Source organism: Varanus komodoensis, unplaced genomic scaffold, assembly GCF_004798865.1.
Source record: "Varanus komodoensis strain SLA01 unplaced genomic scaffold, ASM479886v1 scaffold39, whole genome shotgun sequence".
NCBI lineage: Eukaryota > Metazoa > Chordata > Lepidosauria > Squamata > Varanidae > Varanus > Varanus komodoensis.
In genome coordinates this window covers 6,064,051-6,124,998 of record NW_025335922.1, presented here as the reverse complement: position 1 = coordinate 6,124,998, position 60,948 = coordinate 6,064,051, and the positions used below count along the sequence as shown (strand labels likewise).

The 60,948-nt window shown below is 40.6% G+C and overlaps 2 protein-coding genes across 3 annotated transcripts in view; one reads left to right on the top strand and one right to left on the bottom strand.

Moving 5' to 3' along the window:
• Window positions 1-321: 321 nt before the first annotated feature.
• On the bottom strand, window positions 322-42,772 carry NT5DC3 (5'-nucleotidase domain containing 3). Of its 2 annotated transcripts, XM_044441164.1 has the most exons (15): window positions 42,480-42,772; window positions 28,923-29,107; window positions 25,178-25,252; window positions 22,001-22,056; window positions 20,814-20,904; window positions 18,139-18,276; window positions 17,052-17,112; window positions 15,290-15,392; window positions 15,062-15,163; window positions 13,045-13,126; window positions 11,518-11,604; window positions 8,750-8,890; window positions 7,913-7,977; window positions 5,512-5,726; window positions 322-1,856 (listed from the first exon to the last, which is right to left on the bottom strand). In XM_044441164.1, the coding sequence occupies exons 1-15, from the start codon at window positions 42,724-42,726 to the stop codon at window positions 1,822-1,824; spliced, it is 1,683 nt and encodes a 560-aa protein (XP_044297099.1). In that variant the 5' UTR covers window positions 42,727-42,772; the 3' UTR covers window positions 322-1,821. The 2 variants fall into 2 exon arrangements, with proteins under 2 accessions (XP_044297099.1, XP_044297098.1); XM_044441163.1 differs by lacking the exon at window positions 322-1,856 and having other exon boundaries at window positions 3,256-5,726.
• A 13,071-nt stretch (window positions 42,773-55,843) lies between these two features.
• The window catches only part of HSP90B1 (heat shock protein 90 beta family member 1), a 12,832-nt gene continuing 7,727 nt past the window's right edge, over window positions 55,844-60,948 (top strand). Inside the window, exons 1-5 of the mRNA XM_044441175.1 lie at window positions 55,844-56,064; window positions 57,346-57,445; window positions 59,209-59,350; window positions 59,435-59,551; window positions 59,862-60,193. Coding sequence (XP_044297110.1) covers window positions 56,016-56,064; window positions 57,346-57,445; window positions 59,209-59,350; window positions 59,435-59,551; window positions 59,862-60,193 — 740 coding nt within the window. The 5' untranslated portion in view covers window positions 55,844-56,015. The remainder of the gene's footprint in view (window positions 56,065-57,345; window positions 57,446-59,208; window positions 59,351-59,434; window positions 59,552-59,861; window positions 60,194-60,948) is intronic.

Genomic DNA, 60,948 nt, shown 5'->3' with positions numbered 1-60,948 from the left:
CTAAATGTTTTTGAAGTGGAGGAGAGCACAGAGTAAACCCACACATCTGTGCTCAGTTGCCTGTCCGTAACTTTTCAAGTTTGGAAGTTTATAGGAAGCCACATAGGATAACACCTTAAATCTAACTCCCCCCACAAAGAAACTACCATCAATATTTTGCATTGCCATTCTTCTCACATCTGAGCTTCATCGCAAATTTTCCTGAAAGGAGTTCTTACACAGAGGGCACCAATACCGTATGTTCCCCATTGTTTCCCTACCAATACACTTCTCTTACCACCCAAGATTTTTCAGACAGAACTTCCATGCTAATCAACAATGTTAATGAATGTGCCAAGATATTTATTGGTAGGTAAGTTAACAATAAAAAGGTCTTCTTTTCAGATACAAAAACAGTTTGCTTGATAAAAAGCTCCACCTGAAGTATCAGATTCTGTTTATCTGGGTCTCCAGTTAAGAAGTGAACCATTTGCCTGATGTTTGCTGTTCAGAAAAGTATACTGACAGAAGTCCACATGGCACAACATCAAAGATGTTACAGGTGTTACATTTCAAGACTTTGCTTACATTTATATATATTGCAGCAGTAACAAATATAATGTAATAGTCTTAAAGTTTTCTTAAACATTCATATGCAACTGCTTGTGCAAAAGTGTTCCCCAACCACTTTTCATGCAAAACATTTCGCAGTAAAGTATGCAGAAACTGGGTATCAGCAATCAGCACCAGACAATGTACTTTACGTAAAGAAATCAAGTTTTTATGCAGCAATAGAATTGCCTTTCTACAAAGCAGTTCTCAAAACTGCTGCATTGAGCAGAAAGATACCACAGTTAACTAGATTCACAACACTGGATAGTAAACACTATTCAAGGGTTCTGGTAAATTCTTGCTATTTTCTATTCTGCATTTTCAGAATATTTAATTTCTTGAAAAGACACAGGTTCTAAAATGGCTATGGGGAGTGCTAGATGCACTTCAAGTAATATCACCCCCCACCTTTATTACTTGTAAGTCCTGTTCTCTGGATTTTCAATTATGAGCATTTTCTTTTTGTTTGATTTAAAAAGGCAACAAAACAGAAATTTTGACAAAACTTGGCCAATGATGGTGTTTAATTCTCTCTAGCAAAGAGCATTAAAATACTCAGTGGAAGTCATGCATAGCATGTCAAATCTAATATGCATAGGCATATAAGACTTAGCCCCCCAGCAACACTGAAATACAAGCTGAAGCCCCAGAGCATACAAGATGATCATTAGACAATACGGCCAGCACTTCCGAGAATTCAGAAGAAGGGTTGAGTCAAATGTGGGAATTATGACATGAAAAGGGGAATCCCTTTGGTGGGCTGCTATGAAAAGGTCACAAAAAATTCCACCAAAAGACTGGCTAAGTTTGCCTATATAACTAATATAAGAAGCATTGTCCTCACACTTCATTTGCCATTTTTGATACCAATAAAAGGTTTGTTCCCCTTGTTACTTAGCATTGCAAAATCCCTAATGGCAGGGATCATTTAGGGTTATAAAGGGGCAGAGGGAAAGTAGCAGGATGGTGGGAGAAGACATGCTGACAGGATTACGATTTCTATGGGTTTAAGCCTCTGAAATCACACCCTTCCAAAAAAAAAATTAGCAGGAAAAAATTCATCTCAGCCCTACTTCGAAGTCTGTTTAAAGAACTGCAAAGCTGGGAAATGGGAAGTCATGCGAACAATTTGTTCTTAATAATTATGCCACACACAATTAAAAAATAAACACATCAGTGCAATTTCAGACTCACATATCAAGAATGCTTCCAAATCTGTAACACATCCGATTACCTGACCACCATTTGGGGGACCAAATTATTTCCTAAAAATAGAATGAGAATAATGCTTGCTATATTTTGAATAACTTCAGCAAACCTTGTACAGGAGAATTTGAGAAATTCTTTTATGGAATGTTGCATTCCTAGTTTCCCATGGTCCTTTAGTTTCAACATCTTAAAAATTCTAACACGTTAATTTTAAATTTATAAGTGCAGAATGCCAGTTCCCTTCTTAGAGGGAACTAGCATTCTAAATTACAACGTTAGGATTTGTATTGTTCCTTCATTATAATATGCACAAGTCGTTATACCACTCAGATTGGCTTACTAAACTTCTTAGTTCAATTTTTAAAGTTAACTGATAATGGATGAAGAAGGGTTATTAATTGGAAACGCTAACTACCAAGCAACTCTTCCATAGAAACCGCAATTGAAAATAACAGTAGCAACAAAACAAAACAAAAAACCAACAACAACCACACGCAAATGTGGCACTGAATGAATTTTACCCAGAATTACACAAATGCTTTGCATTGAATATATTTAAAAATGTAACCCTCTCATACATCTAAGTGCTGTTTGGACACACAGTGGTGATTCATAGGTTAATTAATTAACCTACAAATTGCAGGTACAAGTGCCTTCTTATTTCCAGTTACAATCCACAAATGACACACTTAAGAGTTGTTATTGTGATGTCCAAATCCAGGAAGCTGGGGGTTGTTCATAGGTAAAGCAACCCCAAACTAAGCTAAAAAAAAGCACTGTGCTGCACACTCTGTGAGTTAATTAACCTACAAATTGCTGCCACAAACGCCACACTTAAATCCAAACAGGGCCATACAATGACTTTGATCAATGTTGTTCTTATAAGGCAGTCTCTCCCAACACTTCTAGATATTTTGGGCATCAACTACAATCATCCCCAGCCAGCATGCCAAGCGTAAGGAAAGCTGGTAACTACAGACCAAAACATCTGGAGGGCACCATGTTGCAGAAGGCTCTTTTAAGGGGCTCAAGACAAATTCATGGAAGATAAGGCCATCAGGGGCTACCATGATGGCTATTTGCTGCCTCCAGCTTCAGAAACAGTATGTCTCTATATTATGCTAGGGAGCATAGCTGCAACAACACTCTTTGCACTGGCATGTAGTCTGCCATTAGAGAAACTACTGTGTTTCCCCGAAAATAAGACCGGGTCCTGTATTAATTTTTGCTCCAAAAGATGCACTAGGGCTTATTTTCAGGTGATGTCTTATTTTTTTCCATGTGCAACAATCTACATTTATTCATGTAAGTCAATCTACATTTATTCAAATACAGTTGTGCAACCTTCTTCTGAAACATCATCATAACTCTAAACCCCGAATTGTGTTGCAATGGACGTATTAAATGCATCCATCTGGCTGATGATCTTAACTGGGGCTTATTTTGGGGGTAGGGCTTATAATACGAGCATCCTGAAAAATCATGCTAGGTTTTCTGGTTAGGTCTTATTTCTGGGGAAACAGGGTAATACAAGCCATCTCAATGCAATGTTCACAAGGTATCAGGTTGTTACAGCAACAGAAGTATGGCAGAAAGGGAAGCTGCAGATAATGGTATACAAATTTCAGTGGGTCATTAAAAGAGTCTTGAGAAAAGATTATACAGAATCCTGCAGAAAATAAAAGGCTTTGCCTGGACTTCAAATTACTTCATTCATATAACAGATCTAGATTGGAAATGGAATAGAACAGGCCTTCTGTTCGCAGAGGGGCATCTTGGATCAAAGTCACCGCTGTACAGATGTTTCATGTTAAGCATACACGCAGTGTGGAATTTTTCATATGTGAAAGACTTAATAAAAGCTCCCTTCTACACCCAGACCAAATATTAAGGTAATTTATAGCCTGTGAAGAAGGGGCAGGAATGCAGTACCTGGAAGGGGAACTCAATATCTTCATATTGCATATAACAAGTTAATATAACGGGCACCATCAAGGAAAAAAGTTAGTGCCTATATCCCAAACAACCTTTTCTGGTAATCAGCTCCACTGAATACAATGGGACTTATTTCAGAATAAAAGGAATGAACTATGTCACATTTAACTGTACACATTAGAAGAGCACAGACTACGTGAGGAACAGGGAAGATCAGCAATGGGAGGGGGTTATAACCAGGTGTGGCAACTTGGAGAAAAACTAAATGCTTCCTTAAATTTGAGTTTCTTATTTCTCCCTTCCTGCTAAGTATACACTATGAAGGCACATTTAAAAATTTGCACTGCAATCCCATACATATCTGATCAGAAGTAAGTCCTAATACATTCAATGGGGCTAGTTCCCAAGTAAGCAGGTACAGAGTGTAAACTGAGTATTAAACACCTAAAATATCTGTAATTCCACAGCAATGATTCCATAGTGCATTACAACTCCTGACTTACAATTATGTTATACTAGTACAGTGCCCAGCACTGTTAATGCTGCCTTGAAAATCCATATGTACTACTAGTCCTTAACTAGACACAGACATATTACTTCTGTTTCTGTGTAATTTTCTATATAATGGGATGGATTAATCCCATTCATCTGGGTTGCCAGAAGCAGACTTCCCCACCTCCTCCGCATTGCACCCCCTCCATGCCCCTAAAAATTCTAAAGAGGAGACAATTCCTGGATCCAACCCATTATTTGCTAGCCTGAATAATGTATACTTTCTTTCTGTATAGCATCATACCAAATTCTTTTTTGGCAACTGGCAAGCCATTATTATATTCATGTACACCCGAGTATGGCAGATTGTAACTCACTTTGCGGCACTGTTTATACCTGCAATTGCTGTTTAAATACAAACTAAAACATGGCTGTTACTTCACATATGTACAAAACACTCTGCCAAGTAATACACCTTAACCCCAATCTAGCTTGTGTTCGATTAGTTGCATAGCAACTAGTGGTTCCAGATGGACAAGTATATCCCATCTACATCAAATACATGCAACTAAAACCAGAGCCACCCTTTCTGGTGTGCATCTTCATACAGGCCTTCCCTGCCATTTGGGAAAAATACATTCAAGAGTCTTGGAGTAAATAAAATTTGGTGCTGATGAGTATTCCATATCAGTACACTTTCTTCTCAGATCTGCTTCCTCACCTGAAAGGAAGGTTGCGGGGGGGGGGGGGGAGTGGAAACAAGGACAAATGTTTCCCCGCATGCTTTGAAAAGCTCTTGGAAGTTTTACATGTTCTCCCATATCTAGCAGAGATCTAGTTACACATTGTGCTAAATGAATCAGGATTTAAAATCTCGGTCAATACTTTCCTATTAGAGGACACAAGAGAAATATAAGCAACATGGCTGGAGATTTTTAAAGTTCTGATTTGTGTCCAAACCATCTTCCCTTCCAGCAAAATATTCAGCTGGCAGGAGAGATTTGTTTCCTCTCAGTGCAATCATTAATCTCATCAGTTCTCACTTGAAGCAAAGAGAGACCAGCTAGATGAACCTATTTGCTCTACAGCCACTTACAATAAGCATTGTTACAGCTATTACTGAAGAGATGCGTGCTTATAAAGATACGGTCATGTTACAGTAAATAGAGTTTACTGAACCAAGGGCAGGGGATAGTAGGCTTGACTTATAAAAAGCAGTGTGAGGGAAGAAGACAACTTATTTGATCTGAATCATCTCCTGCAGAAATGGTATTCTGAATGTACCAGTGCACAGCTGGTCTGACCACGTTGGGAGTTCATGCTGCAAAGGAGTCCTCCTCGGATAAAATGTGTAGTCATGGCCATAGTTCAACAGACAACTCAACGATGCCATGTATATATCTGCGAAGCGAGACAAGCGCCTTAAGAAATAAGTTGGGTTCTGGTCTGTCCTGAATAAGCTTCCAAACTGAGAGTTGAAGAAATTTCTGGTCATTTCTCTGGGGTAGAAAAAAGGTATTATTAGAACTTCAGCCTACTAAGCACTTTACAAGGCTCATTTACCTTTTATCAATTCAGAAGGGATCCTGTTTTAGTTTATTTAAAATAGATTCATGATACAACAAAAAGGACTCTAGTTATTGTCAAGAGAAGGAATGGCAGCCCCAGGAAGGGAAAAAGAATCAGGCTCTTGGTCTGTTTCAGTTTCATCTCACGTCATATGACCATATACAATGAGAAATTATTTGGATATGCAGCAAGCACAGCATGAACCAGAGCTGAACTATATCCAGTGCTCAATCACTTACGTTTTGACAAGGATAGCATTTGGTTTGTGTCAGGTTCAGAGGTTGCAAAACAAAGCAGAAAACCCATGGGAGGAAGCCATATTAACTATTTCACTCTTGAAATTTTCCCTCCATATGTTAAAAGCCTCTCCATCACCAGGGAAATCACTTTTCTTCAAGCAGCACCCAGGGATTTATTTGTAAAAGAAAATAAGAATCAGGGACAAACTACAGAAGACTGTGTGTTCCTCTAGGGCCCAAATGATATACAACAGAGATGGAAAAGCATGATCCAAATCTGAACTCCATCAATCATAGCAATATCTTCAACATACCCTCCAGTGCACAGGGAATATCTGACTAATATTAATATGCTTGTTTCTTGCCTTCCTTATTCCTAATTTCATCTCTGACAGGATCAGTCAAAGAAAAGGTTTCAAGTAGTGCCATTTTAAGTACTGCTAAGACTTCTTTAAAAGTTCAAAGGTTTTAACAATGAAAATAATTATAGAACACCAATCTGTTTAAAAATTGTGACATTCCAAGAAGATGACGAATCCCTTAAGCCAGGGGCTGTCAACCTTTTTGGATCCATAGGCACATTTGAGAATCTGAGAAACTGCTGTGAGCACAATAACATGCCTAAATAATGGATTGTCACTGTGATGTTTACCTGTCACATTTATGGATCTTAGTCAGAAAAAGTTTCTGTTTCATGTGCACTGGATAGCATAATTTCTCTTTACTAAGGACGAATTGTATAGCACTGACTAATTGTTGACAATGCAATACAACTAATGCTTCTTTAAATCATAAGTTTTGGCAATGTCCAGTAGTTGCTTCTTTTTTGGGAAGAGGTTATTACACAGGCAAATTATGTCTTGGAGCAGCTTTTAATATTCACTGCTCTCCATGCTCTTTTAATTATTTCCTGTTTCATGGAATTTAGCAAACAGTTAATATAAACATATTCTCTGCAGCCTTTCAACAGTTAATAGACTGATTTATGCTGGAAAGATAAATACTTACCTCCTATAGTGCAATGGATTGGGGACTTAATAGCACTTTCAATTTCTTAACAAGTGAAATACAGATACCACATTCAAATAGATGCTTATTTGGCAGATGGTCCTCTCTTTTAAGTGACTAGAAAGATATGTGCTTTTCATACGAATTCATGTAAAAATATCAAAATAATGGAGGGGGGAATCCGAGTGTGCTATATTGGTTGCCTCCATTTAGATTATGGCTTTGTTTGGTTCTGCTTTTACTAGTAGTGGTTGGTTAGTTTCTAGAAGGAAAAGTTAAAGGGAAGCATAGAGAAGAGACTGACAAAACAAAGCAAAAATGGTCCAGAAAGCTGGGCAGAATCACAGCCTTACACCAATGTCTGCAAGAAATGCAACATGCACCAAATTCTTTTCCCCCAGGATTTGTTTTGATTAACCTAGTAACCTTACACTTAAAGGGAGCCTATGCCCTTTTTTGGTATTTTCTAAGAATACAGAAGAACATGATGCTGTTTCATCACACCTGAACAAAGGAGTGAGAAAAGACACCGGGGAAGCCTCTTTGAGCAGGGTTGCAAGGCCAAAAGCAAACTTCAGGTGAAGGAGATGGGCAAGCAAGCAGGACCATATTTTTAATTCAACCAACAACTAAAATAATTATTGTTCATTATGAATCCCACCCTTTCAGCTCATAAGCTGATAAAAATAGAGTTCTGAATTAAGCAAAACAACAAAAGGCAATCATAGGCTATTAGAAAAATAATATAATAGTCTGTTATCTATTGTTATTTACTAGAAATACCGGGGGAAATCTATCTGTCATACTTCTAAATCCTGAAATTACAGCCCAATTTCATCTAAATCCCAAAATGACAGCCCAATATTTACCTCATTTCCTTTCTTTCCTTTTTCCACTCATGTAAAATCAGCTGTGAATCAGGATCCCTGTGAATCTGAAAGGATAGCAATGAAGATGTGTAACTTTGCAAGTTCTTAATAGAGACTGTTAAAAGGAAAAGCACATGAAAAACATGTGAATATGGCCCAATTTACATGATTACCATAGCTTGAACAAGCTATGGGGCCTTCTTTAAGCCACAGCGTATGATGGGTGTCATTTGCCTAATGAGCTGCCAAAAACAGCCCACGGGTTGCTTGAGGGTTCTTGCCCCTTTTTCTTGCCCAGCTTCAGATGACTTGTCAAACATGACAAGCTGTGCCCAGGCAGGAAATTAGGCAATGGTGAGCCAGTACCTGCCACGGCTTGTTCTAAGCTTTAGCAGCCATGCAAACCAAGTCACTGTCTACATTCATTATTTGTGCACCATAAGGACTGTAACAGATGGAGAAATGTGGTATGAACAGTATATTGAGAGGTTGTTTTTACTTAACTGCACAGGAGAGATTAAGTATGAAGGAACTTTGTTTAAAGTTATTCCTCTTAATACCATCATTATAATTTCATAGGTCAATTTCAATTGCCCTATTAGTGGTATACTCGCTGCAAGAATGAATGAAAAGGTCCATGTGGCTGAAGGAGGTAAGTGGCCAGAGAAAGAATCAGGACTGAATCTAATTTCTATTAAAAATGTAATTTTGGGCATCAGCTTTGGCTTCTATTCTGCCTGTTTTAAGAATTACATTTGCAACACCAGCAATCGAAGCTCTGGAGGAATTTAGTGGGCAGAAGAAGGGGGAGAGATTTAAAAGATGCAAAGAACAAACCTGCATGTGTTCCAGTAATCCAGTGAGGGTTTGCAGCCAGGTCATGGTCTGAATATACTGTTCTGTGTTCATGATCTTAATCTCTGTTCGTAGCTCTGGAATAATAGCACCTGTTCTCCAGCCATGCTTTAAGGTCAAGTCCTATTTTTTTTTTTTAACAAGGATTGAAAAATACAAAAGTGCTAGCATTAAGGCAATTCAAACTATACTTTCTCTCCTTTCACCTTAAAGACCATTTGCAAGGTAGTCATACATAAGCAGCTATTAAAGTTAAGTGGCTCAGCAATGCCGTCATGCAAAATTAAAAAAAACAAGATAAAAAATGCAATTCTAAAGCCAAGCGATCAGACCCAACAGCCATGAGATAAGCACAATGTAGCTAATGAGTAAGCATGTTTTGTGTCAGAAGAAAACAGAAATAATCAACAAGGAAAAAGACTGTTGCACTTGAGATGGTAAAATATTAACAGGACCTACACTGAATTGCTTAATCAGGCCTTCAAGGTTTTTTTCTTCCCTTCTTCTATGTTGTAACAAGGAGTTTGAAGCCAAGGACTGAATGTAATCTTATGCACATTTACCTGTGAGTAAACCTCACTAAGTAAACATGCAGCAGAATGTGCTGTAAAGTTCAGCAACTTTAATGAGGCACTAGCAGATTATAAAACTCATCAGAATTCTATTAAGCTTCACCACAGAATTCAACATTATATTCTTTTTTATTATCTTAGACTGCATCCAGAGGAACCATAGCTCCTAGTGCTGTTCCCCAAATCTTGGGGTAAGTGCTAGCAGAAATGTCCAGAAATGCTACACTAGGTAGATTAGAAAGGTGGTTCTTGCATTTTGTCTTGCAAGCAGACAGAAATATTAGGAAGTTCCTCCACTCCGATTCATATCTCCAGTGCAAAGTGCAAAATGCTCCACCCATGAGTAGCACATGTCCTGCCAACCTGGGAAGGACTTTGGTGCATCCATACCCATACAAATTAAATCCATTTTCATATTGCAGAATTGCAGCCAATGTAGAGATTTCTGCTGAAGCAAGTCGGGGCTTATGGAGTTAGTGAGTTGTAGAGAGTATCCAAGTGAACATATGTTACAAGTATTAACTTTTCTGAACAAGGTTTTCTGAGCAAGGTTTATTCATTACCCAATTATTTCCCCGCCCTCTCTGAGGTGCCACAAAGGCTCTTTTACAGTCACTATGTGGTGGGTGTGAAAACTATATTGCTTTATAAATTAATTTTCTTTTATATGCAAATGCAAAACAATCTCCAGTAGCAACAAAAAATAGGGCAACCTGTGATATCCTATCACTCTGACTTATACTAATTCTTCCAGCTCTCTTTCTGTATGCACTACACTCTGGATAAGACCTGATTCAGTGTCTTTACTGTACATGAAAAAGGTGACTTTAATCATTAAATAAAGTGGAGAGCTTGCTATGCAATCCATTATTAATATCTGTGTATTTGCATCCACTTTAGAAGGAAATAATCAGGATTGGGATGGCCCACTAGTCTTCAATTTGATGTAAGAGATTTCTCCATAAGCAGTTTAGTCCACACTAAAAATATAACTTGGTGAAGCAAAGTGACCTACACTGTAGGGACCAGAGATTTATTTCACAATTTCCACCAGTCGCTGGGCACACTCCTTGATAGTTGCAGGGGCAGGAAGAAAAAATTCTTTATGCAGTCTGTTGCTTCTCAGCAGTAGAGACCATTTTTGGCAGCCTCCATGAATGCAGAGGTGGAGGTGGACCATTAAAGTTACATTTAAAGATTACGTTAAAATTAGTCATCATAAAGCATCTCATTTAAACCCATTGTCAGTACAAGTCACAGCACAAGTCTTTACACCAGAACTGCGCCTCCACCTGTGTGTCAATATTTATGTTGTACAAGGGCTTCACCACCAAGCTACTCTTCCATATATCAGCCTTCCCTAATATGGAGCCCTCCGCATGCACTGTACTAGAATTTCCAGAATTCATGCCTCAAGGATGCTGAATGCTGTAGTCCAACACATCTGAAGGGCACCACTTTGGAAAAGGTTGATTGAAGACTTGCTGCAGCACTTGCTGTCAACATCCCTGAATCTTAAACTAACTGCTACAGAACGAACTGAATGCATAAATATTAACTGATGATGATTTTCTTGCCTGTACATTATTTCCTCCTCAGCTTTATTATCTAGCTGCACTGAGGTAATCTTTTACCCAGCTTACACACACGGGCATGAAAACACATTGTCCTGCCAGCATTTAAGTGTCACAGAATTGACACAATTGAGGAAGAATGCATACGTAACATATCCCAAAGATAGTCTAGCTGGAAAGAAAAGAGTTTACAACTGAATTATACCACACGACAAAGGATATTTGAATTACTAATGGGGACTACTATTTTCCATTTAAGCCTTTATAAAAGTAGGCAGTAAGTGTCATCTGAACTACAATTATTCCTATTTTAGGACACCCACATTTAACCTTTTATACAAACCAGAGACTAATGTGCCCTGTGACCTTGCTTCTTAACAAGTACTAAACTCAAATCTACATGGCAGATGGAATAAGAGGCTTACATTTATCTGAAAAGAAAAGTAATCCCATCAGTAATTTTCCCACTTTTTATGGCAGAAACATGGCAATTTTCTCCATTTTTATAAATCTCATGGCTTTACAAAACTAATTCCATAATATATAATCCATTCCTGTAGACATTGCCAACTTTGATGAAACAAGCAGAGAACAAGCTACTTACTGCTAGATCACTGTAAATATGATCACCAAAATACAAGACTTTGGAACCCCTCCAGCCAGTCAGTTTCAAAAACTCATACAAGTTACCCTACAAAACAAAGGGGTGGGGAGAAGGTTAACATTGCGAGACATATACAACATTTTGGTAACTGGGGAAGATTAAAGCTTTGCTTTTTGCACAATGAGCACGTTACATTTTTCTTACTCATATACAGAGGCCGTTAGAGTGCAATCCAATGCCCTCTGCTGCAGATGCCTCTGAACTCAGATACTTACTGCAAATAATGCGCAGAGCAGAGCAGAGGAGCAGCAATTTCCACTGTTCTGGCACCTTGCATGACACATCTAAGCTGGAAAGACCAGTGCAGTGAGGCAGCTACGGCTAATCCTATGGCGCTGTAGGCATTGCCAGGAGGCCACTGGATTGCACCCTTAGCCTCACATTCTCTCTCCCTAACAGGACACAGTTATTTCTTTGGATCACACGCATTTTCCAGCAAGCTTCTCTGATTCTACAATTATTGTCTTTCAAGCAACAACCATCCTACCAGGATTCAAGATAGAAGAAAGGAAGCTGCTTCATACTAAGTCAGGCTAATGACACAGGCTCTCCACTGATTGCAGCTTTCCCAGTCCAACTGGGAGGTGCAGGGATTGAATCAGGGATGTTTTCTATGTGAAGTGTGTGGCTCTACCTCTCAACCTCCTCCAGAATTTTCTGGGGTGTCTCTTGTTTATTCTCATTATGAGAAGGAAATACTCCCCAGAGAAGACAACCATGCTAGAGAAAGTTGGAGGCTAAAGAAGTACAGGAAGACCAAATATGAGATGAATCAACTCCATAAGGGAAGCCAAGAGCTGAGTCAGGTTGTCAAGGACAGGCCTTTTGGGAGGGCTTTTAGTCATAGGATCACTGAAAGTTGGAGACAACATGACAGCACATAACAGCAACAAACAGATCCTTCCATATTTTAAAAGGAGGAGGATTGGAGTTCTTAAGACACAGGGGTGTCCATCTAATCCAAGAACAGGTAGTGGCACAATCCTATGCTAGTTTACACAGAAAAAAGTCGTGTTGGCTGGGGCACATTGGGAGTTGTCAGACCTTTTCTCCCTGACCAAACCTGCATCGGGTTACACCCTAAGGGAATCTAATTTTACAGACAGGAAATTAGGGCAATGTTTTACCAAAAGTCACCAACAGTCTTTACGGCTGAGGAGATCAGAACCTAAATATGCCAGGTATAGATAATAAACACTAGCCCTGCTGTACTACACTCATCTTTAAATTGCACTTTTTTCAAGAAAATAAACATCTGTCCTACCAGCACAATTGTCTTACCTGCACTTTTTGTTCCAATATGCAGTAACAAAAGAAAGTCATATAAAATACATATACAATCATTAACTCACATAGATTTGAATGCTGGTATGTATTACTTTACTATTATCATTAGTTGTCTTGAAAGTCTTATTTGTGGCAGAAAGATGGGATATGAATTATAAATATTTTAAGAAATAAAAATACCTGCTTGTAGATCTGGCCTTTCTGCAGCTCATGAATTTTGTCCCAAAGTAAAACCCCTCTTTCATTCACTTTGCGAAAAGGTCTAAAAAAGGAAAAAGCAGAGCGAAGATCAATCACTCAAAAGCACCAATGCCACCACCAAGAGAAAACAGGTGCCATCGTAATATTTTATTCGGTGGGAATGGAACACTTGTGCAGAGATGCCCACAAAGAACTCTGGAAAAACTACAGGTCTACATAAGCTGAAAGGTTCAGCTTTGGAAGAGTGGATTAAGCATGAGAATTAAGCACAGAAAAACATGCAGCCCAGATAATTTGTTAAAAATCTGACTACACATAATCTTGAATCTATAAATCCTACATGAGTACAAAAGTTCACATATGGATCATTTTGCAGCATCCCTTCCAGGTTTACCATGTCATCATTTCTGAGCAATGGGTGCAATTATGCCTCAGCTCACACGTCTTTAAGCTACATTGGTTGGCAGTTGTAGACTAATACAAACAATAATTCAGACACTATCAGCTTTATTACCTAACCTTGAAGAAAAATTCTTAAGCTTTTCATACATTGACTGCCCTTTCCTTTCCCCGTGTCTTCTGCATTAGCACCTGGTCTATTGTAAAGGTACATTTTAATTCCTACCCATCATTGGAATGACAACTGAAACTGAATTGGGGAGGGAATGGAAAGAGGGGCGCAGAAATGAAGATCGGAATGAAAGTGCTATGGCTAAGAGAATGGGAATGGTTCAAACTTATATCTGCAGCACACCATTTCTTGTCTTCATAAAAACAGTGATAAAAACAATAAAAATTGAGAAACAGTGGAAAAGATTACAATAGAAAAATGAATGGGTTGTTTCCCCTTTAAAATGTATTTCTTTCCCAATCCCAGTATCTTTTTTACTCAAATTTGTTTATTCTTTAAATAAATGCCTCAAATGAGAAGAGTTAAAGATCTTATTTTTATTTATAAAATAAATTCAGATATTAGGAGACAAAAGTATCCGGAGGAGGGCCTTCTCTGTGGTGGCGCCCCATCTATGGAATGCACTCCCCAGACAGGTCTGCCTGGCACCGTCATTATATGTTTTTTGGCACCAGGTTAAGACCTTTTTGTTCAATCAATATTTTAATATGTTTTAATATTGAATTGTATTATTGTATTTTTATTAATTGCAGCCAGAGTGGGTCGTCAATTTATTTATGCTGTTAGCCGTCCAGAGATGTTAGTAATTGGTCGGCATACAAATTTTATTTATTTAATTTATTTATAAAAATATGCTACCTCCTTTTCTCTTGCAAGGAACCCACAACAGCTTACATGATCCTCCTCCTCTGAACATTATCCTCACAACAACTTTGTGACATAGGCCAGGCTGAGAGTCAGCGACTGGCCCGAAGTCACCCAGTGAGCTTCATGGCCAAAGTGGGGGAGAGGGGGACTAGAACCTGGATCTTACAAGTCCCAGTCCAACACTCTCACATCTACACCACACTGGCTCTATTTTTTATTTCTGTTTTTTCCACACTAGCTCTTTTAAAGTTTAGGAAGGCTATTTTTCAAAGATGCTTCTTTCTTTTTCCATACCTTTGCCTAGTCTTGTCTCTAGACTACCACGCTGGGGGTAGGTAGCAACACGGAGCTGGAGCAGCAGTCAAGACAGACTCTACACCATAACCACATCCACAGGCTCCAAGTACTCCTGATGAGATGTTCTACCTGCCCATTGTCTGAGCAGCTTAGAATCTCTATGCAGCAGCTGGCTACCCCTACCACCCAGTGTATGGATAGAGAGCCAATGTAGCATTAGTGATCCAACTGTTGGACTGGGACTCAGGAATCCCAGGTTTTAGTCTCCACTCAGCCATCAAGCTCACTGAGTAACTTTGGGCCAGTTACTGACTCTCAACCTAACCTACTTCACAGGGTTATTGTGAAAGTAAAATGGAGAAGTCGTCGTCTATGGGACATCAACACTGTAATAATAATCCTTTAGGAAAAGATACTCACCTTCGTTTATCATTGAAGAAGTTTGGCTTGTCAGCCTGGACAATGACAACATCAAAGAGATCCCTCCAGTCTTTCCCAACAATAAACTTCATACCTCTATCCCTGCAAAAATCAGATCAACTTTTAATAGCACAAACTGAACCAGCAGTTATTATTTTCCTTTTTAAAACTGCCCCTGTGGCACTAACAGAGAAGGGAGGGTTTGTATGTACCAAGCAAGCCACCTACACAAAGCTGCTGGGACTGTTCGTAATGAGGAACATCTTCTTGCCCTGATTCGCCAGCTTTGCAAGCACAGCACGCGTCTGTTCAGCATAGCAAATATATTTCTCTAAAAATGGGAGGGAGGGAAGGAAAGAAAGAGAACAAGTTACAACCAGTGTTGATTGGAGGAATGAATGCTGCAAGGGATTTGACATCCCAGTCCAGAATGCTTCCTACAACTTGCGAATTTCCTTTTTGGAACAGTTATTGCTGTGATTACTGTGAGTCCCTGATAGTTATAAATGAGTGTATATTTCTTCCATTTATTGCCAGCCCTTAAATCTGTGCCTATTTCTCGGTCATCACAAAATGCACTTTTCTAAAACCAGCAGGGAATGCAGTAACTGCTCCAAAAAGCAGACTATGAAAAGAGTGGGGAGTTAATCTGTCCCTTGTTCATTTTCTAGAGTTGTTGAAGACTTTGTTGTAAAGGTGGAAGACAATGGGAACTATTAATTCAACACTCAAAATCCAGAAAATTACATTGCTAAAGCACTGCCTTTTGCCACTTTTTCACCCTTTATTTTTCAATTGCTAGCTAGGCAACTGACAGATGACAACTACATGCAGATTAGCCTACACGCAGTCACAATTTGTCAATCTGTTACCTACTCCACTTTCCTTTGACTGCTGAAGCTTACACAGTCATTGAAAAGACAAGACAAGACATATCAAATGGCTGTTAAGCATGCAGTTGTATACCTGTGAAAGACTGATTTTAAAAGTTTATGTGAACACAATTGCACATTTTTGTGGGGGAAAGGAGGACAACACCAGCTCCATTTTTGAAGTTCCCCAAAAAAAACTCAGCAGCACAAAAATATGGGTTAGTGATCAGAGCACAGAGCGGGAGACAAGACAGGTTCTATCCTGAAGGACTCTGGAATAACAGCCAGAAAACTTTGAGGGAGAACAAACCTCAGTGAGCCTGACTGTTGGATGCACCATGGGTTGTTCTTTGAACAATCCACATCACAAAGCTTATTTATTGGGTAGTTTAATTGGCCATGGCAAACCTGCCCACTGTGGATTTATGTAAATATTTCCAAGAGGAGTCCAATTCATGTTTACACTTCAAGTGGTATTATAGTCAAAGTGCTGTGCAAACTTATCAAAGCAAGTTACTGAGGATTCAACAGAATCTTTCTCTGGCCCGGACTGTAAAAGACCACAAACAACTTGGAAGAACTTTGCTGGACGGCACTGAGGACCCATTGCTGGTGGAAAATAACTGCCTCTCTGCCACCCCCACTTCCATGGAACTGGACCAATAATGGGCTCTAACCTGTGTTCAGTCCAATTCAGCATGAGCTTTTCTCCACCTGTGCTCTAGCCATCTACCCTCTTGCTTCACTGACCACAGCTCTGGTGTATCCCAAGGAGCTGGCTGGGCTCTACACAGGAAAAGGGTACTTGGGTACAATTGCGTCAACTGCCCAGGCCATCTCTACCTTCCACAGAGAGACCTGAGCTTCAACAGGAGCACCAGCTACATCAGCCAGAAACTCCCCTGGAAATCATCTGGATCCATTAGACTCAGGGGGAAGACCATTCTTATAGGTGACCAACCTTGCAAGAGCCTAAACCACAGTAGGAAGTGATCTGACCATGACAAGGAGGTTAATGTTAGTCCCCCCCCCCAGTAGTCCCCTCAGCAAAAACTAACAATCATAAAACATTAAAAATGGAAGATGAGTTCTCTTCTTAAAACTTCAGCGATGCTTACCAATATCTGCTTCAATTGCTCGATACATTATTCCTTTGGTGTGGACATCTCTGATCGAGTCCTGTAAGGGGTATTACTATAAGGTTACACTGACATTTTTCTCCATGTTGAAATTCATTTCAATGAAAATTACATATGAGCAAGAAGAGTAACTTCTACCTCCCTCATATGCCATGAATTCTTTAAGTATTTTGGCATGTTGCTGCCTCGGGTAGATGGCAAAAAGTGCTACAATACAAAGTACTAGAAATGGAAACTGCTAAACACTGGGGGGAAAGGCAGCCATAAAAAGAGGGAACCAAAAAAAAAAATCCACCTAACAGCTTCCTCAAATAGAAAAAAAATATGCATTTTTCTGTGGGACTTGTATATCAGAATAAAAAGAAAGATTCCACATGCTTTGCTTCCAATGGAAAATACATCTACACTTGGAACAAGACCCTGGATGAAAGCAGAAACCTCTATGCCACAAAACAAATTTGTTCAAGCATCCACTTGCCAAAAAAAAAAAAAAAGTAAGTTTCATGTCAACAACTGGAGAGGTGTTGTTTAATAGTGCTGACAAGCCTGGCTCCAAGGCCATTAGCTGGGTTTGCATCCCAAATCATGTTTAATTGTGTGCTAAGATGAGCCAAATCCTGCACCACGAGTACTGCAGTATATAATATGTAAAATAAGAGCATATACACTTGCTTTCTTTAAATAATTCCACTTCAGCAAGTCACGGAGAGCAATCAAGGCACTAAGCAGGTACTAGAAACCTCACCCGGATCACCAGCAATCCCACTTACCACCTCCCTCTGGATTCTAAGGTTTTAACTACACATCCACATACTCTGGAATTCTTATTCTGTTCTTACAGCTGTAACAGCTAGAAACTTGGCTTGCCAAGAAGTGCGTTTTAGCAATAATGTACTATTTTGCCTCTTAATCCAAACAAAGGGGAAAACCATTCTATATCTGTTTCCAAGGCCATCATATTTTAGCACAGTGTTGTGTTACCATCTTCGTATTTTCTTTCAAAACTGTAAGGATAAAGCAGTTAACAGCATGTTGGAATATACATCTGGAAAGGAGAGCCCAATACCTTCACATCTTTGTAGAGATGAACTGGCTCATAGTCTATGTTGTTTTTCAAGAAATACTCATTTACACAAGATAAGAGTGTCATCTCAGGCAAGGAGAAGATATCCATGAACTGCTTCATGGTGTTGCCTTGTGAACTCTGCAAACAAGCACATATGACTCAAACATGTGCCATCAGAAAAGTTTTGTAAAGCTTTACTTTTTATACTGGCATTAAACAGACAGGTAGCAGAATGGGAATATAAAAGAACAAATTTTATTTGAGGTGAGTCAACTCAGATTTAATCAGACTGGAGGACCAAAAGACAGGGTGTTCCATGCTCTCAAAGGATATACATGAGCTCTTTATTTGCTGGCTTTCAATCCTTTTTTGTTTTGTTCTGCTTTTAGTTAAAGATACTAGGATGGGTTTTTAATAGATTGCAATGTTGATACTTCTGTTTCAAGTAGCAGGCACGGGAATCTCTGTCCCCCGAGACATTTTCAGACTGCAGCTCCCATTAAGCACCAGCTAGCACAGCCAATAGTAAGGGATGCAAGGTGTTAGAACTCCAACAACATTTTAAGGACCAGAGATTCCCTGCCCTTGTTTAAGCGGATAGCCTAGAGGAAGTTTTAGATTGGTGTTTTCGAGCATAATCCTACTGCAATCCCAGCAAGTCCCCAAATTTGGAGAATTGCAGACATTGTATGCAGAGTGGGAAGAACAATGAGTGTAATCCTGCCTCACATTTTTGGATGACTGGCTTTTTTGCCTGCCTAGCTGGAACACTTCAGGAAGGAAGGAGGGAAGGAAGGAGGGAGGGAGGGAGACTGGAGAGACTTCAGGATAAGTTGTGTCCTGGCCTCTCTTCTCCCAGCCACCCAAAACACCTCCCTCTCCTCTTCCCTAAGGTCATTGGTCCTGTCCTCAGCAGCCAGCAGGATACATTCCACACCAGTTGTAAGCAGTGGTGGCTTGGAGCTCTGATTCCTAATTTCAAGATCAGATTGCTGTCTACAACCTTGGATCTGGGACCCAAAATATCCTATGCCCCCCACAACACCATCTAGGAGCTACAGGATGGCTCCCCTAATTTCATAATCTTAAATGAGTTGCTTTGTAATTTACTTTATGTTTTCATCTTGAATGTGTATCTCAGAACAGCTTTTTGGCCTGAAATATGGCATTGAAATATTGGTAATAAGCAATTAAAATCAATTATTAGAGAATTACTTTATAATATGCAAAGACCATACATTCATGCTAAAGAAACAGTGAACTATTCAATAACTTATCTTTTCACAAGTTTATTCCTTTTCCCTAAACAATGTCACCTTAATGACGACACACTTAAACAGTTACAATCAATGGTCCTTTTTAATGTAGAAAACGCACATTGGCCAGGTTCAGACAATCAGTGGGATAAAATGCCATGGTGGCTTCTTTCCCCTATTCCTGTGTGTGCCAGGCATGCAGCATATGGCTTCCCATGTCATCCAAACCAAGCAGGGCGCATGAAGGGAGGTGGCTTCAAAAACCCTACAAGGGGTGATTTTGCCACCACTGCCATGTACATCACTAGGTTCAGACAACATGGGAAGTCATGCATTGTACGGGTAATTAGGCAAACTGGCCAGCACAATGGGGAAAAGAAGTCACTGGTCCTTCGAACCCAGCCACTAATTGTTCAGTGGTTGGCATTAAGAAACAAGCAGACAAAAAGAACATAAGTATGTGGAGCCTAAGTAATCATAAGAATGAAAGTTCAGTGCAAAAAAGTTATTTTGGATGTTCAGAAACACATGGCCACTCAAAATATGCATTTCTATGATTTTTAGTTTTCTCATTAACTTGGCTTATCTGCCAGTGTATTTACATTCTAGAGACACAGTGAAAAAATCCGGAGGGGGGAAAAAAAACCGTGTAGACCACGGGTTGCCTAGCCCTGGTCTCCTAAATGATAGGCAATAAACACACACATTCGTTCATTCATTCATAACAAATATTTAATCAGTCAACCACTTACCAATCAAACACATAGCCCATTTCAATTACTGGTTGTTATCGCAAATCTGTGGCACTTCATTTAGGGCACAATCCTATGCAATAGTTAGACTTGTCTCAACTTGCACAGGATTGCACCTTTAATTTTCTATTCCTCCATTTTCCATTGATATTCATTTGTACAACTAATTTGCTGAAGTAAGTAGTGGTTCGCATGTCTGTACACCATATTTAGAAAGTAGCAAATATTATGAATAGGACATTTAATGATAAACAAACCTTATTACCTTTCTTTCTGAGCCAATAGTCTTTCAAAAGACTGTTGATGTACTCTAACAATTTCTACCATAGAAACCAGCCAATAAGCAGCAGCAGCCTCAGAGTGGAGCACCAAAAAGAGGCAGCCATCTTGTTACTGAATTTTGTCCATAAATCTTCATTTCTCCATTGATTGACTGAACTATTCATGAGCCCTCAGACAATCTGCTCATATAAAAGAGCTACCAAGAGAACTGATTAGTCCAATGTTAGTCTAACTTAAGTCCCATTCATTACAATAGATTTACTCTAAGTGAGACTACCATGTTCAGAGTAGCTATGTCACTACAGAGCGAAAAAAAGAACCACACACATAAATCCAATCCTGTTGTCATGTATGAATTTTAGTTCGAACAGATCTATAATCTTACCTTTCCATAGAAATCACTCATTTGTTCCAAGGGGACATGAGACCCATCGTACATGGCAATGACTTCATCATCCGGAACGACACTCAGTCCTCTGGCAACAGCAAGAGTAGCATCAGTGCCAAAGCCAGACATTTTTCATATATCAATATGGAGAGTCTACATATGAAACCCCTGGATCCTCTAGTTTTAAATAAACAACAGACTCTAATCTCAAAAGTATAAGATTGCACTTATTCTTATTTAGTAAAGTGATGTATCCACAGAATAGATAGAATTTTACAAACTAAGAGATGAAAGGGCCAGCAGCTTTTTGTCTTTGGTAAAAATGATGGAAGGCAATTCATCTGAAGTTTTATTTTTCTTGATATATGTAATTAAAGACCTTAAGACTGCAGTGATTTCAACAGAGTAGAAAGTTACCAACATGGCTAGTGGAACTAACTTAGTATTCAGCACTATATTTAATCAGTCACAGATGTGAGGAGGCCTCTTAAAATGACAAGTACCACATTGAAATCAATTTAAAAGTTACTGCTTGTGTAGCTTCTTAAGATCAGTTGCCAACACTGAAGTATTTTTAGCAGTACAATTTAGCAGCTGAAGCAAGAACATTTGTCAGTGCCATGTGGCCAGCCAATTCTCCTCTGGCCACACAAGCTAAAGAACAGATTTAGCTGGTCCAAACAATAAAAGTGCTATTTTTTCCACTTGGGCATCTGTTCCAGCAGAGAACTATACCAGATAATAAGTTATTAATGAAAGAGGGTTAATAAGCACAAGCTTCATGCACCTCCACACAGCTGCTTTGTTCCGCTCTTTCTGCTGGCCCGCTTTTAAACCACAATTTAAAGTCTGCTTCCAATTTTTGCTTGTTTGGAAGCCATTAACCATAGCATCCTGATTGGATGCAGCAGGAAGCTATGGTTTATTGCAACATCCTGGTTTGTTTGCTTGCTCACATACAGGGAGGAGCAAAGTGGAAACAAGGGAATGCACACAGGTGCACAAACCATATGCATATCTTAGCTCCTTAAGTTAGGATTTGATCATCTTAACCCAGCAAGAGGCTCATTCCTTTGTATTACATTGCTAGAAGCATGGATTCTGAATGTCCAAAGCACATACCTCTCATTGAAAACAAAAACATAACTCAATCATTCAGTGCAATCTAAGCAAGTTAGACTTACCTGTACACTGTTCCTAACTGAATATAATGGAAAGCATCTATCTTCATCAATAATGCCTTCAAAGCAAAAACGAAAACAATCAGGAGAAACTTGGTAAAGTACACAAAACACTTTTGATGAATTTCAAGCAACTATTTTGTCCATTACTACTACACAATCTAGAGTTACTCCACTGAATTAGTATCTCTGGCTTTTAAACAAAAGATTTTAAACAAAAGCTTTATTAGAAGAGCAACTTAACATCATCTCTCTACCAGAAGGTTCTTTTTGGATAGATCAAATAGAAACTTTGCCTTTCTGCTCATGCACCTTTCACAAGAGGCCCACCAAATTCCTACTCCAGTCCCCCACAGCCCGTCCAATCCCTTTCTGAAGAAACTGCAAGCAGGGACAAGTATGTGAGAAAACCTTATGGCAAGAGCAGAACTCCACCTGCACTTCTCTGGAGCCAACCCTTTATTTTTCTCTATCGAAGCTGGAGATATAAATAAGAATCTCAGTATATGCAGCCTTATAGTCAGAAAAGCTGTATAGTAAAGCTGTGTATTACTATTTTCAAAAATATGAGAATGCTATTTCAATTGATTCCAGGAAACATTTTTTTAAAAATAGCAAGTTGGTACCACCACTTCCAGATTAAGAATTGCACTACTGATAATCATGGAATTCTTTCCAATTACTGTCATGTTTTTCATTAGCCCTAAGTTGCTTCTTTATCCATTTTGCAATGGGAAACACTGGTTTGACCACAATCATTCAGTGAAGTAATGTCTGATAAAATATTTGCCTCCAACCCTCTTTCTGCTGAAGGACCAAGAACAGTCAACAGGCTGTATTACTGGATTATAGAGTTACTACCCAGCTTGAAGGGGTAGGATATGACACAGAGGGAGCATCTCAAGATCCCTCTCTCAGACATACAGTGGTACCTTGGCTCACAAACGCCTTGGTTCACAACCAAATTGGGTCATGAACAAAAATTTCATGAAAATTTTGACTTGGGTCACGAACTCCGCATTGGGTGGCAACCAAGATCACAGCCATCTCCCCACCCCCAAGTAGGGAGATGGCCACGATCGCAGTTGCGTTCATGCAGGGGAGACACAGAGGAGTTGACGACAGAAGAACTTGCTGAACTCCAGAGTGAGCAGCAGAAGGTACTTGCTGAGGAGGATTCCACTGAGGAAGAGGAAGACAGGGAGGAGGTTAGCAGTGATGTGATACAATCTGTTATGAAAAAATGGAAAGAGTGCCAGGATTTCTTTGAAAAGCACCACCCCAACATAACTGTAACAAACAGAGTGTTGTATCTGATGAATGATAACGCGTTTTCTCATTTCTGGAGGGTTATGCAGCACAGGAAAAAACAAGTGACTACAGATTTTTCACCAGAATTGACCCTGCAGCTAAGAGACAAAGGAGAGAGGAAACCCCTGAAGGAGATCTCCCCAATGGGGGAGGGGGACTCTCCCTCAAAACAATTACCCCCCCCACCTAGGTTAGTGTTCTCCACTGTACCGTACAGTACTTTGTTACTTTGTTGTTCTTTGTCACTTGGTTTCAAATTTTTCTGATTAAAAAAATAGTTACAGAACAGATTAACCTTATTTACATTGAACCTTATGGAGAAATTTGACTTGGCTCGCAAACAAAAATTGGCTCACAACCACATTCGGAGGGGCCAGAACGGATTAACTTTATTTACATTGAATCTTACAGGGAAATTTGACTAGGGTCACAACCAATTTGGATCACAACCAGAGTCGTGGAACTGATTAAGTTCATGAGCCAAGGTACCACTGTACTCTCCTATAAGCAATGAATGAATGTTTGAACCAACAGGAATGGAGTCTAATTAGGAAAGCTATCTGGGGTCACACTGGAAAGTTTAACAAAAATGGCAAACTACATAAAACATACAGTCACATTTGGAATACTAAGCAAAATTCTGAGCACCCGATCTGAGGTGCAGAACAGGGCATTCAAGGTATATTACAAGGTCGAAGCATCTTTCCTATGAGCAATGGCTGTTTCGTTTAGAGCAAACAAAGCAACTTGCAGCTTTGCAGGTATTTTGGCCTACAACTCCCATCAGCCTTAGCCAGCACTAAGGTTGGATGATGTAAGTTGCAGACCAAAGCATCCGGAGGGCAATAAGTTGCCCATCCCTGATTTAGAGCAGAGATTGTTATGGACAGAGTGACAATAATGAAATCTTATAAAATTAGGCACAATGTGAAAAAAAAAGAAATTAACTGAGTGCAAATTTGAGACATACAAAAGAAGGACAGTGGGGGAAGCTAAAATCTAGGCCTTTAAAAAGCAAGGTTTCTTCATCTAGGCTGTTGTTGGTGTCTCTAACAGCTCTGGCTGCTAGAAACAGACACAAGAGGCACAATGTGTGAAAAGTTGTTCAAAAGTCAACAGTAACTGATTCTGAAATTCTGGGTTACAGCAGGTCTCAGAGGAGACCTTGATGTGAAAATGGCTTCCACAACAACCACATGCTAGTCCTTTTAGGGTGGGGTTCTTTATCTGGGCTACTGCTACTACTGTTGCATCTTTCAGTACTGTGAATTATCCTAGAATAGTTTTCCAACAGCTTGCAAATTCAAAAGCAATTTGTTAAGAAAATATGTGCCTGGTGTTCACAATTTACATATTAAGTTACATGCAACGAGGAAACAAATCATAGCTGGTAAACAATTGGAGGAAAATGACAAGATCAGCAGAGTAACATGATTTATCAGTCACTGTGGCAGAATCAAAGCCACCTAATTGGTGGCCATCACCATGTTTCATGGCAGAGAATTTAAAATGTACTAATTTTAGCTAATCTTGATTGCCGAAGGAGTTTTTCCCAGAAATCTGCCTTAGCCAAGAGAGTCAGACACAGCGTAGCAGCTGGAATATCTGTATAAGCCTTTGTTTCCACACACAGTACTTTGTTATATCTCAAATATATTGTAAGCCACCTTGAGATCTTTGGTTAGTAAGCAAGTATAAGAGCTCCAAATAAATAATAAATGTTCTGTTCAAAATTAAACAACAAAACAACAAGTTATCTTGCAGTTATTTTAAGTTGCTTACAAAGAACAGCAGCTCTGATCAAGCATTAGGGGAGGCTGATAATCCATTATACTCAACAATGTTCAAAATGAAATCATTAAGACCTACCCGATGCACATCATAATGAAGGCCTCTTATAGCAAAATTTGGATCATAGTCATACTTCTGGATTTCTGCAGGATACTGGCAGGACAAAAAAATAAGATGCCTCAATATACTACTCAAGTCACACAAAATGTATCTCAAGTATTTTCTTGTCCAAATAAAAAGTCCAGCTATTCCCTCTAACAGATGTTGAATGTTCATTATGGTCCAATGAAGTACGGAAATTCTTTTTCCATGCATTGAGGCATTTTTGTAAAAGTTAGCAAAAGCTTATGGCAGCACTCATATCTAGCTAAGGGTCCATGCGACATACTCAAATGAAACTGGACATTCCAAGAATGGCAACAAACAAAAACCTCACTTGTGTACTATTTCATCTGAAAAGGCACAACATAATCTCCAGACATATTACTGTGGTAGTCCCAAAGGAGATACAATAAATTCTCCACAATATTTTCTTCTAGTGGCACACTGGAAGTGCTTTCACACACACAGTGTACCATCCAGAATTTAGGATCTTTGTGAACATTTCATTACACAACAGATCAGCCTTGGTTACCCAGGGGATTGGAAGGATTAAACCATGGTTACTTTTTTGTAATTCTGGTCTGTGCCCCAAGTGTAGGTCAAAGAAAAACCGCATGTTCAAAATATAGGATGCAGAAATAGAACTAGTATTCTTCCACTGCTGCACTAAATATTAGCACCAATATTTTGTACAACAGGCTCAATTATGTGTAAAGATCTATTTTCCTATTTATGACTGTGGAGATATTTATTTACTACTGTGTGAGTATTTATAGACACACATATATAGCCACTGACCTTTGAACAGACATGCAACACTGGAATACACAACACTGGGAACTCAATTCAGATAGCAAAAAGGAATATTCCATATGAAGCAGCAAAGAAGGGGTTAATACCTGAATTTCTGCCAGTGCCATAAGGACATTTTGGTTCAGAGAGCATTCTTGTCAGCAAATATTCCTCCAAATACATATCTGCTCTTATTAAGTAAGACCCTTTTTCCCCTAGTGCCAAGTAGTTAAATTTTGTACTTCACTGTTAACTGGGAGTTTGGCTCCCTCTGCTTACTGCTAGACAAGAAGTACAATGGGTATAAATCATTTTTATGGATTTTAGAGGTCTACTGGATTTCTGTAACGTGCTCTACGTGGGGCTGCCCTTGAAGACAGTCCGGATACTTCAGATGGTGCAAAATAGAGCAGCCAGGTTGCTGATGAGAACTGGGCATTATTCTCATATAACCCCAGTCCTCTACCAGCTTCACTGGCTTCCCATTGAAGTCTGGGCTCAATTCAAGGTGTTGGTAATTACTTATAAAGTCCTTAACGGCTTGGGACCCGGGTACTTGAAGGAACGCCTGCGGCCATATTTGCCCTCCCGCCCCTTGAGATTGGCAGCAGGGGCTCTCCCCCGGGAGCCTTCCGTAAGAGATATCAGGAAGCAAAGTACCCGGAGGAGGGCCTTCTCTGTGGTGGCGCCCCATCTGTGGAATGCACTCTCCAGAGAGGTCTGCCTGGTGCCGTCGTTATTTGTTTTTCAGCGCCAGGCCAAGACCTTTTTATTCAAACAGTGTTTTAATAATCTTTAATATTTATAGTTTTAATTATGCAGCCAGTGTGTTTCCAAGTTTTAATTGTAATTGTAATTCTATTTGTTTTATTTATTTGTGTTGTCAGCCGTCCCAAGGCTGCGTAGCAATGGGGACGGCATATAAAAACTTTAAAGAAATAAATAAATAAACAGTTAAGAGCTTTTCTTTAGGAATAATTCAGTTTCTAAAAAATTCTGAATTGAATGCAACCATACTAAAGTATGCATCATTTCGTAAGCTGAAGGCTGGCTTCTGCTTTTATCTTCTGCAGCCCTTTATTTCAATCAGAAGGATAACAAGTTGGGATATTCAATAATACTGTAGGACTGGAAAAATTGTATAATAAATTACCAAGACGGCTTTCACCTATGGAAGCTTTTGTGTATCCAAATGTATTGAATTTTGAAGGGATCAAAAGATATGATGATATTTTGGATAAGGACGGAGGCCTGAAACTAGATCAAGAAATACAAGAACAGGGACTCAATATCTCTTGGTGGTATAAGGTGCAGATGCAATCAAGATATGCTGAAGATTGTAAAATATGGGGGTTTTATAAAGACCTAACAGCCTTTGATCAAGTGATGCTAAAAACAGATGAGAAAATGATTAAAAGAATTTATGAGTTCTTACTTGACAGGAAAATGGAAAGGGAACAGGTTAAGGAAACTATGATAACATGGGCACAAAATTTTGGATATAATGTTGAATTAGAAAAGTGGCAAAAGTTATGGGAGAGAAATATTAAGGTAACTTTAGCAACTTCGTATAAAGAAAATTTATATAAAATGTTTTATAGATGGTATTCGTCGCCAAGTCGATTGGCTAAGATGTTTCCAAATATGTCAAACGGATGTTGGAAATGTAAACATGATGTGGATACTTTTTACCATATGTGGTGGACCTGTGAATATGTGAAAAAATATTGGATTAAAATACATAAATGGCTTGAGGAAATGCTACAAAAACCCTTAGCTTTTAAACCTGAAATTTTCTTATTAGGCATTATACTGGAAAATATTAGCAAACAAGACATGTATTTGATGCTACATTTAATCACAGCGGTGAGGATTGTGCTTGCTCAATACTGGAAGAGTGAGGAAATACCCACTGAGCAACTGATTTTAAAAAAGATTCTGGACTGTGCAGAAATGGACAGATTGACTCTATTACTGAAGGAGAAAGAAGATACTGACTTCTATCAAACTTGGGACATATATGTTTCATCTCAAGCAGAAACACAATATTGTCTTGTAGTTACTAATTTTTGCTTGTAGAAAGTTCTGGACACTGTCAGCCCAGTGCAATATATGTTTACTCAGAAGCAAATCCCACTTGATTTTAAGGGACTCATGTTCAAGTAAGTGGGCACAGAATTATTTAGCCTGCCAAGTATATAGTTGTACCAGGAACACAGAGAAGCAAGCAGAGACAAGTCTCCTGTCTAAGCATACTTAAATAAATAGTAAAAAAAGGCAATAAGTTACATGATCAAAAGTTTGGATTTTGCTTCCAGGTTGCACTATTTAGCTGAAAAACAATGCTGTTTTAGTTGTTATAGAAACCAGTTCACCTGCATGTTTGTTCAAGATACATATACATTTTTGAGATAGGATATTTGATTATAGTCAATCCATCCCCATAAGCATTACTAGTAAAGAAATATATCAGATGGTCAAGCCGTAGCATTACATGATGCTCATACAGACATCAAGACTGAGGGCTGGTTTGCCAAACCCATAAGGCTCTGGTCACTATCACTGTGTCTTATTTAACCCACAATAAGTCACAACATGTGTTGGATGGAAACAGCCACATTTTGAACATGCAATTTTGAAATTTTGAACATGCAATGTGTTGCAAGGGGTTGCAATGCGTCACCCAAGCTCTGCCACCATCTGAGGCTTAAACAAGCCTTCTATAGCCCTACTATATATTTTTTTAAAAAAACTTTTATATGCTATCCTCTATGTGTGGCATCTCAGGACGGCTTACAAACATACTGCTGCAATGCATGCCCTTTCTTGCTGAGATAGTATTCCCTGGAGAAGAAGTGTTATGAGCAGTAGCCCTAAGCACCTTGGAATGTCCTGTATATTTAAAACAAATGCAAAAGACGTCTCTTACCCGATGCTCGTTGATCAAAAGATCCCGGGCAGCATTAAAGATCAGTGTGTGCAAATGCTTGGAGTAGAAGACCAATGTGTAGTCATAATCAAACCCATAGATTTCTATGTCTGAGAGGCTCATTTCATTGTTGGAAAAGATAGCATCTGGGTTCAGCAAGTTACTCATGATTGAAGGGACTAAATCTGTGGAAAAGATAACCCCACAAAAAAAGAAAAAAAAAGATCAAAACTTTACAGGAAGAATAGTAGTGATAATTCCAGCACACAGAAAGTGCATTCTAAAATGCACTTACAAGTGCATTCTAAAATGGAATGCACTGGTAAGAAATTGAGGCTGCCTGATGCTATTACACATTAGTAAAGGTAGGTAGGTTTTGGTCTATGGAGTACCTTGCTGACGTATTTCCCTTTCTGAGGGCTTCTCTACATGAGACATGTATTGTATACTCAAGATCCCTTAGTCATCAAAGCTTGTAACACTGGTGCCCTCCAGAGTCTCTTCTGTGCTTTCCAGCCTTCTTGTGGGTTTATTTTAGAGGGATAAAAGTCTGGTATTGAATTTTAAGTTGCGACCAATTGGAGCAAAATACTTATGTACTGCTGCAAATCTGCTATAACACCTTGCGGCTGGATAATAGAATATACAGAAAAGCAAATAAATGCAAATGCCAAGGGGAAAAAAACCATGTAAAGGACCTAAAGCAGCAGGCTAAACTCCTCATGTAGGGAAGCCCTGAGTTTATGAAAGGACAAGAGGGATAGAGATAAATCAACCAACCCAAAAGTGAGTTCAGGTCATGTTGCATAGCAGATGAAAGGTGTACTTTTGTGCCACTTGCCACTGACACAGGCAATCTGGTATAATAAATGGACCTAACCAGGGAAGGGCATAGTCAGGGATGACCTTAACCAAAAACTAAAATTAAACACTCAGTTGATTCTTCCATATTATGGAACTCCTTGATCCACAAAGGGCAGGCTGTTCTTTATCTGGTTGCCTTTTGTTAGGTGGTGCATACATTTCTATCTCAGCAGGATTTGCCTTTATATAGCACATTCCTGTACGTGCCTACTCTGAAGTAAGTCCCACTGACTTCCATAGGACTTACTCCCAGCTGAGTGGGTATATGATTGCAACCTGTTTAAGGTTACTCATTTATGGTCTCCAGTTCTGTTTTTCTGTTTTTTTAATGCACGCAAGGCTTTTATAGTGTACTGTTGTTTTAAATTGTTGTAAGCTATTCTGAATGGTGCATGAGCACTAGAACACAGACAAACAGACACACACACACACACACAGGCATAAAGCCACTCTGACCAGCTATTCTCTTCTACTAGCGCATTTCATAGGATGGTTGTTAATATAAAATAGGCAGCCCAATTTAAGCTACCCAAAATTCACTGAAGGAAGGAAAAGATACAAGTGGGAAAAACACATACATCATTGTAACAGCTTTAACAATGCATTAATAAAAATAATACACCTGCTGTTGAAACATTGAAAACAGAGAGAGTTAGAAGGGGACTCCTGGGGCATCTAGTCTGATAAGCCATTTATTTCCAAAGGAAATAAATTGAACTGAGATTGCTTTGAACTAGGAGGAATTGATAGATTAGAGCCACAATGTACTTCATACAACAACGGATCTGAGCCCCTACATGCCATAAAATGCAGTAAGAGGACAAACTGTCATAGCTGGGAATCAAGACTGCTGCAGATGAATATCATCTAGCCATGTATTTATGCCCAGTACGCAAAACTCAAAATTTGGATCTCCATCTTGGTTCAGTTCAATGCAAGCTTCAGAACCACAAGAACATTTTAGCTGGGTTATCAATCAAGAGCAATGTTTAAATACAAGCTGGCTGAGTGAAGCCAGACAAATTCCATTTCTTTGAATAACATGAGTAACCTACAATTGACTCTTAAGTAGCTGTTAAGGTATTTGGATGGCCTTTATAAAATATTCCTTTGTGTTCCAGCCATCACTTGTTATTTTCTTTGCCTTCTATTCAAACTGTTTTCCTCTTTTCCTTCCTAACTTCTTCCCCTGTTTCTGTCTTTGGCTATTTCTAAATAATCTAATTGGAAAAAAAATAACTGACTCTGTTTACAGCCTACAAAAAGGATCATTTAAATTGTGGTTGAAAGTAAACGTTAGTACATAGGTATACAATAGCTTGGTTGTTATATAAATACTGAAAAGTGTTTGGATTTTATGTTTAGAAAAGAAATCCATAATGATTTTTAAGCTAATACAGCAAGAAATGCTTTGGTTCAGTCTCTTAAAGAGGCTGAAGATATTCAGTAAACGTAAGTGTTGGTACGTTCAGTTAGAAAGATTCCTCTGCCTTTAAGCTAGAACAGTACCACCACCAAGCCAGACCTGCAGAAGTGAGGGTTTCATGATGCAGAATGCTCAGGTCCATCATTCTAGTCAGCAATACCTTTTCCCCAAGAGATTCCATTTGATTCCCTCCCATGGAAATTCTGGGGCTGCTGATCATCGTCAGTTCTCAAAGGGCTGTTCTGGAAGTTTTCTCCGTAGTGTTTTCTGCACTTCTGCAACCCTCTGGGTTTCCCCAGCCTTGCTGATGCCAACCTTTTCTGTGCTGATGGGTGTTGTTAGGCTATGTAGGACTAGCAGTCAGAGGCATGCAATTTATACAGTAAGGATACAGTCTGGATGGCATCAAGGAGCTGGGCTACTGCCCTGATATTATCCAGTGGCCAGCCAAAGCACTATCTTTAGCTCCTTTTAGCTAATGCTTTGGTCAGGGATCCAACTTTGCTGCAGATGCATTTCTCCAGCAGGGGAAAGCCTCAGTGCAGCTAGGACAGGTCAGTGATCAGATGTAACAAAGACATTTTTCTACGTCTCTTCCTCAAGCTCCTAACAGTCTCCAGGCTGGTGGGCAAGACCTGGGGAGAAAAGCCAAGCCTCTGTGGGGAAACTTTACAGATGGGTAACATTTCCCTCCCTGCTCTTAAGAATCATACGTGCAGCCTGGAATCTAAAACACTGTTTAGAGGTTCACATAAACTATATACCTCAAAGCATATTTTATCATCTGCTAACATACCATCTGCAATCTTCAGCTAGATGGAGATAGCTCTGCCACAAGCTGCAGTTGGTTCAGAATAAAGCTGTAAAATTGCTAACTGGGAATGGGATGTTTTTACCATATTACACCTGTACCGCAAAGGCTCCCAGTCAGTTTCTGAGCTGAATTTTAAAGTAAAAGGTTTAACATTTAAAAATACTAAACAGCTTGAGATCAGGTTTTCTGAAAGCAAAAATACTGAAAGAATCCAGCCCACAGGGCAAAACAATGCACAAATTTCATGAGGTAATTTGTACAGACTCCAAAATTTGTGTGGGCATTTAAAAGACCCTGTCTGCTAAGGATATCCATTTCTGTGTGCAAAAAGGATGTATGCAGAAGGGAGAGGAGGGCACTTGATTTCTAGAAAGGACCACAGGCAAGTGGGAGCCGGTGGCGGAAGGCAAAGCACATGTGGGCAGAAAGCCAGCTAATTCGGAAGGATCAGATGCAGCAGAGACCATCAGGGCCCCTGCCCCTTGATTTCTGCAAGTGTCTGCAGACAACAGGACAATGGGGCAGATGGCCTCCCACAGATTCTGGCCTCCAAATGAAAGATTTGGGCCACCAGCATGAGTGAGCCTTTGCCTGAAAGACTGCCTTCTCCTCTATGGGCCTACCCAAACCTTAAAACAGTTCCAGAGACCCTTCTGACAGTGCCCACCAAATAAATGAGGCAGATAATCCACAAGGTTTTCATTTGTGGTACCCTGGTTGCAGAACAGCTTTCCCAAAGCTCCTCCTCCACCACCGTTTCAGTCTTTTTGCTCACCCGCACATTTAAATTGTTGCTGTCATTGTCTAATACATAGCTGCTTTTACACTGTATTTGTCACCTGTTGTGATGCTATCTTATTGATGAAGGGCAGTTTATACATTTAAATATCTCACATAGTCTGGATCTCTCCATTTGAAAATCAGTGTTTTAATTCTGTGGTTGCTTGAGTTTGCCATTTTAATGCTACTTTTCCTCCTAGGATTCTACACCCAGGCCTGGCAGTCAGCTCCTGAAAGGGCCTTTAATGGCCTTAGAGAAACTTTAGAGCCATCCCCACCTTTACTGGGGTCACTTCAGACCAGGCCAGGCAGTGTGTGTCATCAACTCCTGAAGCGACCTTCAACTGTCCCAAGAAAACACAATTTCAATGCTTCTTAGGAATGTGTGAATGGGTTTTTTTTTTTCGGGGGGGGGTGCAACATTTGCTTGCTTGTTTCAGTATTTAACAATATAAACAAATGTGCATGCCTTGGTAGAAAGATATAGAAATATAATTAATTAAAATGTCTTAACTTGTATTTATAAGCTACCCAGGAAACTTATGGGGTAGCAATATTCTTTTAAATATTGGTAAGAAAGAAACTTCCTGATTCATAGCACAGCCTGACATTATTCTATCTTTGATACCTTTTCTTCCAGAACTGTTTCTTAGATGGGACTGGCAGTGATATAGGTCAGACAAAACCATTGCTCTAAAATCCTTACCTAATTAGGTATATGGAATAATATATTTTAAAATAGCTCGGAAACCTGAAACTACATAACAATCTGCCCCCGCACACACACACGTACACCCAAATGCATACCAGAGAGGCAGTGTTTTGAAATAGCCATAACTTAGATCAAGAATGTTATACATTTGCATCACTTAGACAACGTAAGAAGAATAATTATACTTCTGGGTGCAAATAGAGCACAGAGCCATGAAAAGGCATAAAATACTTAAAACTTTTAACCACTAAAGCAGCAGAAATGAACAGCATCTAAAATTGTGCTTAAAGAGTTTGTGATAAAATTTCCAAAATTTCCTTCATGTATAAAGGACAAAAGCCTGTAGATTTTTTGGTGGTTGCTTAGCTCTCCAAAAAGCCATGCTGCCTAGATTTGGGCAACCTGACAAGCTGCACCTGGGAAGATAATTACACAAATCACACAAAGATTCAGAAGAAGCTACAATGGCTTGTCAATTCACAGTGATTGTGAGAACCAGGCAAATCAGTGGTTTCCAACCTTTCCATAGCTGGGGGCAAGTGAAAACAGGAAAACCATCTTGGAAACCACTGAGACAGAAACAAAGAGCACCATACACATAATAGAGCATTCTGTGCATTGGTTCCAAACACAATACCAAAAAAATGAAAATTCTCCAAAACAACCAGAAACCAAGCAACAAAGAATACCAACAAAAGAACAAAATACCGAAATCCGTGCAGCAGGTTCTCACCAAGCCATCTCTCCCCTCCCTGACCATCCCCCCCAGCGGCACCAGTGCTAGTTGCAGGACAGGAGTGGCAGAGGCAAATTAAAGGACACCCTCTCCCATCTCCACTTCGAAGTAGCCTTCCAACAAAACTAGCTGAAGAACCTAACTTGATGACAGAATGCAGTCTGCATATGCTTAGTGGCAATCTTAACTCAGAAACATCAAAGCCAAGTCCTTTCAAGAAGTAAGGCTCCAGACTATTGTTGATGAACCCTTTATCTCCTTTCCTTACATATGATCTCTCATATCTCATCCCACTATTCTTAACCTCAGCTTGTAACCATAGGTCTTTTTTCTGTCTAAACACACATAGGATAGCATCCTTAGTCAGATACTCCAGGCAAGTTTATCAGGTAGAAGGAAACTCCAATCACATATTCTCAAGGTTAGAGTAGAAAGCAGCTGAATTCCAGAGAGAAAAAGAATACTTTTGGAGAAAGAAAGAAAAGGGGGAAAGTAAAAATGAAATTATCCATCTCAGTTTTCTTCTGATGTAGTATATATCCAAAATTCCAATACTTGATTAGTTTTCTCTTGACTGAACACTAAGATACTTTCTTTCCAAAGCCATTTAATTAGATCTCTTAATTATATTCTCTCTCTCTCTCTCTCTGCAATTATTTAGAATGACTCATACTTGAAAACAAATTAAAACACTGCAGCCTATGAAAATGGTTTCCCAATGTTCTTTTACTATTTTAAGGGCTTGACAGTAGTTTAACTGCACTATTGTAAATGATACATCAAAACAGATATGAAGATGCAAGTTCAACAGTTTACCTGAATATGTAATAATCCTTATCAAATATATTCAAACTGAGAAAGACCATTACAAACAGTTAACATGTAACTACTACAGACGTATCTAAAACAAGGCACTGAAAAAGTTCACAGTATGGCTAGGACTCATCAGAAGTTCCTCCACATATTTTGCTGATCACAACATACTGTAGCAATGAACATCATACATTATTTCTGCAAGGCATCTAGCTACTCAATCCTCCTGTTTGTGCCTTCCCAAATGACTGCTACAGGAAACTCACAGCTATTGAAGATCCAGATACACTTCCCAGACACATGTCCATTTCAGCAAATTGAATTTTCTGAGGATTAAACTACAATATTTGGTTCCCCAAAACTTTCCATGCCACCCTTCCACAACCTAAAACCATCATATCCAAAGCCTAATTCAAACATCTGCTGCAAATTCTTCCATAGTCCACCCTCCAAAGCGTCAGTGACAGCCACTTTTCATCCTCCTCCTCCCTACCTCCAGCCCAGTGCTTCACTGACTATCTAGCTTGAAGAATTGATCTGGGGAACTTAAAAGCTTGCAAGCTATTTTTGTGACCTTAAGTTAGGGTCACAAAAAGGTATTCCCTCAATACAAATACTGTGATTTTGCTTATGGCCAGCAAACAGAATTACCTTTACTGTTCATATGAGATGGAATAGAAAGTCACATCAACACAGTGCAGGGACTGTTTTAATATGCCTTGGACTGGGAAGCAAAAGGGAAGCAAACTCTGGGTTTCTGCCATTACTTAGGGAACCTTGGGCCACATGGAAGCTGCACACTGCCTCCAGTAATAATATCAGCCCAAGGTTAAAAAGCATTCAAATGCCTACTTATAATAATCACTTGAAAAACGTCCCCTTCCCCTTTTCCCTCCACTCCCCTTCGCTTGTGTCTCTTGTCATTTTCAGTTGTAAACCTGATATCAGGGCCTATCTCTTTTATTATTATTGAAGTCGGTCACTTTGGAAGACAATCAGTGTCTCAGAAATACAGTATACATTATAATCTACACACAGGTCTTTAGATATTAAGTTTTCTCTTATAGTAAACCTCACAGTAATATAGTAAAACCTCCTCCCTTGGACTGCAAGGTGATCAACCAGTCAGTTCTAGAGATCAACCCTGACCGCTCTTTAGAAGGCCAGATACTGAAGATGAAACTCAAATACTTTGGCCACCTAATAAGAAGGACGGACTCCCTGGAGAAGACCCTAATGCTGGGAACAATTGATGGCAAAAGAAGAAGGGGTCGGCAGAGAATGAGGTGGCTAGATGGAGTCACTGAAGCAGTTGGTGTGAGCTTAAGTGGACTCTGGGGGATGGTGGAGGACAGGAAGGCCTGGAGGAATGTTGTCCATGGGGTCGCGATGGGTCGGACACGACTCTGGGACTAGCAACAACAAACCTCACAGATGTCTCTCGCCTGGCAGCAATGCCCTGACTGTGCTGCAAGTCTCTTAGCTAGGAGATTAGGGAATACCAGGCCTCTCTTCCTTAAAAAGCAAAAGGTTAAAAAATACTCTAATAGCCTTGTCGGTTTCCCTTGACTGCTTAACGTAAGACACTGCATTTGCCAACACTGCTTACAAGTCAGTAGCAAAGTCCAGAACTTTGTTACATTCACCAAAAGGGATAAATTGAAGCTCAAGTATGAAAGACATTTGGGAACATATTGTAGAGAAAAAAGCAGGTGAAATCCAGAGTCAGATGGGCTAGTCCTTTGTTACATATTTGAAAACAAAAAGGCATTTAGTATCACCAATCCATACTTACCCAGTTGAGGAGGCCTGGAGCTCCCTGACTGAAAACTCCTACCTCATATAGGTCAAAAGTTTCTACCTTAATCTTAAGATGCATTTTAAAAGAGAAATAAGAGCATTTCCTCACAGCTCGAGTAACTGAATTCCAAAAGGGAGCTTGGGCTCCAGCACTCCAAAAACTCACAGAAGTGAATAAAGAAGGCAATGTTGTTGTTGTTGTGTACTGTCAACTCATCTCTGACTTATGGTGACCTAATGAATGAATGCCCTCCAAAACGTCCTGTCCAGAGTTAATATATACCTCACTTAATGAAACAAGAATTACTATGGACTAAGTATCATTTACCATGGTGGATATCGTGTTCACAATTGAGCTGAGAGCAGGTGGCAAACCAGCTGCTCAGAAGCAAGCAGCTTGATCAAGAACTTGGGGCACAATCCTATGCAAGTTTATCCACAAAAAAGGCCTGACAAAGCTGCTTGAGGCATGCTGGGAGTTGTAGGCCTTTTTCGATCTAAATTTGCATGGGACTGAGCACTTAGTCATATAACTAACGGCCTCCAATCTCCTATGACAGACGTAAACCCAGAAATTTTCTAAGAGTCCCAAGACTGTTAGAAACAACTGTTTCATGCTAGATTAGTTTAGATTCCTCCAGTCACAACCTCCAACTCTACTCGACTAACTGCCCAACCTCAACAGAAACTAACCTGAGCAGCCTAAGGCAATAAACAATGCCTGCCAATTATTATTTCAACATTAGATAAGCACTCACTGCAGGAGTTCCTCTTGTTAAATGCTTAAATCATAAGTGATATTTTACTACTTTAACTGTATAAAACTGCAGTGATTAACTAGTGAGCCCATATTTCCACCTCAGTATTAAGTTCTGGACATTGTATCAGTTTACCATATTTTATGTAAGGGTTGGCTGGTCCTACGGATCAGTGAAAAACAGCTTGATCTAAACCAGAAAGCACTGGTTCTATTCGACCAGGTCCCCCAGATTCAACCTCTGGTCCTCCCAATGTCTTTGGCCTAAAACTCCCATCATCCTTTACCACTGGTTATGCTAACTAGGACTGATGGGAGTTTCAGGCTACAAGTCGTGGAGAGCAACAAGTACTCACTTCAGTATTAGACCTAGCTGTCAGCAAACCTCAGCAAGTCTAGACTAGTTTCTGCTGCTGGAAATAGCTTAACTGCAAGCTGACTTGACATTAAGGATATGTATGTCTGTGTAAAATGCCCAGGATTATCCATCTGCTTTTTAAAACCCATGGCTCTGAATAAACGGACTGTTTCTTTAATCTTACCACCTGAAGTGGTGTTTCCATTTGGAAGAGGAAATTGCAGGGACAACCCAGATACTTGCGTTATTATTTTTATTTATTAAATTTCTATCCTGCCTATTAGCCAAAATGGCTCTCTGAGTGGGTTACAAAAATAATATAATAATAAACGCAATAAACAATAGTATTAAATGTATAAACAAAACACAGGAAAAAACCACAATAAAACCAACAGTAACTTCAATTAATTTAAACCAAAAGCAACAGCACTATAGGATTAAAATAAATACCATATAAAATCACATTGAAATTATGTCAACTATTAAAATATTGGGTAAAGAAAAAGGTCTTTGCCTGGCACCGAAAAGAATGGAGAGGCCAAAAGGGTGTGGGTTCCAGAGTTGGGGTGCCTTTTTGAGTGCTGGTTCCAGAATTGGGGTGTCACTACTGAAAAGGCCCTTCTCCTCATAGCCACCCTCTTCGCTTCCTTCAGAGGAGGCTCTCCAAGAATAACCTGAGACGACAATTTTAGGGTTCAAGTGGGCACATATGGGAAGAGGCATTCCTTTAGATATGATTCCCATCACCGTATGCCTGGCTGTATTGATAGAAGCTGATGGGAATTATACGCTAAAACATCTGACCGGTCTTCCTATCTAAATAAAAGCCCTTTCCCTGTTTACTAGTACAGGGCTGCACTTGTCTAGCATGGACAAGGGAAAGACATTACCTTTTTCTGCAAGTAAAGAGGCATGAAGCAATCTTTTCCATGCCTTTCCGTGCACAAAGAAAAGAATTTTCCCGGCACCCATGGGGGGCACTTTGGGGAGTAAGTAGCAGGGTCTTGGGAGGGAGGGATCCAACCCCTGCCATCATCCAGCCCTCCTAGTGTATTCCAGAAAGCAATCCAGCCTCTGGGGCCTTAAGAGGCGAGTGGAGGCCTCCTCGCCACTTTTTGCTCACTTTCTCTGCAGAGGCATGTGTGTATGGGATCCCACAACTCCAAATGCACATTTCATGGTACTTCACACATGCTGACCATAACATTTCTCAAGGCAGAGGATACCAAGCTTGGGGTCACAATGGATAATATTAATTGCAAGCACTTTCTTTTTGTTAAGCATCACACACCATAAAGGCTTCTTTCTGAGAGTACAGCTTTTCAAACTTCAGCTTCTGTACTAGTGTAGCAAACCAGAAGTATGGGAAAGTCCTACACACTCAATCTCTTCTCCAACAAGGTGCAGGGTCCTCAGTTCTGACCTAGGAGAGCAGTTACTTTATATTCAAACAATAAATCAGTTATTTATTTAATCTATTATATGATTATTATGGCACAGAAATGTTATAATAATAATAATAATATTACATTTATATCCCACCATCCTTCCTTCCTTTCCTGAGCAACCCAAGGCAGCACCAATAGCTCTATCTTACCCTCAGAACAACAACCTTGTGAGATAGATTAAGCTCAGAGGGAGTGACTGGCTCAAAGTCATCCAGTGAGCTTCATGGCCAAGTGGAGGCTAGAACCCACATCCAACACTCTACCACTACACCATACTTGCACATTATAATCATAACTTTTCCAGCACAGTTATTTATTTTGTAGGTTTACATTCCACCTTTTTCTTACAAAAACTCAAAGCAGCTTATATCATTCACCTACTCCTGCCCACAGTCTTATCCCTACTACCACAATTCTGTGAGGTAGATTGGACTGGGAGTCTTTGACAGGCCCATAGTCACCCAGTTGGCTCCATGGCTGAGCAGGAACTAGAACTCAGATCACCTGAGTCCCAGTCCTGTGCTCTTAACTACTACACAATAGCAAACCCAAGTCTGCCACCAAGTGAACCGTCAATGCTACAACAACCGATCCCACCACCCTGAAAAATGCAATGTGATTCATTTAGGCCTAAACATCTTCAGCCGCACACCAGGAACAGCAGTGCATGTTCATTTCCAGATTGCTAACATGAACATTCTTCTAAACAGTCTCTCTCTTATTTTTAAATAAACTCTTCAAGCATCCTGAAAATTTCTCCTTCCACACAAAGTAAATAAAGAACTACCCTTTCTTTTTTAAAAAAAAGTTCTAATGACTGCGTTCACATGAAATGGCAAGCCGCCAAGACTTCAATGTGGGCTGGGGGGGGGGGAGATCTCAGTGGGGAAACGGGTAGGACCATTTGACCCATGCCAAATGAAGCCTTGACTCTTGCCCCAAGGATTCCCCTCTAGTTCTGCAGGTTTTCCCCTTGATACCAGTACCTGGGAGGCAACTTTGGACACCTGATCTCCTCCCAAGAACTAGGAGATAGCAGAGAGTGCGGAAAGAACCTCTTTCCTCAGAGCACAAATTCACCTAAGAAGGAACTATCCAAACCGAGCCTGCCATATCTGACAGCAGTGCAGGAGAGGAGAAAAAACTCACTTGTAGCCTGCACTAGGCACTTGAGAGGGCAGGCGACTGCTAGTTTTGGCCAGAAGCCACCCTCCTTGGCTAGCACCTACCCCAAAGTCCACCCTTTTTAATGCTCCATCTGTGGAAACAGGACACTTTGAGCTAGAAGAAATAATGAGTCAAATTATTTGTGCACATAATCATAGTAAAATGTTTTTTTAAAAAGGAAGATAGCCACAGACAGCTCCTCCAAGGTATCACTGAGGCTTGGGGGAGGTAGTTTGTGGATGCCCAAAGGTGGCTTTTGCAACTCCACTCCCTAAAAACAAATGCTTTGAAAATAAGATGACGAGTTCTGACAAAACCAAAATGGTTTGCAGAGGGTCCCATGGGGAGCAAAGGAAACCTCAGTGCACCCACAGTGTCCCCAGCTGGAGCTGCAATGTATCTGATCCACAGTCCGGTACACCAAGCCCCTGGGGCAAACAAGCCACACTGCTCCAAAGTGTAACTTGCCATTTTGGAGAACCCACTCAATGCCTCTTATTCAAATGCCTCTGACTTTTATTATTTTCCCCTTTCAGCACAGTCTCTGTTCTATTCTTCTGGATTTGCCTGCAGTCATCCTTAATGGTTACTAGAAAAATGTTATGTCTTCTGCTGAGCAACAGAAAAGGCACCTTGGGACCAAAACAAATGCAATGCACAGATATCCCAATTTTGTCAATAGTGTTTTGTTTTAAATAAAAGCCATTTCCAAGCCCTCACTGGATCTCTGATTTTTAATGGAAAAGTGATACTAAGAGACTAAAATATTTAACAATTTCTCCCCCCTTCCCTCCATACGTGTGTGCAAGCACATACATCTTCCTGAATTAAACTACCAACCAACACAGAGAGACACACATGAAAAGGTAGTCCAATCCTACTTAGAAGGAAAGACTGGAGAGAATTCAGGAGATCTCAACACAGGTTTTTTTCATAACACAATCTGATCTGATCTGGAGTCTACCTCCCACCTCAGTGTGTCTTTGCAACCTATTCACACAACCACAGTATGGGAAATTCACTGGCTTCCAAAACAAGAACCAGTTTTTAATCAATCACCACATTCATCCTTTTAAAAACCACACCACTGACCAGGAGCCAATACTTACACCATATGGCAGGTTTCACCTGAGCAGGTGAGTCTTCTTGCCAGTTCTGCACATTCTGCAGCCCACAGAGTGCTCAGGTCATCATCAAATGCTGTATCATCAATCGAGTCCTCAGATAGCAGCCCTATATGCAGATTAGGCTGAGTGCCCTGACCAAGGTCACCTTCACTGCCATGCAGCAACTTGAACACAGAGCCTCTCAACTCCATACAATTTTTAAAAGAATCCCTTTACACCAAAGGGTGGGCAGAATCTAAGGATGGATCTCTGGATGATTCACAGTAATCAGCAGGGTTCCCAATCCTGAATTCTTTAATGTTGTGTTCTTTTTGCACCTGCTTGATGGAACTCAGGATGCAGGTAAGCAAATTCCGCAAGCTTGAGGTCAGCCCAGCTGCCTCTCTGCTTTACACTAAGCTCGCTCTGGGTTCGACGCACTGGCGTAACCAGATGCCCTTCGCCAAGAAGGGCTCCTGTGCCCCATTTTGAGACTGGAAAGGGATCTCCCCGAAACACCCCACCAGCAATCCTTAGGAGCGCAAAGGAGCCACGCAAGGGACCAAAAGGGAGAGAAGATCAAGCGGCGGGGGGAGGGGGGGCTGCGGGAGGACAAAATAGCAGGTCGCAACTGGCCGGAGGCGCCGCCTCTTTCTAGCCCAAAAACTGAAGGGATCCCAACGGTGCGGCAGGAGACCTCATGGGGGCGGTGGAGAAGGAGAAGGCGCGCTGTTACCGCTGAGCAAATCCTCGCCCTCGCCCCCAGTTCCCCTCACCTTTCGTCACTTTTTTGGCCTCGTTATAGCGCTTCCACAGGTAGTCCTTCATGTCTGGAGGGGGAGCGGAGGGCTGCTGCCGCTGCCGTGGAGCCAGCGTGCAATAAGGATTTGCTTTTAAGCCGCCGCCGCCAGCGAATAGCCGAACCGAGGCGGCGGCAGCAGGAGCAGCAGGGACCGCGCCAGCTTTCCCCACGGCTGCTCCCAGGAAGACCCTCACGGTAGACCCCGCCGTGGCTGCTGCCATGACCGGCGCGAGAGGAGCCGTCTCCGGCGTAAGGGAACGGGCGGACGGGCGCGCGCGCCCGGAGAAGCTTCTCGCCCGCCTGCCCTCTCCTGTTTTTCCAATAGCCGCGGCCAACGCGGGCTGAAGTCACTTCCTCAGGCCACGCCTCCCCGCCCGCTCGTCCGGCCCTCGGAGGAGATCAAGAGGCCGCGGCGGCACATGTCTGCGCGGAAAGCCCGCCCTCTTCCTCCGAGGGGCGCGCTCGGAGGTGCGTCAGGAAGGGCAGCCGGGTCCGCTTCTTTTCACCTTCCCTCGTCAGCTCTTTTCCCTCTGTCCTTCCTCTAGGAATGAATGTCGAATGCCGGCCCCTATAGCTTTCCATCAAGCTAGCACGTCAAGTCACCTTTGCTAAGCTGTAAAAGCGCGGGCCTGCAGCCGGATGAGTGGAAGCAGAGCAAGGGGTTATAGACTCCTTCCAACTCTACTACTATTCCATTCTAATTAATGGCAAACCAAGGTCAAAAAGACCCCATGACGAGCATCTACCTGGGGACGGGCGGGACAAAACGGGGAGCAAACCCCTTTGTTATTTATAGTAGACTTTCCCAACTGCTCTCCGGTTGGACTACTGTTCCCATCATCCCTAGCCACAATGAACGTTGATAGCGAACTCTTCCTGCATGTTATCTGACAACTGGCCCAATGGGGGCGTTGCAGCTGTGGTCAGTGGGAACTGCAGTACAAATTGACTGATGGTTGTGGATAACTGTTGCAGTCTAACCCATCTGGAGAGTGCTTGATCAGGAAATGTCTGTTTTGTACAGTTTTTAAAAATATAAGAAGACTCATGCTGGATCAGACTAATGGACTATCTAGCCCAGTATTCTGTATCTTCAGTGGCAAACCAGCTGCCCATAGAAATCCATAAGCAGGATATGAGTACACTCGGGCCGCAAGGCACACTACTAGCATGCGTTGATAGCCTTCCCCTCCATGGACTTGTCCAATCCCCTTTTAAAGCCATCTAAATTTATGGCAATCATATGTGAATCACATGTGAATGCCACAGTTTAACTACGCACTGTGTGAAGAAGCCGTTCTTTTTATCTGTCTTGAATCTTCCATCAAGCATTCATGCAATAACCCATTAGGTTCTAGTATTATGGGAGAGGGAGAACAATACTTAGGTTAAAAAGGTACAAGGTAATATAGGAAGTAAGTAAGGATTCCATGGGAAGACATGTTACTCTGAGTCAGGCCATTGGTCTATTGAGCATCAGCTCTCCCCAGGCCTTCAGAGGTGGGTCTTTCCCAGCCTTCCCTACTTATGCCAGGAGCTGAGCCCAAGCCTTCCCATTGCTCTGCCATTTTTTTCCTTAGATCAATTGGTGGTTGCTTATGAGGAGTTTCTGTTCTCTATTTTGCAGGCTAAAAATTTGCCAAAGGCTCACTGAAAGGCAATACTTTCCATTGCAACTTTTTTAGAATCTGGGTTCGGCCCTGCTGCTTTTACGGTTTCAATGTTTACCTCATGTCACTAAATACCAATTATTAATAAATATGATATGCAGCATCATAAGCAAGAAACAAATAAGGAAATGGATCGCCTAACTAAATGGATTACCTAATCAATTAATTGCCACCTTGGTGCCTGTAACTAATGCATCTATGAATCTCAGGTTGTGTCTTATTCAGCAAAAGCTTTTGCTTTGTGTCTATTGGACACCATCACTTAAAGAAAAGATTTGGCTAATACTGATTTGGCTAAGTTGGCTAAGGGCTAAAGATGGATCCTGTGCATGTTTAGAAAGAAAAAAACCCCTACAACTCAGTTGCAAACCTACAATCCAGTTGCATAGGATTGTGCTGTAATTGCTGGAAGTGTAACACAGCTAATGCTTCCTTTAAACCATGGGTCCTCAAACTACAGCCCAGGGGCCGGATCTGGCCCGCCATGGCCATTTATCTGGCCTGCCTCAGAGGTTTTCAATGCACCGTGCACACGCCACATGCACCCACTGCCTGCCTCATGAGGAGAGCATTTTGGAGTCACTCGGAGAAAACAATCTCCAAGTGAGCAAGCTGCTGCATCACGCGCCCGGCACTGCATCGTGGTGCATTCCACCCCCGCCTTGCCTTGCCGCGCCCGCCCACCTGCTCCTTGCCCATGTGCCCTGTGCCCCCGCCTCAGCTCGCCCACACCCCCCGCACCCCCCGCCGGCCCGTGCGCCCCACCGGCACCACCTTTCTGGCCCGCGCCCAGCAGCGGCACCTTTCAACTGGCCCCCTGATGAGAAAGTTTGAGGACCCCTGCTTTAAACCTACGTTTTGGCAACGCCCAGAAGTTGCACCTTTTGGGAAGGCAGTCATTATACAGATAAATTTTGTATTGAAATTGCCTTAATAATTACTGATAAAGTCTCTTTTAAATCATCTGCCTGGTTCCTGGAAATTAATGCATCATCAGTGCAAATCAATTCTCTGCACCCTTCTGACAGTTAAAAGGCTACTATTACAACACTGAAAGGATAAACACTCAGTTCCTATAATGCAAAACCTTACGATGTTTTTGGCTTTTGAATACATGCACCATATCCCTTCCCTTTTGTGAAATAACACTATTGAGTTTCCAGAAGAGTGGCACAATGGTGCAATTATTGAGAAAGGCATGGGAAATGCTGTTCCATTTTCCTGCTTAACTTAATTTAAAAAATTGAACATAATGACAAGTAGGACAGCAATAAATAGTTGCAGTTCAGACAGGATTGCAAAAGCCAGCTGCACCTTTTATAGAATCCTTTATTCTATCCTCACTCCCTAAGTTTTCTGTCCATCCCTATCCTGCTCCCTGCACTCCAACCATGCACAGAACCATAGAACAATAGAGTTGCAAGGGGCCAAAGTGTCTGATCCCCTGCTCAGTGCAGGGCACCAAATTGAACCATCCCTCTCACATGGCTGTCCAGTTGCATCTTGAATGCCTCCAGCGTGGGAGAGCCCACAGCCTCCCTAGGTATTAATTCATTCAGTATCCATTGCTTGCAGAGAAATTCCTGTTCTCTCTGGACTGTTTTGGGGATCCTCCCATTAGGCTTTTTTCTAATGCTGTTTTGAACTTGTGCAGGCCTCTGCATTTACATATCCTCAGAGTCCAACACCTCATGTGCATGGATGGTGCCATGTTGGCTACATAAAGATCCCATGCACATGGAAAATCCTGTATCATATCTCAGAGGACACCTTATATATGCAGCATCTCCATGTAGGACAGGAAAAAAATCCTACTTGAAACACTGAAGAGCCACTGCCAATCTCTGTCTATGATGCTAAGCTAGTAGATGACCAAGGATCCAATTCAGTAGAAGGTAACTTCTTTTGTCCCTATCAGAACATTTTGCTGCCCCGAGAAGCTGCACTGCATAATCTAAGAGAGGTACCCCTTGCAGAGCCATACATACATAGGTGCAATCTTCAAAGGGTCTGATATGTCACTGGTGGCCCCGCCATTTGAGCTGCAATGAAATCAAGCCAGCTGATGTTCCCATACGTATTGCTGCGGCAGCAGGAGATACTTCTGCTGCAGACAGAAAGCAAAATGTGTACCCAGAAATAAACCAAGACACACCTTGCATCTACCTTTGCAAGGTTTTTTACAGCTAGACTGACCGGCAGGGCACTCTTAAGCTTGCTTACTCAGATGTAAGTCCCACTGTGTTCAACAGGGCTTAGTAGCTGGTAAAGAACGCACAGGATGTCCATCTTAATCAAATGAGCCATTCTATTCTTCAGTATATATCTGTCCAATTTCTTTTACACCTATTCTGTGGGAATTGTAAGAAATAATGTGAGGGAATTTCTCACTCCTGAAGTCAAAAGACCTCTCATGGAGCCATGTTCTATTCTGGAAATTCAAAATATCACACCAACACATTTGCAGATCTTAAGACATTCCTATTCACACCCAATAAACATAACAAGACCAATGGTAGACTCCTCTAGCATCCCACTCAATGGTTTTGCTATCCTCCATTCCTGAATCCTTATTCCTGATGCAAAAAAAACAAGGAAACTAATTGTCCAACTCTCACTGTCTTCCCAGCTAATTACTTTGCTATAGTGAAACAGGCTTGAAGTTCTGAAGTGTGAAGGCCCTTAGTAGTCCAAAGCATCACCACAATGAACAAAAGAGGCTTCATCTTCTGAAATGCCCTGTCACAATCTTCCCTTTCTGCGGTATCTGTACTCCCTTCTGCTCCTGCTGCTTTAATCTACAGGTGGTAGAACCAGTCATTTTTGATCATCTAAATTTTCAAAAAAAAAAAACACCCCAAAACCACTTTGAAGCTCATTTCAGTTTGCATCTTGTTTTTCAGCTGATGCAAATAGGAGAAGTATTCATTACTGCACATATTTTTTCAAATGGAATTGCTTTCCCCCCATTGACTAAAGCATGGAAATTATTTGTGGAAGAATGTTCATTTTAAAAGGTCTATTTTTCAAACGTGGTGGCATATTTGGAAATTTGTCAACATTTTGTTTTTACTAAGTGTGCCTGTTCATATTCGTGTTTGCAAGTAAGAAAGTCTCCTATGTCCTTAAGCCTGCCATCTACTGGGCAAGAGACTAATCAAAGCTCCAGAATATATAAAACACTTTACCCAGTTTTCCAGGCTTCCTTAGCTGATGCCCTCTGGGTGTGTTGGAAAGCAATTCCCATGATCCCCAGCCACCTTGATCTGCAGTATTCATTCAAAAATCCACACAAAATCTGCAGTAGCTTGGTAGTATCTTCAATCAAATTACATCATCACTTGATCATATAACATTCATCTCACTGAATGGTACCCTTTACATTCCTGTACCTGAAGGAACAAGACTTGCTTTCCCCAAAACACAACATTCCATCTTTGTTAGCTCAAAATATCTATCAGAACTGGAAGAAGTAGCAGGGTCAGAATTCTTAGCAGGAATACCAAGGCCAGCAAACCAAGTCAAGAGGCCAGTGAGAACCAGACTAGTTCTAGGGGAAACACTTTTGGTTGGGACAAAGCCTTTCAGAATTTGTCCCTCCAAAATCTGCAGACTTCCTCTCATGCTCAGCCTGGTCCTGCAAAGTGAGTCAAGCCAAAAGGACATCCATGAACACTGGCAGCCCTCCAGTTGCGCAAGCAGCAACTTTCCCCAACAGGAACAACTGCAAGATGTGAAAGAGGGGAGTTGTGAGCGAGTGTGCCAGTCACCATTTCTGGTAAATGAAGACAACCTTCTTCCCTGTTTGCTGATGCCAGACAGAAAAGGGGCACAATGAGCAGACATGCTGGTCGGCATTCCTGGCATGTAGTCAGTTCCTTTTGGCTGGGAAGTAATTAAAGAGATTTCTTTGAAACCAACCTCTTAGCATCAAGCTGTATTTCCCTAAAAGTCTGGTGCTCTACCTTCCCATATTGCAGAGATAATAACACAACGGACACTATCTTCATGAAAACCTCAGCAAAACAACTTCAGACACTTCGATGAGCTCTGAATCCTATGAACTCTCAGTCCTATTGACCCAATATGTCAAAGCTCCCATTTCCACTACCCAATCCTTTGAAGCATGTTCTTTCTTTCTCATGATCCCAAAGGCAAATCCAGATCAATGAGTAACTGCTTATCACCCATGATCCCTATCTGAACTGAGTTTCATATGCATGAAAACTGGACATGAATTTATGTGGAATTCTCCTCCTCACACAGACACACACAGGAAATGGGGATGGGCAGAGAGTCTCTGAGCCCTAGATACATCCAGACTTACTCCTGCAAAGTTAAACTATAATTTAGTGCTGTGGTCTCCAATATGCTCCTCTTGGTGCCTATTGTCCCCCCACACACACACACTCACACACACACACACACACAAATATTTTATTGCATAGGTTTTTTACTTATTTTTTTTTAATTACTCAGAAGCTGTTCTGTAGCACTGTCTTATTTGGACTGAAAATAGTGGTGTTGTATTTTGCAGTTAGATTCTCTTCCTTCTTCATATATAGGTTCTAGGACAGGTTACTTTTCTAATATTCTTACCAGTTCAATTCAGGGAAAGAATTTTTTAATTGGAGAGCTCACCCCCTCCTTGCAAGCACATCAGGACAAAAGACTTTCTGATTAAAACCTTTCCTGCGTTAAACCTACCCAGCTAGCTTGAATTTCTGATGCAAAAGAAGAGTAATGCAGAAGTCAATAACAAAAGACACAAGCAAAGTTATTATACTGGCCATTAGGGAAATGCAGCTTTAAGTTAATGAAGCTGATTCCTAACTGAATTCATCTCCTCCCTTTCAAACTAAAAGGTACTGATTTTATCTTAATGGTGGATCCTGCAGCTTATGGGCCAACTGCCTGGAACATCTGACATTTCTCAGTGTGTCCACCCTCTTAACTTAAGGCTGTATAACTGAGTTAAATCTACCCCCATCTATCATCGTTTGCTCCTCAGAATTTCCCCCCAAACTTTAAACTGTCTGACTCTCTGACACTGCCTTGCTTCAAATTCTAAATCAGAATCCAAATCAACATCCTTTCAAGGTTATATTGCATGAAAAATGAACCTAATCCCTACAGTACCCGTTGTTGTTGTTGTTGTTGTTAGTCCCAAAGTCATGTCCGACCCATCGCAACCCCACGGACAACATTCCTCCAGGCCTTCCTGTCCTCCACCATCCCCCAGAGTCCACTTAAGCTCACACCGACTGCTTCAGTGACTGCATCTAGCCACCTCATTCTCTGCCGACCCCTTCTTCTTTTGCCATCAATTGTTCCCAGCATTAGGCTCTTCTCCAGGGAGTCCTTCCTTCTCATTAGGTGGCCAAAGTATTTGAGTTTCATCTTCAGGATCTGGCCTTCTAAACAGCATTCAGGGTTGATCTCCTTTGACTGGTTTGATCACCTTGCAATCCAAGGGACTCGCAGGAGTCTTCTCCAGCACCACAATTAAAAGGCCTCAATCCTTTGGCGCTCAGTCTTCCTTATGGTCCAGCTTTCACAGCCATACATTGCAACTGGAAAAACCATAGCCTTGACTATACACACTTTCTGTTGGCAGGGTGATTTCTCTGCTTCTTATTATGCTGTCTAGATTTGCCATAGCTTTCCTCCCAAGGAGAAAATGTCTTTTAACTTCTTGGCTGCAGTCCCCGTCTGCAGTGATCTTGGAGCCCAGGAAAATAAAATCTGTCACTACCTCCATTTCTTCCCCATCTATTTGCCAGGAAGTGAGAGGACTGGATGCCATGATCTTAGTTTTCTTAATGTTGAGTTTCAAGCCAACTTTTGCGCTCTCCTCCGTCACCCGCATCAAGTTCCTCTTCACTTTCTGTCATTAGAGTGGTATCATCTGCATATCTGAGGTTGTTGATATTTCTCCCGGCAATCTTAATTCCAATTTGTGATGCATCTAGTCCCGCCTTTCTCATGCTGTGCTCTGCATATAAATTAAATAGGCAGGGCAACAGTATACAGCCTTGCCGAACTCCTTTCTCAATTTTGAACCAATCAGTGGTTCAGTGTCCAGTTCTCACTGTTGCTTCTTGACCCGCATATAGGTTTCTCAAGAGAAAAATGATATTGTCTGGTACTCCCATCTCTTTAAGAACTTGCTACAATTTTTGTGATCCACACAATCAAAGGCTTTAGCATAGTCAATGAAGCAGAAGTAAATGTTTTTCTGAAACTCCCTAGCTTTCTCCATGATCCAGCGTATGTTGGCAATTTGATCTCTAGTTCCTCTGCCTCTTCGAAATCTGCCCATACTTCTGGTAGTTCTCGGTCCACATACTGCTGGAGCCTAGCTTGCAGGATTTTGAGCATAACTTTGCTAGCATGTGAAATGAGTGCAATGGTGTGATAGTTTGAACATTCTTTGGCATTGCCCTTCTTTGGGATCGGAATGTAAACTGTCCTTTTCCAATCCTGTGGCCACTGTTGAGTTTTCCAAATTTGTTGGCATCTTGAGTGTAGCACCTTTACTGCATCACCTTTTAAGATTTTGAATAGTTCATCTGAAATACTGTCACCTCCACTAGCTTTGTTGTTGCTCAGACTTCCTAAGGCCCATTTGACTTCACATTCCAGGATGCCTGGCTCGAGGTCAGTGACCACCCCATCATGGTTATCAGGGACATCAAGCTCTTTCTTGTATAGTTCTTCTGTGTAATCTTGCCACTGGAGAAGGAAAAATAGCAACCCACTCCAGTATCCTTGCCATGAAAACCCCATGGACAGTACCAAAACGGCACCCATGGCACTCAGAATTCCAAATGTGTCCTCCCCATTTGGTGATAATTTAGGCTTATCATATATTAAATCTCTTGTATGAAGTCTCCTGATTTAATAATATCATTGTATCTGAAACAGGCATCTGCCATGGCCCTCATTAGGTAACTGCTGATGGCAGCAGAACATACTTCTATTTGTTTCACCCTTCTGTGACAGCTAGTAATTACCAGAGAGTGGCAGCAAAATCCTATGAATATTTCCTGAGAAGCAGGTGACACTTTTAAATCCCTGCTGCTATTTTCAGACTATATTGGCTATTTTCTGTTTGCTGATTTTTTATAGTGTGCACTGTTGTCATTATTTCTATCTTTTGTAAGAAACTTGGGGTAAACACTGAAATAATAGATACAATGATTTATGACCTCAGCTTTTTCAGATGCAGTATTCAAATAGATTGCAAAATAAGCCCCTTTGGTATTAAGGACTGTATTAGTATTTGTTCCATGTTTCCTCAATTTAATAAGAGATCACTCAGTATAAAGGGGGGTGGCGGAATCCTCCCAGTTGTATTCCACTGGGGTACACTGTAATCTAGCAAACACTTCAGAGCTAGTGGAATATTCCTATAATAACCATGGCTATTAGCTCTCAGTGTTAAGCCTTCTAAAGCTCAGGAGAAGACTATGATTAAGGGAAGGATCTGACTGCTTTTTCCAAGAACAGACAGTTAGTCCTGCATGCAGGGGTCCTCTTGTCCCAAAGACATGGACCTGATATTGTCTGCTAAGCAACAGGAGAAATGCCCAGCAGAACCTCCATCTGCCCAGCCTCACAGAAATGTAGACCAGCCTTCCCCAACCTTGTGCCTTCCAGACACATTTGGACTGCAACATCCAGAATTCCCAGTCAATGGCCCTGCTGGATGGGAATCCTGAGAGCTGTGGTCCAAATGCATCTGAAGGCCACCAGGTTGGGGAAGGGTGGTATAGACAATATAATCAACTGAGGACTCTTTCAACAGAGCAGATGGAGCTAACCACACTACAGAGTGTAGATGCCTACATAAGATGAATTCTAGCCTGTATTTCTGGTAGGAGAAAGCATTAGGTAGGAAAGCTTACTTAGAGTGATTCTGGGCCTGTTAGCTTTTACTTTGTTTACTTACTGTGCCAGAGGCATCTACCTTGGTTTGACTTCATTTGTCTAATACACCCTCATCTGGGTTGCCCCAAGTGTTCTATGTAGATTGGAACTCCTTGCTCAGCTCTGGCCCAGTTCAATGATATTAGCTCCCTCTCAGGTAACCACAGAATGGGACAAAAATGTACAACACAGTTTCTGTATTAGCTTCTAGACAGATCTTCATGTTAGGTATGTCAAAAGGTTGTCTTAGAACTTTTTATATTACATGTTTGCTAGGCACAGTTTTGTTCTTCCACAATTCCAAATAACAAGGAAATCTCCTTTGGAAAAGAACTGGGTTCTTTTAAGACAATTGCATCCATTATCTACTTAGAAGAAAGTCCAAATGAAGTTAATAAGACTTATTCCCACATAAATGTGTCTAGAAGCTGTGCCCTGTGCACATAGTCTTTATTTGCATAAATATTCAGCTTTTTCAAAACCGGAATTTACTTTTGGCTCTGAGATATTTGTACATTTGGAAGCCAACATTTGAAGACAATGGTATAAATGGTTCTACAAATGGAAAAACATGTTAAGGGTTCAATCTTACATAAGTATAAACAGAAAAAAGTCCTTCAACATGCCCCACCAGTTAAGCTGGGAGCTGTAGGATTCTTTTCTCTCTAAACTTGCATAAGAATGTGCTCCAAGTGACTGAAACAAAAAGAGTAAGGTTATAAAAGGTTGAGGTTACTAAGGTTGAGGTTACTAGTTATCCATCATTTCTGTTGCTCCAGTATGTTCATAAAATAGTATAAAAGGTCTCACTTTTGATTTATGTTACAATTTCACAAAGGCCCAAAGGAGGAAAATTACAGAAAATGATACATACCACAAGAAGATCAAAATTAATTCATGAGAGAGACAATTTAGGTAACCAGTTTCTGGATGGCAAACTATCCATGTATATGAAGCAGGAACACACATATAGTCTCCTCAGCTATGTTCCACTGTGAATTCTGAGAACAAAATGACACTAATGTTCTATGATCTGTGGAACGCATGCAGGTTAATTGTGGTGGAGAAAAACTATTTGTTAAATTCCATCTGAATACAACATCAAAGGCTTTTATTGGTCTTATCAGTTCTTGATACATACTATTGTGCGTGAAATGGAACAGCAAAAGGAAAATAATCTAATCTACATAAATTAACAAGTACTTAGTAGACTAAATGCCAGCATGTTCTACCATAACTAAGGGCACACTTGTGTATATTGGGTAGTCTCCAATGTTAGTTTAACTTTAGTTCCATTAATTTTGACTAGTTTACTCTAGAAATGACTGCCACTGTGTCACTGCCATAAAACACCGTGGTTCAGGATCAGATTGTTTGTATTTCCTTTCGCTCATACACTTTATCAGATTCCCTCATGTGAGATGTTTTCCAGTGTAATAGATATTTCCTACCATTAAGAGGTATCTAATATGGCTAAAAAATGAACATGAGGCTCTGAGGGTTACTAAGCAGACTTTTGAAAGAAGAGGCAAATATGGACATAGCAGCTGTATACATGTTTTTATGATAAATACAGGCATCTTTCAATATCAATATCAGCTAAGCAGGGGGAGGGGCATGTCCCATAGTTATTATATTTTATGATATTAAGCTCTAAAGAGCTTCTGTTGCCCCTGCATATTTCAGTAGCAAGCTGGCAACATGTCTGCCCAATAACTAATTTGCCCATTGCTGCATTCAGGTGTAATCATCATAATCTAACATGATGATTATGATAATATTGGTAATATTCAGGACTGCCTGCCAGGGCTGGGCTCCAGAGCTCCTTTTTTGTGGTGGTGTCAGTGCTTTCTAGGGGATTGGTTTCAGAGAGTATTATGCTAACAGATGTTTTTTATACATACTGAATAATGAAATAAATATTAGGGAATGCTTGTTTCCATTGTTCTTGAAGGGTTTTGTTTTTCATGTTATATAGAGGGTGTCCATAAAATCCGTGTGCAATATAAAATACCTGTAACTTTGTAACTACATGTAATAGAAACAATCTGTAAAAAGCAAAAGAAATAAGAAATACTTGAATTTTTATTGTTCTTGTTAATTTCCAACATGTCCACCATCATAATTAATACAAAGGTTAATATGATTCTGTAGTTCTCAGAAAACATTTTCAAGCTGATTTTCAGTAATGCCAGCAATCACATCAGTTATCCTAGCTTGCAAGTCTTCTACAGATTGAGATTTGGTTGAATAAACATTGGTTTTCACATGTCCCCATAAAAAGAAATCTAATGGAGTCAAACACATGGCCTACCAGACCTTGGCTTATCATTGACAGAACCTGTTTCTTTAAATTTTTTCATCCACTTGGATATGGAATTCCTGTATGGTGCTTCTTTCTTGTACTGGGTTCTAAACCTTCTTTGGACAGCAGAGGTAGATTTTAGTATGGCCAACCAAAAAACACAGTTTACTTTATCTTCTAGTGAAGCCATGGGTAAACAGTAATTCTGAAAAATAAGGAATTTTTAAATTTCAAGCAATTGTTAAACATATTGTGTAAAACAAATGCTGAATAAAATTTCTAAAGATAAAAAAACTTGATACATCAAGCTTTCTAATCCTTTTTACAGAGTGTTTCTATCACATGTAGTTACAAAGTTACAGGTATTTTAAATTGCACACGGACTTTATGGACACCCTGTACATAGAACCAGTGGAAAAGGTTGCCTGGATTTTTGGAACTGTACGGTCAGAAATATCCAAATAATACGTACCTATATTCCTCATTTTCCTCTAATGCCAAGGATGCTATTAATGTTCCGAATCTGCAGTGATGTATTTAAAACAGAACCAACAGGACTTTTGCTATGTTTTCCGATTAGCAACCACTGACACGTTATTGTTCCTGAAACGCCAGCTCTTTTCAGTGATTTCGTGCAGCACAAGTCATATGTTTGCATATGCGCATGTTTTAAAGTCCACCCTTTTGGTGACAGACAACACTCTGTGTCGCCTTGAAACTCTGAATGGCTTTTTCCGTTCAAGAACTACAACTCCCATCATGCAACAGAAGGCGCTTTCCAGCGTGTAGAGCAGTGTTGACGTCAGCACGGAAGGCACCAATGCCGGATGGGCCTGTGAAACGTGGAAGTTGGAAAGGATTTTACAGACTTTCTTCAAAAGAATTCTTCAAATATGGGTGCTGCAGGTCGTCACACCTATATGTTACTCAACAGAAAGCTTGTGTTGTAGAATGATTTCGCTAATTCTCATTATCTTCTACTCTTTGCTTTCGCTTGCACAATAGTGGGAGCGAAGGTTGTCATAGAGACGTATAATTGCGTCCTTACTAGCCCGGAAGTAATCGTCGAGGACTTAAATATGTATGTGCACAGTTTTTAAAAAGTCAGTCTCGCATTTAGATCTTGGGAGACCTTGGACGCTCATTTAACTAAGTAAATTATGATTTAGAGAACAAACCTACACCAAGGCCTAGTACTCCCGCCCTTGCCACTGATTGGGCCATTAACATAGCAACAACCAATCGAGCCTAGCCACGCTCCGGCGCCGGGAAATCTCACCTGGAAGGCGCTGATTGGTGAAAAGAAAGCTCCGCCCCTCCCCCGTAAGTTTCCTATTGGCCCCGTTTTTGGCGTGGTGCGGTGTGATTGGCGCCTCCGAGAGCTCCTTTCCCCCACCCCACGGCTTTTCCTGGTGATAAGCTTTGGGGGGCGGGCTGGCTTCGGTTAGTGGCTTTCGCCATTGAGGCGTGTGTGAGGCTTTGCTCCGAGAGGGCAGGGTTTTTACGACGGCTCCTGGTCTCCGGTCCGTGCACTTGGCCGCGCGTGGGAGGCTAGTGCTGTCCAGCGTAGTCCTCACCTCACTCCGTTCCTGGCGCCGCCGAGATGAAGTCGTTGTGGGGACTCGGCCTTTTCTGCCTACTCCTCCTGGCCGGTGAGCGTAGGTGGGGGAGGGGGTTTCTGGAACGTTCCGCGGGTGGCGGTTGAAGGGGGTTCCGCTTTTAATTGTGGTACCTTGTCAAGTATTACCTCATGTCAACTGCTCAGTGTCCTTTTGCGTTCTTCTGGCGGCGTGTTGGTTTTTCTCGGTGGTGGTGTGGGGGGGAGGCATTCCTTATTTTCTTAAGGTAGAGAGTGAAAATGGGTGGGATGGAGGAATTAAAAGTGAGTAGGGGTGCGCTGAAAGGCGGTAGCACGAACAATCGACTGAATAAACCTCGGCGATACTTGCGTGTCTTAGAGTAAAACCTGTTTGGGATCGTACTTTTAAAGGTTGAGTTAGGCCTTTTGCCTTGTGCCTTATAAACTCGAGTGTAAGAACCAGTGGGCTGATTCGGTTTTATTTCTAAGTAAACCTTAGTCCAAAAGCGTATGTGCAGCCGGTCTGAGTTGTGGGGGAGAATAGGTGAGCCTTCGTCACCAGGGCTCGGACGAATGGATGACTTCGGGAAAGAGCATTGAAATAAAGGGCCTGTTATTCTCTGTGCGGGATGGAATTCTGTTTAGGGCATGTGTCAAAACTTTATTAGATCTCAAGGAGGTGGCAAGGTTTTCATTGCTGTCTTTATCAAGATGAGAGCAAAGTTTAATGCAGAGTATATAAGCAGTAGTGGATTCCTGCAGTAAAGGTATCTAACGGACATGTTGGTTCTAAAAGAGATTAGGCCAGCTAAGTGCAGCAACCCTTTTGTAACTTAAGGATTCACGTTTGTCAGTGTTTCCCTGCTTAACCATGTAAAGCCAGGAGTGCCAAGGAAATGGATGACTTCATCATCTCCTCTTGGGAATACCAATTTGCTTTCTATTTGTGCTGTAGCCTCTTTTTAGCACGTGCTTGAAAACTGAACTTTTTAGCTACCCCTCAGTTATGTCCCATTCACTTGGCTCTTTTGACCCAAGTTCTTTCCATGATGGGGTGTGGCCTAAAATATACTTTGCATTGATGTAATTCAAATCTGTCCCTGTATAGACTATATCGGCCTTAATTGGGAGAGAGACCACAAAAGTGGCACAGCAGAGCCAGCTAAGTTTTCCACCTCTGACTGTAATAGTGTGTAGCCAGAGTGCAACACTCAGTGGGCCCCATTTTTTGTTTGAAAAGACCTTTCATCCTCAACTATTATCTAACTATATTATTCAGGTGTATATGGATCAGTTGCTTTGCTGTAAGGTACTGTCTTGGTACTAACTTGACCCTAAATTTTCTGTTTTACAGCCTCAGTCCGGGCTGATGAGCTTGATGTGGATGGTACTGTGGAAGATGACATTGGTAAAAGCAGGGAAGGATCTCGAACAGATGATGAAGTTGTTCAGAGGTTTGTTTTGGGAATATCTTTGTAAAGCTGGTGAAAATGTTCACTCTGAATACATCTTTTTCAAACTGACCTAAATTAGATGTAGTGCAACCCTGACTACTTCTCATTGGAGGCATAAGTTTAGTAATTTGCTTTAAACATATAATTAATTAGATTTCTTATTGATATGCTTGTGAATTATGGTGTTATTGTAATGATGCTCAGTTTGCTCAGTAGAATGTTGGTTATTTATCTACAAAGCCAGAAAAACTTTACCTCAGTTCAAACTTTTATGATGTAATTTGTACAAAGCATTCTAGACTCTCATCTAATAGAGAATGTTAGTGTTTGTATTGCATATTTAATAAAAGTGTTAGAATAGTATGCTTGTTGACTACTTTTTAAAGAAGGCTGGTTTCCAGGAGGTGATGCATGCTTATTTTATAATAACTTGGTGGCAGTGGTTATTGTGATTGCATGAAGTGTGGGAAGCAAGGGTTTATCTGGTATAGTTGTATTGGTGTTTTCAACCTGGAGATTTCAAGAGGATGAGTAATCAGACAGCCATCAGATGCCCATTGGAATTATTGAAAAAATTGATAGTGGTTAAAATTGGCATCATTGTAGTATGCTGACTAAGAGTGCAGGACCAGGACTCAAGAGATCTGGGTTCTAGACCTCATTGGGTTCTGAATTTTCACTGATGATATGTGGACCAGTCAGAGTCCCAACTCAACCTACCTCAGAGGGTGGTGTTGAAAGGGTCAGATTGAGAGGAGGAGGATTAGATAAGCCACCTTTAGTGCTTTGTAAAGGGGTGGGGGGAGGCAAAGTAAAAATATAATGAAGACAAGGATCTGTCAAGTGTTCTTTTTGCAGTACTAGAAACAGCCATGGAAAAGGTTGGTTGTCATGGGGCAGCCTGGTTTTATGATTGAAGAACAACTGACAATATAAGGGAATTGCCTCTACTTCTTACTTAATACTTGCACAACAATGGATCTCATCCTGGCCTAGCAGCCAGGGGGATTAGCTTGTTGATGGCTACATTCTGCTGCTGATAGGGAAGATTAGTTTTCTCTGCCACTTTTTCTTTAGCAATTGCTGATAATGCCTTGTAACGTGGTATTTATAGACTATGACAGATAGCTCTGTTTTATTTTGATAAATCCTATAGCATCCTGGAAAATGTGAATGAGGATGTTCTGACTACTGTAGGTAGCTATTTTAGCAATTTTGTAAACCTCCAAGCTGTACTTGTGAAACTTAATAAATTTCTAATCCAAGGTTTCCTGATTGCCAGAAAATCTGAAAACACAGCACAGAATAAGGGAAATTCTTTAGGAAGATCAGAAGTTACTTTTGTTTCTCTAAACCAGGCAGTTGCACTTCACTGTCAAGTAGTTAAGGTGCTTCCAGACTACCCTGAAATCTGGCATGTTTCATTACCAGTGAAATCTATAAGGCAGCCTTCCCCAACCTGGTGGCCTTAGATATTTGGACCACAGCTCCCAGAATTCCCACCCAGCAGGGCCACTGCTGGGGAATTCTGGGTTATGGGTGTCCAGAAGCCACATGGTTGGGAATGGCTATTATAAGGGAAGTTGCATTGCCTCTGAAGCCTTGGATTTTAGACAGGGTGCATCCAGTTTCAGCAAGAAATGTTCGTGCTAGGAGAACAAAAACTTGATCTACTGGTATTTAGAAATTAACTCAATACATTATCACAACTTTGGTTATTGAGTGATTTACAGTATGTTGAATCTGGTACTCTTTCTCCACAGGGAAGAGGAATCTATTCAATTGGATGGCTTAAATGCATCTCAGATAAAGCAGATTAGAGAGAAGTCAGAAAAATTTGCATTTCAGGCTGAAGTAAATAGAATGATGAAGCTTATTATCAACTCTCTTTACAAAAATAAAGAGGTAAGTTATGTATTAATTGCAGGTCAGCACTGATACATACATTTGTATATGCATACAGTAACTTTTTAAAAAATTTTACTCTAGATTTTCCTGAGAGAATTGATTTCAAATGCATCTGATGCTCTGGATAAAATACGACTGATATCATTAACTGATGAAAATGCTCTTTCGGGTAATGAAGAACTCACAATAAAAATTAAGGTAAGATTCCACTTCTCTTTTTCTTAACTGCAATCTTGGACAGTTCTTGTATCATGTATTTTTATTTTATTGTTACAAAACTAAATTACAAAATTTTGTTGAATACTTCATGACTTTTTAAAAGGAAGAATATGAATCTATAAATTAGGTGGTGCTTCTTTCACGGCATGTAAGAAGTAATTTCACTAAACAGATTAGTTAAAGGTTTTCCCTTGCACTAGAATTGCTTGCAAGCTAATGTTTACATGGATGTTTTCGCAGTTATGAGTTGTATTGATAAAAGACAGGAATTCTGTTTCTGTTTTTGCAGTGTGATAAAGAGAAGAATATGCTTCATGTTACAGACACTGGCATTGGTATGACCAAAGAAGAGCTAATCAAAAACTTGGGGACAATTGCCAAATCTGGTACGAGCGAATTTTTAAACAAAATAACTGAGATGAATGAAGAGAACCAGTCAACTTCCGAGTTGATTGGTCAATTTGGTGTTGGGTTCTACTCCGCCTTCCTGGTGGCAGATAGAGTTATTGTGACATCAAAACACAACAATGACACTCAACACATCTGGGAATCTAACTCAAATGAGTTCTCAGTAATAGACGATCCTCGAGGAAACACCTTGGGACGAGGCACTACTATAACGTAAGTATTGCAAATGTTTGAATGTTACTCATTAATGAAAGCTTCTGAATACTGAGTTAGACCTCTCAGATAATTTCAAAGCCTGCAAATAAGACAGATGCTCCTGTCCAAGGTTTTTGATACTTCCAGTGCCCATGATTAGGATTAAAAATCTTGCTGCTGCTCCTGTAGTATTTCTGGATGTGTATCTACTATTTTACCTTAAATAAGATTGCACTGCACCTATTCCACATTGGAAAATGGAAAGATTTCAAATTCCTACTTTCTGATTCCTATGTTAGCAAGTGACAAATTCTGCACTGTTTTAGCTCTGTAGAAAGTGGCTGTTATTAAAAGTAAGGTGAATCACTTACTAAGTAATGGATGCCATTAGTCTGGGTAAAGGTGTTCTATGCGTGACTTTCTCAGAAAACATCCTTTGTCTGGTCTCTGGTGTAAATAGGGTATACTTGTAATAGCAGGTTGCATAAAAAGATATTTTAAAATCTTTTAGACCATATTGTAAAATTTGTTACCTGCATTATTTAGATCAAGAAAAACTTTCTATTAAGGAGTGCATTCTTTATTTTTACTTTATTTTTACTATCCTGAGGCCACATTATCTAAAACTATAAAAATATACAAAAGCATTTCCTTCATAGAATGTAAAAGTTACTCTGTTTAGTGGTCAGATTTACACCATGGTTAGAAAATCCATAGTGTATCAATATAAAACTTGATTTAGAATAATAGCCTGTGTGACATCAAGGAACAAC

Excerpts from the sequence above, each read along its gene's own strand:
- NT5DC3 (XM_044441163.1), bottom strand. The coding sequence starts at position 42,726 with ATGGCAGCAGCCACGGCGGGGTCTACCGTGAGGGTCTTCCTGGGAGCA. Across the intron at positions 18,277-20,813 it reads TGAGTGATTTCTATGGAAAG|AGTTCACAAGGCAACACCAT; the intron begins GTAAGATTATAG and ends GCTTGTTTGCAG. Across the intron at positions 17,113-18,138 it reads ATCTCTACAAAGATGTGAAG|GACTCGATCAGAGATGTCCA; the intron begins GTATTGGGCTCT and ends TACCCCTTACAG.